Below are 72,089 nucleotides of genomic sequence, written 5' to 3'. Positions count from 1 at the left end.
AATGGTCATTTGTTTACATAAACCACAGGAAACAAATACATATCTATATCTACATTAGCATCTATTCATTTGTTTATACAAGCATAGATGATTTCTAGAAATACATAGTAAAATCTTGTCATATAGTTACTTCTGAGAGTGTGACAGGTGTGGAAGAAGACATCTAATGTCATGTATTATTTCTCTAAATGTTTGTGTGTTTAGAATGTATTTATGTTGATAGTTTAGGAAAAGAAATTATAAAAAAGAATTAGAACATAAAATTTTCTTTAAAGACTATTTCAGATGGACAATGGTCACAGAACTCAACAAACTGAATCTTCTCCTGGCAATAAGAATGACCCCTGAGTTAGGCATGGTGGCTCATGCTTTTAATTCCACCATTTTGGTGGACCAATGCAGGAGGATTGCCTGAGGCCAGGGGTTTAAGACAAGCTTGGGCCACATAGAGACAACTCGTTTCTAAGAACATAATAATAAATTAGCCAGACGTGGTGACACATGTCTGTAGTCCAAGCTACCCAGGAGACTGAGGCTGGAGGATCACTTGAGCCCAGGAATTTAAGACTACATTGAGCTGTGATCCTACCACCACACTCCAACCCCGGTGACAGAGTAGGACCCCGTCTCATATAAGGAAAAGAATGCCCCTGTTTTTAGTATACAGTGAGGGGAATACATGCACACCTCATTTTACTGCACTATGCTTTACTGTGATTTGCAGATACCATATTTTTTTCATAAAATGAAATTCGTGGCAACCATGCATTGAATAGTTATTGGCATCATTTTTTTCCAAGCCCCACCTGTACTTACATTTTATCTGTTTCACATTTTGGTAATTTCCAAAACATTGCAAACTTCTTCATTATTAGTATGTCTGATATGGTCATTTCTGATCAGTGACCTTTAAATGAACTATTGTAGTTGTTGTGGGACTTCACGACCAACACCCACAAAAGATGGCAAACTTCACCAATACGTGTGCGTGTTCTGACTGCTCCACCGACCAGCCATTCCCCATCTCTCTCTCTCTTCAGCCCCACCTATTTCTTAAGACACAACCATATTAAAATTATGCCATTAATTTTAGTTAATTAAAATTAATAACTGAGAAATGGCCTCTCAGTGCTCAAGTGAACATAACAATCATACATCTCTCATTTTAAATTAAAAGGTGGAAAAGGTTGGTGAAGCTTAGTAAGAAAAGCAGTGAACAGCTGAGAATGCTCAAAAGCTGGACTCTCTGTGCCATGCAGTCAGGCAAGTTAAGAACACAAAGGGAAAGTTATTGAAGGAAACTAAATGCACTGCTCCAGTGGACAAAAGAGGAGAGGAAACACAATCCAATTTCTGACTGGAGAAAGTTTTCATGGTCCTTGTGGGTCAAACTGCTACAACATTTGCGCAACGCAAAGACCAGTTCAGAGTATGGCCACAACTCTCTCCAGTTCTAGCCGAGCTTGGTTCAGGAGGTTTAGAAAAGAGCTATCTTCCTAAGATAAGAATACAAGGTGGGCCGGGCGCGGTGACTCACACCTGTAATCCCAGCACTTTGGGAGGCCGAGGCGGGTGGATCACGAGGTCAAGAGATCGAGACCACCCTGGTCAACATGGTGAAACCCTGTCTCTACTAAAAACACAAAAAATTAGCTGGGCACGGTGGCGCGTGCCTGTAATCCCAGCTACTCAGGAGGCTGAGGCAGGAGAATTGCCTGAACCCAGGAGGCGGAGGTTGCGGTGAGCCGAGATCGCGCCATTGCACTCCAGCCTGGGTAACAAGAGCGAAACTCCGTCTCAAAAAAAGAAAAAAGTGCAAGGTGAAGCAGCAAGTGCTGATACAGAAACTGCAGCAAATTATCCAGAAGATTTAGCTAAGATCATTGATGAAGGCGGCCATGCTAACTGACAGGGTTTCCACTTAGATAAAACAGCTTATGTTTGAAGAAACCGTCATCCAGCACTTTGATAGCTAAAGAAAAGTCAACGTCTGTTTCCAAGTGTCAAAGGGCAGGGTGACTCTCTTGTTAGAGGCTGATGCAGCTGGAGACTTCAAGTTGAAACCAAGCTCATTTATCATTCTAAAAATCCTGAAACCCATTAGAATTATGCTAAATAAACTCTCCTTGTCCTGTAAAAATGAACAACAAAGCATGGATGACAGCACATCTGTTTAGAGGTGTTGAAATATACAGATTAGAAAAAAAAAATTCCTTTCAAAATATCACTGCTCATTGACAATGCGCTGGTCACCCAAGAGCTCTGATGGAAATGTACAGGGAGATTAAAGCTTTCATGCCTATTGAGGCAGCATCCATTCTGCAGACATGGATCAAGGAGTCATTTTTAACTTTACTATTGAAAAATGCATTTTGTAAAGCTATGCCTGCTGTAGATGATGATTCTTCTGATGGATCTGGGCAAAGTAAATTGAAAATCTTTTTGAAAAAATTTATTGTTCTAAAATGCCATTAAGAACATTGATGATTCATGGAGGAAGTCAAAATATTAACATTAGCGAGTCTAGAAACAGTTAATTTTAATCCTCATGGATGACTTTGAGGAGTTCAGGATTTGGGTGGAGGAAGTAGCTACAGATGTACTGGAGAGAGCAAAAACAAACACAAAACAAACAAACCAAGCAAACACAACTAGAATTAGAAGGGATCCCGAAGATGGGACTGAACTGCTGCAATTTCACGATAAAACTTGAAGGGATGAGAATTTGCTTCTTATGGATGATCGAGGAAAAGGATTTCTTAACCAAACACCACATGTTCTTACAAGTGGGAACTGAATGACGAAAATACCTAGACCCATTGTGGGGAACCAACACACACTGGGGCCTGTTGGAAGGGCAATTGGGGAGGGAGAGCATCTGGAAGAATAGGTAAGAGATGCTGAGATTAATACCAAGGCAATGGGATGGTCAGTGCAGCAGACTACCATGGTACACGTTTACCTGTGTAACAGACCTGCACAGGTACCCCTGAACTTACAAAAAAATCACATATTTCCTGTTCCCTCTGTTGTGTCTTGGATTTTGGAGCGATGAAGAGCTCATGCTCTCAGGCAGGTCCTTCTACTTTCCTTTATTGTTTTGGAATTCTTCTGGACTCAACCCAGCAATAGTTGCAACATGTTCTGATGATTGGTTGTTAGAATGAAAATAAGAGCCTTTGCTAACAACACAAAAATCAGAATTGGTGACATACACCTGCCAGATGACTGTCCTATAACATGAGCGCTGTCATTTAACTATGATGTGTCTTTTCCTGTCTCTTCTTGTGGGATCAAGAGAATTATGTTCCAAAGAAATGACATTGACATATTATTGAGACCAGTGACAGACCAATGTTGGATACTACCAGTGAATTTTCAGTGGTTTGCTTTGTGAACATGCTTAAAACCCCATCTGTGGCACAGTTTGGAATGAGTGGATTTGATGCCAACACACGGAAAGATATCCCTCAAAAAACAAAATGATAACACTCATCAGCCCCCACACAGAGTAAAAAATGTGAACCTAATCTTAGCAGTGTTAATAAGGAGCAGCTATGCATAAGTCACTGCCTCAGCAGTGTCTGTGCTGTAACTATTCCCCAAGGCACAGGGGTAAGTGGCACGTAACTGTCTGGGACCAGCTTCATTAGTACTGTTGCTGGTTGTATGTACCCGAAGATGAGTAGCAATATTTGTTATCAGTTTCACTATCTTTTGGAGTTTTGGGTCACATATCCATGCTGCGGTATTTACACTTTTTAATAAGTTAATTTTACGTAAAGTTGCCATTCTAATTTTGTATGTGAAGTCAAGTTTGTACATAATAAAGCTTGCCTATAAAAAATAAGATGAAAGTTAAAAAAAAGAAAGGAAGTGCTTTATCGAGATGTTATCTATGGAAGCTACACCTGGTAAAGATGCCAGGAACAGTGTTGCAATGACACAAAGGATTTAGAATATTCCGTAAACTGAGTCCATAAGTGGTAGTCAGGGTTTGAGAGCAAAATGCTACAAAACAGCATGATAGGTTACACATAAATATTTTGTGAAAAGAGTCAGCGGGTGCAGCAAATTTCATTGTTTCATTTCAGAAATCGCCACAGTCACCTCAACCTTCAGCAACCACCCCCGAGCCAGTCAGCAACCATTGACATGGAGGCAAGACCTTCCACCAGCAAAAATATTAGATTGGAATGTGTTATAGGCTCAGATGATCATTAACAGTTTTTAGCGATAAAGTTTCGCCAGCAAAAATATTAGATTAGAACATATTATAGGCTCAGATGATCATTGAGTTTTAGCAATAAAGTACTTTAAATTAAGGTATGCACTTTTTTTAGACATAACGTTATTGCACATTTACAGTACAGCATAGCATAAGGATAAATTATATATACACTCTGAAGCCAAAATGTATCCAGCCATGGGGCTCTTTTCATTGTAATATTCACTGTTTTGCAGTAGTCTGGAGCTGACCTGTAATAGCTTCAATGCCTGTGGATGAGAATTGAATAGAAAATGTTTATGTTTTTTTCTTTTCTTTCTCATGTGTATTATTTTTAGGACCACCCTTCTCTGACCTTCACAAATATGGTTCAGGGCCTGAAGTAAAGAAGTCCTACAAAGCTTCATTCTGAGAAACAACTGCATTTCAACTAAAACAAACCAATAAACAGAAAGCAGATACTGTTGTATCATGATATACTAAAGAAATTCATGAATATTATTATCCATTAGTCAAATTAAACACAATGACGCGGGTACACTTCTCTATATTCTCAATTTTTATTCTAAATCAGTGTTATTGTCTGAATTACTGAAGAGTCAGTATTCTTTGCCTTGTGGTTTTGCATGTATTATGGGTCTTCTTCATAGAAAAACATCTTGTGCAATTTTGCAGCAGACTATAATTTAGGGAGCATTAGAACGAAGTTCAACATTTATATTAAAAATGAGCACCATTTTGTTCAGTAGGAAATAGCCTGGCATATTGTAGACACTTCTGTTTACTTACATGTAATAGACAGCCAATTCTAAGCAGAAGGAAAAATGTTGTATAGGAAAAGAATTGCACAAGAGTGCTTTTCTGTCCACTTATCTGAAAATTGCGCTAACATCTTAAGACACTTAATCTTCCCCATGCATCCTCTTTCTTCAAAACAATCTTTTTAAAATTTTTATTTTACATTACTTTAAATGGAAAGACTCTTGTTTCAGTCTCTATTGACGGGAAATGTACTTTGTGCTAATTGTGCAAGGATGAGAATATTGGTGGTATACGTTGCAATGCATTCATAATTGGAGATTTTTTTCAAGATTATTAACACATTAGGAAAACATGTTATTATCCATAAGCTGCCAAATGTGGGGCTGAAGGGAAAATCAGTCCCCTGGGTGTTTTCCAACATTACATTAAACACTATCTTTTTTAAAAATTGGATTGATTGTGTTTGTTTTGGTAGTTGTTTCACATTGTTTTAATTTTTCAGCTGGATTTACATTATTTTAGTTCACTCATTCAACTTTTTTTTTTTTTTTTTTGAGACAGAGTTTCGCTCTTGTTACCCAGGCTGGAGTGCAATGGCACGATCTCGGCTCAGCGCAACCTCCGCCTCCTGGGTTCAGGCAATTCTCCTGCCTCAGCCTCCTGAGTAGTTGGGATTACAGGCAGGCGCCACCGTGCCCAGATAATTTTTTGTGTTTTTAGTAGAGATGGGATTTCACCATGTTGACCAAGATAGTCTTGATCTCTTGACCTCGTGATCCACCCGCCTCGGCCTCCCAAAGTGCTGGGATTACAGGCTTGAGCCACCGCGCCCGGCCTCATTCAACTTTTTAAAAATTACTGCTGATGTGCAGTGTCTGTGTCAGATACCGAGGAGAACATGGTGAGGATGAGAAGACGCGTTTCTGAGTGTTCCTTGTCCCACCACACAGGCCGAGGAGCCTCTTAGCACAAACACCTCACGAGCCGTCATCCGGATCTTTCACTATCAGCATGAACTCTCCCTGCTTTCAGGCCCAAGGGTTTTAATGCTTCCAGAAAATTAAACATTACTTTTTTTTCCACATAAGATTGTATATTTCTCAGCCCAAAGGGAAACTCCAGCCAGTCATAAATAGAATCCGTTCCTACTGTAGGCCTGCTTTTAAAAATAAGCTTTTCATTTTGACACAGTTTTAGATTTGTAGAAAATTATGAAAACAGAACAAAGTTCCCCTATGCTCTGTGCAGAGCATTTCCTAACTTGGGTGAATATGAGCCATGTGTCACGATTAATGAGCCAATTTGGGTCCATTGTTACGCGTTGAAATCCATGGTTTGCTCGTATTTCTTGCTTTTTTGCTTGTTTGCTTTGTGTTTTACTTGCTTTTTTTCTTCCCGTTCCAGTTTCCCATCCTGGACACCACCTTATATTTTGTTATCATGTCTTCTTCGGTTCCTCCAGGCTGTGGCAATTTCTCGGGCATTCTTGCTTTTGAAGACCCTGACAGTTTTAAGCGGCACTGTCTGAGTATTTGGTAGGATGTTTCCTAATTGAGATTCGTCTGATGCTTTGGTTATAGTCAGATTGGACTATGGGTTTTGGGAGGAAGCCCACAGAGGTCAGGGTCCATGCTCCTCACATCCTGGTCTGCCATTGTGGGTACTCGCCATCTTTACCTGGGGGACAGAGGAGGGTGGTCCGCCTTCTCCTCTGTAAACTCGCTCTTTTGTTCCCCTTCCCACACTGCAGTCTTCGGAAAGAAGTCACTAAGAACAACAACCTGGGCTTTAATCTTGGTTCTGGAATCCGTGAAATACTTTAAACTCTGAGCCCATGCTTCCCACCTGTAAAACAGAGATGCAATGTCTGCCTCAAAGAGTGGTTGTGATGGCGAGAAAGTACATATTCCACAGTGTTTCATAAACAGCAATTCTCCCTGTTGATCTTCTATGCAAATAGAAGGTCCCTTTCTCATTTTCTACAGACAAGTTGTGACATCCAATATTTAAACATTGTATTAAGTAATAGGTATTTCTTGATAGTTGCTTGTTTCTTAATATAATGTTATGTATCTTTTTAAAGATGATGCATTAGGACCAGATTACACGCTTTGGTTTTCACTAAATCCGTCATATTTTACACGTGGATAACAACTTCCCTTGTTCCCGAATAGCTACTGCTCTCCTTACATGACCTTATTAAGTGCCAGTTATATCCCAGGAACTTAATAATGTCTCTATTCCTCACAACAAACTGTTGTAAGGAGTTACGTTCATTTACGCATATCGAACTTAGATTCAGAGAGGAAAACGCTTGTTCAAAGTTCTAGAAAGAGCAAGTCGGAGACCTGCATTTCAGAGTCTTTTTGGCTTTAATGCCTGAAGTCCTTCCACAGAGCGTACACCACATCAACCGTGTGTGGTCTGGTGTTAGCTCAGGTTATCACCTGCACACCTCCTTCATCCTATAGGTCTGTGGTGTCTTTTCCTACGTGAGATGTGCAGTATTTATTGAGAACACAGCCACCTGCCACCAGAGAAGGTGATGATATTTTCTGCAGAGAAAATAATTATTTTTCTTTTTTCTTTTTGTTGACTTTGGCTGCCATGGAAAAATACTCCCTGAAGACTCTCTTAAACTTTATATTTGAATATCTGAAATACTACATTGAGTATAAGCAAAAAAAACCAAAAAAACAAACAAACAAAAAAAACAAACAAAAAAAATAGTCCATTTTTCTTTCATACCAGTAAGAGCACTAAAAGAAACCTACAGCAGTTACAGAAATGTTCACTTTGATAACATTTAGGCTGATTATTGAATGTTGGTCATTCAATGTGCACTCTTTTACACTTATAAATTTTATATCAAGAGAAAATTAGATTACACATTAAAATGGTATGTAACAAAACATTTATGTAAGTGGAATCTGAAAAAGTAGTATCTACACATTTTGACCAAAGTATATGTAATTTATTTGGTTAATTTGGCCGAACATCTACTTCTATAAATAAAAGCAAGAAGTAGAAAACTTCTCTGAAAATTGCAGTTGCTGTCATGTCACATGCAGTGATAATCACACTGGGATATAGTGTGCTCTGTAGCAAATACATACCACACGTAAGTTTTGGTTTCACATGATATTGGACTATCTATTTAAGTGAATTTCCATTTTTAATGGCTTTTTCTGCTTTGAAAAGTACATTATGATACTTATGATATTATTTTTCATACTTATTGGTCATGGGACTATTGTAATAAAGTATGTAAGCTCCTCAGAGATATACACGAGAAACACACTGTATCAATTAATTAAATCATTCTACTAAGACCAAGACTGGCAAAGGTGAATGTTTGAACTAGTTTACTAATTTACTTAGTTACATATTTGATACTGAGACAGGAGTTTGAAGCATCATTGTGTCACTCATTAGGGATTGCTACTATCCCTATTCTCCAGATCAAAGGTTCCCCTCTATTCTCCAAACACATACTCAGAGACTGGGTGCTAGTGTATCCCACAGGCAGATTGAGAAGACTGAGCCAGAGAGCTAGCGGGAGCCTCACAGGAGCTGGAATATGTCCATGGTGACATGTGAGGCCAGGGAAGGGCGGAAGAGCCACACTTAACATGAACTTGGGAGTCTGGAATTATAGCATCAATTTATGCTGACAGCATATTCAGGAACATAAGGTTATGAGTCAGAACAAAGTTATCTAAATGGTATCCAGGCATACATAAAGAGGAAATGCACATTCCAAGATTACTCAGAAAACTGAGAGGGGTATGAATCCCCAAAGCCACCATGCAAGCATTTTCTCATCCCTGCAATGGCCTCATTCAGCATGATCTGCGTGATGCCAGTATCCATTCCTCTGAGAGCACCTTCATCCCCAGGCTTCTCGGGACCAGAATTCCTGGGGTCTAACTTCACAGAGAGTGCAATGTGGCAATCTCTGCAACATGGCGACAACCCGTCTCTACACCATTATTCCCTAGGCCGCATCAGAGCCTTTCACTCCTAAAATTATGAACTCAGCTCCTGCTCTCTGGCCTCCACTGCCTGTCCTTGTCCTCTTCTTCAGGAGTTGCTACGTCACTCCTCTCTCTATCCCATCAAGGTTATGATAATTCAAATTTCTGTCTATATAGGTGCCTTTCTGACTTCACATCTTGCTATTTCACTTAGATTTTAAAAGTTGATTGCTTCATGGCTGGGCGCGGTGGCTCACACCTGTAATTCCAGCACTTTGGGAGACTGAGACTGAGGTGGGTGGATCACCTGAGGTCAGGAATTCAGGAGTTTGAGACTAGGCTGGTCAACATGGTGAAACCCCATCTTTACACACACACACACACAAAAAAAAAGCCAGGTGTGGTGGCAGACTCCTGTAATCCCAGATACTCAGGATGCTGAGGCAGGAGAATCACTTGAACCTGGGAGACAGAGGTTTCAGTGAGTCAAGATTGCAACATTGCACTCCAGCCTGGGTGAAAAGAGCAAGACTCCATCTCAAAAAAAAAAAAAGTTTATTGCTTCAAACACTCTTGCTAATATTCTAAACTTCCTGGATTTATTTGTTTTCCATCTTCCTTCTCTGGGCATTTCACGTCAATGAAACCATACAATAAGTGGTCTTCTGCTACTGGCTTCTTTCAAATAGTGCCATGTTCCTGAGGTTCATTCATGATTTAGTATGTGTCAGCATTTCATTCCTTTTTGATGCTGGAAATATTCCATGGTATGGATATACCGTATTTTCTTTATCCATTAGCCAGCTGAGGAACATTTGGGTAGTTTCACTCGTTAGCGATCGTGAATAATGTTGCTAAGAATATTTGTGCAGAAGTCTTTTGTGGACATATATTTTCACTGAGTAGATTCTTTTAAGTCCACTTGCTGTAACGTGTTTAAGTTTAACTTAATAAACTGATTCCAAAGAGGCTACACCATCTTACAATCCACCAGAAATCGTTGAGGCTTCCATTTCTTCCCTGCAGCACTTGGGGTGGTTTGTCTTTTTATTGTAATCATTCCAGCAGGTGGGCAATGGTACCTATTATAGTTTAGTATATATTTCCCTAATGAGTAATGATGTGGAGAAGCTTTTTAATATTTTTCTTTTAGTTTCTTAAGACGGAAGGATAGATTATCATTGTTTTCAGAGATCTTTATTCTTTCCTGATATACACATTAAGATCTTAAATATTCTTCTAAGCATATTTTTAACTGTATATTATCCATTTGTATATGTTGTGCTGTTGCTCTCATTCTGGTCAAAAGTGTCTTAAGACTTTATTTGTTATATATTTTTGACCCATGAATTATTTGGTATTGTAATGTTTAGTCTTTACATATATGGAGTTTTAAAATTTTTCTTTTCAATTGTGGATCAGTAAAGCTCAATATGATCAAAGTATCTATTTTGTAGAATTGCAATCTTTTTAAATAAATGTATCCTTTAAAATAAAGAATGTATATTACGGTAATATTTGGTGGGATGTTCTATAAATGTTAATTAGATCAAGTTTGCTGAAAGCATTGTCCAAGACTTCTATCTTTGCCAATTTGCAATCTAGTTGTTCTATCAATTACTAAAATTTTCTATTGACATATTCATTTTTTTATCATTGAACTGCCTTCTTTTTTCCATTTCTACTTGAATTTTCTTTATGTGTTTTAGTATTCTGTTGTTAAGTGTTAATGATATAGATTTTTGTTATATCTTTCTGATATATTGACTCTGCAATTATTACAATTTATCTCTGTTTTTCTGTATTCATATTCCTTATCTAAAAATTTATTTTCTCAGAAATTAATATGGCCACTCCAACTTTATTATGGCTATTCTTTTCATCGTATATTGTTTTTCTTTTTTTCTTTTTAAAATGCTTTATTTTTAATTTATTTACTTTTTCTTTAATTCTTGTGTACATGTGCAGATGGTGCAGGATTGTTATGTAGGTATGCACATTTCATGGCAGTTTGCTACATCCATCTCCCCATCATCAACATTAGGTATTTATCCTGATATTATCCCTCCCCAACCCCCTTGCTTCCTGCTATTCCTCCCCTAGCTCTCTCATCCCCAACAGGCCCTGGTGTGTGATGTTCCCCTCCCTGTGTCCATGTGTTCTCATTGTTCAACACCCACTTATGAGTGAGAACATGTGGAGTTTGATTTTCTGTTCTTGTGTCAGTTTGCTGAGACTAATGGTTTCCAGTTTCATCCATGTTCCTGCAAAGGAGATGAACACATACTTTTTTGTGGCTGCATAGTATTCCATGGTGTATATGTGCCACATTTTCCTTGTCCAATCTATCATTGAGGGGCATTAGGGTTGGTCCCAAGTCTTTGCTATTGTAAACAGTTCCTCAATGAACATATGTGTGTATGTGTCTTTATAACAGAAGAATTTATAATCCTTTGGGTATATACCCAATAATGGGATTGCTGGGTCAAATGGTATTTGTATTTTTAGATCTTAGAGGAATGACCACACTGTCTTCCACAATGGTTGAACTAATTTACACTCCCACCAACAGTGTAAAAGTGTTAATATTTCTCATATTCTCTCCAGCATCTCATCTCCTGATGTTTAATGATCTCCATTCTCACTGGTGTGAGCTGATATCTCAGTGTCGTTTTGATTTACGTTTCTCTACTGACCATTAATGATGAACATCTTTTCATATGTTTGTGGGCTGCATAAATGTCTTCTTTTGAGAAGTGTCTGTTCATATCCTTTGCCCACTTTTTGATGGGGTTGTTTGTTTTTTCTTGTAAATTTGTTTATTTGTAGATTATGGATACTATAGCCATTTATCAGATGGGTAGATTGCAAAATTTTTTTCCAATTCTGTTGGTTGCCAGTTCACTCTAATGATAGTTTCTTTTGCTGGGCAGAAGCTCTTAAGTTTAATTAGATCCAATTTATTTATTTTGGCCTTTTTTGCCATTGCTAATTCTTTCTTAAATCTATTTGCATCACTAAATTCAAAGTGTGTCTCTTGCAAACATTTTGCTTTATTCAGTCTGATAATCTCTGCCTTTTTAGTGGGGTATTTAGCCCATTTAAAGTTTTAACACTATTATTTGTCTGGTAGAATTTATATCAGATACTTTGCTGTTTTTTATTTAATTTGCCTTGTGTTTTCATGTTTCCCTGTTTTTCTTTTACTGTCTTATGTTTGTGTTAAATAAATATTCTTAGTGTGCCTTTTTAATTTCTCTTTTTATTGGCTAGAGATTTTGTTATTTTCTTAGTGGTTGTCCTGGGATAAAAGTATACAACTAAACACAGCACAGTATATTTCAGCATTATGCACACTTAGCTCTGATAAAATATAGCAACTTTTTACCAGTATTTTTCCATCCTCCTGTTCTGGGCTATAATTGCTATATATATAATCTCCATATCTATTTATGGTATAAGCCTAGCATTACAGTGTTTTAATTATTACCTTATGAAATCTTAAGTCACACGAAGATTAAAATTAGGAATGAGAAAAAAACAACTGATATGTATAACTGATATATAGTTAGATATATACACATATATTTTTAATGAAGACACATGTATACATATCCACGCACACTTATATGTCTGTGTGTCTGCAAGTGTGTGAGAGAGAGGAGGGGAGAATTTCGTATCAACCCACATATTTACAAAGTGAAATTTTATATTAACTCAGAGAGCTTCTTATTACCTTTGTTTATTCCTGTGTATACAGCTCATAAAGTTTGAGGTCATTTTGTTTTAACCTGAATAACGTTCTTCAATATTTTTTGTAAGCATACTAGCATTAATATATTTAAGTGTTTATTTATCTAGAAATATCTTTATGTCACTTTCATTTTAAATAAGACCTTTGTTGAATTTTTTTTTTTTCTTTTTTAGAAAGGGTCTTGCTTTGTCACGTAGGCTAGAGTGTGGTGATGAGATCATGGCTCACTGCTGCCTCATCGTACTGGACTCAAGTGATGCTCTCATCTCGACCTCCCTTGTAGTTGGGACAACAGGCACACCTTTCCATGCTTGGCTTTTTTTTTTCTTTTTTTGAGACGGAGTTTCGCTCTTGTTACCCAGGCTGGAGTGCAATGGCACGATCTCAGCTCAGCGCAACCTCCGCCTCCTGGGTTCAGGAAATTCTCCTGCCTCAGCCTCCCGAGTAGCTGGGACTACAGGCATGCACCACCATGCCCAGCTAATTTCTTTTGTATTTTTAGTAGAGACAGGGTTTCACCATGTTGACCGGGATGGTCTCGATCTCTCGACCTCGTGATCCACCCGCCTTGGCCTCCCAAAGTGCTGGGATTACAGGCTTGAGCCACCGCGCCGGGCCATGCTTGGCTAATTTTTTTTAAAATATTTTGTAGAGACAGAGTCTCACATTGTTACCCAGGATGGTCTTGATCTCTTGGACTTAAGCAGTCCTCTTGCCTTGACTTCCTAAAGTGCTAGGATTAAGGGCACGAGTCACTGCACCAAGCCTGGATATTGAATATTTGAGCCATTGCTTTGACTATGCCTTTCTGTTACTTTCTGATCTACTCATTCCTGATGAGGTCAGCCATTAGTCATATTGCTGTTCTTCTATACTAGATAACTAATATTTCTCTCGTTGCTCTCAACATTTTCTCTACATCTTTAATGATCAAAATCTTGACCATAATATATTTAGGTGTAATTCTCTTTGGATTTTTCCTGCTTGAGTTTCTTTTTTGGGTTTATTGGATCTGTAGATTAGTAATTTTATCAAATTGATGAATTTTTGCCATTATTGCTCAAATATGATTCTTTCCCTCTCTTTCTTTTCTCCTTCTGGCACTACCATTGCACATGTATCCCACAACTCTATGCTTCTCTCTTTATTTTTCTTCTCAGTTTTTCCTCTCTGTTCATGAGATTGGATAATTTCTATCAATGCATCCTCAAGTTCACTGATTCCTTTTTCTATCACTTCAAATTAATTTCTGAGCCCTTCTAGTGCATTTTTCCCATTTCAATCCCTTAGAGTTTTCATTTGTTTGTGTTTTATATTTTCTGTCTCTTCACTGACAATATCTTTTCTGAGTCATTGTCATACTTTTGTATAAAGCTTTTGCATGGCTTCCATCAGCTTTTTTAAAGTAACTGTAATTGCTGCTATGAAGACTTTGCCTACCAAATTCAATATCTGGACACATTCAGCAATGCTTTCTATTGGTTAACTTTTCTCCAGAGTATTTCTTTGCATATCTTGATTTTTAAAACTTACTGAATATTTTAACGCAGCAGTCCTTAACCTTTTTACACTAGGGACCAGTTTTCTGGAAGACAATTTTTCCACAGACAGGAGGTGAAAAGGAGTATGGGAAGATTTCAGGATGAAACCATCCTACCTCATAAGGAGCTCGTAACCCAGGCTCCTAGCGAGGGCAGTTCTCCTGTCGAGTTTGTGCTGCTGTGAGAATCGAATGCTGCTGCTGATCTGTCAGGAGGGAGAGAGCTCAGGCAGTCCTGCTCACCGATTTGCTCCTCGCCTCTTGCTGTGCAGCCTGGGTCCTAACAAGCCATGGACCTGCACCTGTCCATGGCCAGGGATTTGGGGGTCTCGAGTTTACAGAACATGTTTTACTCACTTTTTTTTTGTTGCGAACTTTCTCCAGTTTTGGGTTTTTGTCGTTGTTGCTGTTGCAATCTGTAACTTGCCTAGACTCAACCTTCAAAGTCTGTCCCCCACGCAATGCATGCAGCTTGCACTTGTCATTTATTTTCTTTTTAAGTTTGGTTTAATGTTGGGGCTATGCCTATGTCTGCATAGCTTAGTGTTCGGCTAAAGATTGGCCAGAAGTTGTATTCAAAAACCTCAGGTCAGTGTGGTTTCCACTGTCTGCTGATAGATACGTGTGTGCACCAGGAAGTACCTTGAAACTAGGCTTAGTTTCCAGATCTGCTTGTTTTATTTTCTTGCTGCTCTCTGCCATGCGCCCCCTGTGCATGGGCACAGGCTCTGTTAGCCAGCAGGTGTGGTGGCCTCGGCCTCTGTGATCATGCTGGCATGTATGGAGAGCTTATTGAGCCATGTATGGCCGTCCCATTTCCCAGATCTCATGCTAACTTACCAGCTAGTGGACCAGGCTGTTGCTTGCCACAAACAAGACCTCAACCTCAAGCTACCAGAGCTGCTGCCTCCCCTACCCCATCCCATCCAGCTTGCAACTAGCTCACTGCTTTAACTCATGAGGCTCTCCTTGGAGAGAGCTCATGCTGGCAGCACCAGGGAAGCTGCAGGTTTTCAGGGCCTGCACCTCTCCTCTGCCCCCAGCTGAATCTCCACACTGGCCAAGCTTAGGGAGGAGCGATGGGAGTAGCCCCAGGCAGGAAAACCCCTGGTTTACACAGTCATTACTCGACTTTCAGTAGTTCTTATTACTACATGATTTGTTTTTGTTGCGTGCTGTTCGTCCATTACCAGAGAACCAAAATAATTTTTGGTAGTTTGGTTTGTGAGAGTAGGATTTGCTAACCTCTTCAGTCTATAATGCCAAAACTTAGAAGTTCTCACGAATCGTTTTACTGATTCTATATCACAAACTACAGGTTTTTCTCTCTCCTTTCTCTTCACAGCCAGACTTCTTAATTATCATCTCTACTTCTCTGTTTCCATTTTCCTACCTCCCATTTATCCACTTCTCAGATTTTTAAGTCTGCCTTCTAGGTTAATCACGACATACAAGCCCCTCCTGTGAACGTCCCTCTCTGTGACAGTCCCCCTGGCACCTTCAGTAGAACATTCTGACATGTGTTTTTCTTGACCTCCCACTCTGTTGTCTTGGTTTCTAGTCTTCCACATGCCTGATTTTGCTCCAATTCCTAAAGCTGCCTGTTTCAGATCCTGGTATGGGCCTGAGGAGTCCTCACCTGCTAGTGTTCCCCCGACTGTGCTCCAGCCACTGCATTCTGGTTGCATTACCCCTGCCTCTTCCTGTGTGGCTCCAAAGACCGTTTTTACCTCTGATGTAGATCCTTTCCCTGAGCCTCAGAATTTATCTTCAGTCACATTCTGGACATCTCAGCTTGGTTCCTCATTCCAAAGATGTGCAAAATTCATAACGTCCAAAACCAAACTTACAATTGTCTGTAACAAATTTGTGTCTCTTGTTGTACCCCCATTTTAGTGAATAACATTTTTATCAACCAAGTGCTGCTCTGGGTCCAGGAAGGTCATTCTTCACTTTGTGCTGCCAAATCCAAACTTTAATGACCAGGAATCATCTCGTTTCCCTACTGCCCAGCTACTTCCTCCAGTCCCCATCACTGCATCCCTGAGTGATTACACAGTCAGCGCTAGCATGGAAAATCTGCAGAGCCCCTGCCTGGTCCCGTCACTTCTTTCTTCTTTCCTTTCTACCTGCCTAGCTCTATCCTACTTCTCTTTTACTCCAAGTTAGATGGGTCTAACTTAGAGTATTCTCAAGCCCTAAGTCCATGTTATGGGCTCCATATGACCTTCTAATGTTGTTTTGTAACCTCCTCTTTGGTTGTCCTGTTCTAACCCTAAATTCCAAGACATGGGAGGATTATGTCTATCACAATTTGCAGGCACATTCTCAGCATCTAATTAAGAGACTGACGTGTAGTTCCTTGGATATGAATGTGTAACTCAATCATGCCCATTTATACGTAAGTTGGTTGGGTGTCTGTGTGCATGCCCGTGTGTATATGTGTGTGCCTGTATGTGTATGTGTGTATGTATACATCTGTGTATGTATGTGTGTATATGATGTATGTGAGAGAAAGTTTCCAGTAATCAAAAACTAAAAAAATTAAGATTTGTAAATTAACTTCCCAATTATAAATGGCACTCAGAAGCTACCAAGCAGAGACGATACTGAGTACACAGTTGTGGCACAACATGCTTTGAAATGTAGAGGATTTTAATCAGGCCTGAGATACATTTTCTATTAGGAGTGTGCCTTCAGTAAAGCTTATTTCTTCAGTGCTTCTTCCTGTACTTACTGAGATTTAGTACACGTAACGATTAGATATAATTTCCCTTTGGCACATATGTCTGTCCTGGAAGTAGACTGTTCTGCATTTTCCCTGTTGTTTAGAAAATCTAATTACTTAAGAAGATCACAATGGAAAAGAAACAGGTATATAAAATTAGTCATTTGGAAATATATCGAATAGAGAGAAAAAACATTTTAAAGAAGAGAATACATGTCTTGCTGATGACATTTATAATAGTAAATGCACACATTGAAATTCCCTTGCATTTTCAAAGTTTTAAAGCCTATTATGTCAATAATTTGAAAGATTCACTAACTTTTTATTTTTAGGGTGTTGAAAGAATAAGTGCCCTGAAATATAAGAAAACAGACTACACATTTACACTGATACTAAACCTAATTCTTAGGAATATGAAACCATTAGTCACTTACTCATTTCTTCATCTATTTTTGAGTATCTAAATGATTTCTGTATGCTACTCGTATAATGCAGCAGTATATCAATATTTCATACACTATTTTATTTGCCGACATAACATCTGAAGTGCAGAGAACAATCTCTGAGCTTAGCATTCTGTGGCTATAGCCTCCACTGGGGTATGAATTCATGCTTGTCCACAGCATACCCAGTCTTTGGAAGATGAACCCTCTTATTTTTTTATTGTTTTAGTATCATTTTCACCTTCAAAAGTCTCCAACACAAGGCACGTCTTTCTAAGAGCTATTTACATGTATTAATTGATACTTTAGTAATCAGATAATATCTCAATTGCCAGAAAGAAGAGCCTTTGTGAAGATGCTGGAAGGACCGAGGCAGTGGAGGAGCAAAGTAGGCAAAGCATGGCACTGGGGTGTGATCAGCAGGAGCCTGCCTGGTCTGCCAGGGAGTGAGTATTTTCATCATAATTATTAATTAAACTGTGCATTCAGATTCTTCTTCTTAGCAATAATTTAGAAATGTGTCTTGGGATGAACTTTAGTCTGCTCATATGTAAAGTCAAGCTCCACAAGGCTGGGTGAAGGCCAACTGCTGAACTGGGGTGGGCAGAATATGTGATGCTTATGACAGCCAGACCCAGAGGCTGTGCCAACAACCCAAAGTTGTTCAGTAGATCCCAGGAGAGCCCTGCCTTGAGAATAAGACTGAACTGGTCCTAGAAAGGAGGGTGCCTTCTCTGACACACCCGAAACACAAGAGTCAAAGGACTAATCTGATCTGCAAGGAACTTCAAAACACACTTCAAAACCCTTTAAAACAAGACAATACAATTCAAACATACAATCATGCAGTATTAAAAATCTCAAGAAGACAAAGATAATTCAAAAACTTTGAGGGAAAAAGTAAAAATTGGTCAATAATCTGAAAAAAAATCCAAATGCATAAATAAAACTAAATGCATAAATTAAAGAGATTATGAAATTAGCAGTCAATAACTTTAAAACAAACCCTATAAATGAGTTTGTGGTTCTTTTAATGAACATAATGAGGGAAAAAGAAAGATAATAGAAATTAATGGCACCTATAGGGCTGAAAAATGTGATAATCAGAGATGCAAATTAAATAAACTACAAAATAGACATTGCAGAAGAAAGAACATGTGGACTTGAAAACATAAAGGTGCAACGGAGATTAGCAAACCTGAAGAAAGGGAAAAAAAATACTGAGATACAGAAAACAAAACTAACAAAACCTCAGTGACCAGTGGAATAATATCAAGATGTCTAAATCACATTTAATTCACATGGAAAATGAAGAAAAGTGAGAGAGGAAGGGCAAAAAGGTTTAAACAAACAACGGCCACCAATTTTTCAAATTTCACGAAAATTCTAAACGTACAGATCTAAGAAGCACGACAAACTCCAGCAAGATAAAAACAAAATCTCAATAAGGTATATCAAATCAGATTGTAAACAAACAATCAAAGAGACAATACTTAAAATGTATATACAGTATATTGGATAGAAAAGTACGTTACAGATTTTCTGTAAGGAGAGAAGTAAAAGGATGACATTTAACATCAGGGGCAAGGCAAGACATACGAAATTTAAACACTAACTCTCAGAGTGCTGAAACAAGGACTGTCAGTTCAGAATTATTTATCAAGTGATATCTTTCAAAAATTAAAGGTAAAATATATATATTTTAGGATGGGTAAAATTTGAGGTAATCTTTTACCAGCAAATCTATACTTAGGAAAATATTTAAAAAGGCTTTTTTAGGCTTAAAAAAACAAAAGATACTTGGGGGAATCATAGATCAACATATAAGAATAAAGGCCACATAAACAAGAAAATGTGGGTATAGAAATGAATGCAAAAATTTAAAAAGACATAAAAAGATTTTTAGTTTTTTATTTAAAATAGCCTATAAATGCAAATGTTAACCACATGTATTTTTGAGTTGATAACCTATATGCAACTAAAACATTTGAAAAACATAGCACACATTTTGAGAAAAGGGTAATGGAAATTACTGCTAAAAGCTCCTTGACTTTTACATGAAGTGGCATCATAAAATTTTAAAGGAGATTATAATAAATTGTACGTGTGTAAATTTTAAATCACTGACTGAACACACACACACACACATACACACACACACATACAAGCAAACAGTTTTATCTATTAACCAACCAACCGGGTAAAATGGAAAGCAAACAACCAAAAGCCTTAAGTAAAGTTTATCCAAGATAACACGCAAGAGTAAGAGAAAAGAAACGAAGAACAAATGGGACACATAGATAATACATATTATTTAACTGGGACTTAAATCCAAATACTCCAAAGTTATATGAACTATAAATATCTAAACATTCCAAATATAAAGCTCGTCAGACTGGATAAAAAAGAATGACTCAACTATTTGATGCCTACAAGAAAAACTTTCTTTACGTAAAAATATTTAGGTAAGCTGAAAGTTAAGTGATTAAATTTAAAAAAATGGATCTTACAAAAAGATGGTTATACGAAGATTAAACAAACAAATGTCAGAACAAGAACTATTTCCGAGGACAATAATGGGTAATTCATAATGTAATCAACAAATGAGAAGCTCACTGAAATTCAAAATATATGCAACTAATAACGGAAATGTAAAATGCCTGAAACAAAATCTCATAGAATTAAAAAAGCAAATACAAAGAAATTTACAATTATTGTTAAAGACTCAATACACTTTCATCAGTAATTTATAGAACAAGAAGAAAATCTTTAAGGAAACAGATATAAAACACTATCTACATCTATCAAAGACTATCAACCAGCCTGACTTAATACAGCACACTAAAAGCCAAAACAAAAGAAGGCATTTTTTTTAATGAAATACATGGAAGACTCACTAAGGCAGACTTTATACTAGGTCTGAGAATACTTCTTTCTAAACATAGAAAATGCAAAATCACAAAGAGTGTGAATGCACTGATGATAATAGAAAATATATTAAAAATTAATAGCAAAAACACCCAGAAAAAAAATTCCTGAATATTTAAAAATTAAGTATACACTTCAAAGACATCCATGAAACAAAAAAATTTTTAAAATTAGAAAATATTTTGAATTAAATTATGTTAAAATGATACACAATATTTCGGGTATGCAGCAAAATCAGTGCCTAAAGAAAAAAATATACTTATAAATACACTAGAGGAGAAGAGGCTCAAATCAGTGGTATAAATTTTCACTTTAAGAAACAAGAATAGTCTGTTTATTACAAATTAAGTAAAAGAAAGAAAATAATAATGATAAGAGCAGAAATTAATAAAATGGCAAAGGGATAACAAATTGAAAAATGTATAAAATCAATAGTTGTCTCATGAAAATACTAATAAAATTATAAATCTCTAGCTATATTAGCAAAAAAACAGGAGAGAAAACAAATTATTAATAGCAGAAGTGAAAGAAAAGCTATTACTATGTAAACATAAAAAGGATATGAAATAAAAATTATAAACATTAGGTCACATTTCTTGAAAGATACATATTAACAAAACTAACAGAAGACTTACAAAATTACAGAGTTTGAATATCTACTTTAAAAAAATATTTTGTAACTAAAACCTCTCCATAAAGAAAACTTCAGGCCCAAATATTTTTACTGAGATCTCTCAAATGTTTAAGGGAGAAATTATACCAAACCTACATAATTCTCTTTCAGAAAACAGAAGTATAAATACTTTACAGCTTACTTTATGATGCCATTGTTGCACTGACATTATAACAAGACATATTACAAGAAAATGAAAGAAACTTCAGATCAATCCTCATAAACATACTTGCACAGTATGGTCATTTTCATAATATTGATTCTTCCTAACAACATATTTTCTTTCTAACATGATTCTTCCAAACATGACCATGGAATGTTTTTCCGTGTTTGTGTTCTCTTATTTTCTTGAGCAGTAGTGTGTAGTTCTCCTTGAAGAGGTCCTTAACATCCCTTGTTAGTTGTATTCCTAGGTATTTTATTCTCTTTATATCAATTGTGAATGGGATTGGCTCTCTGTTTGTCTGTTATTGGTGTATAGGAAGCCTGTGATTTTTGCACATTGATTTTGTATCCTGAGAATTTGCTAAAGTTGCTTATCAGCTTAAGGTGATTTGGGGCTGAGACGATGGGCTCTTCTAAATATGCAATCATGTTGTCTGCAAAAAGAGACAATTTGGCTACCTCTTTTCCTAATTGAATATGCTTTATTTCTTTTTCTTGCCTGATTGCCCTGGCCAGAACTTCTAATACTATGTTGAATAGGAGTGGTGAGAGAGGGTGTCCTTGTCTTGCACCAGTTTTCAAAGAGAATGCTTTCAGTTTTTGCCCGTTCAGTATGATATTGGCTGTGGATTTGTCATAAATAGCTTTTATTATTTTGAGATACCTTTCATAGATACCTAGTTTATTGAGAGTTTTTAGCATAAAGGGCTGTTGAATTTTGTCAAAGGTCTTCTCCACATCTATTGAGATAATTATGTGGTTTTTATCTTTGGTTCTGTTTATGTGATGGATTACATTTATAGATTTGTGTATGTTGAACCAGCCTTGCATTCCAGGGATGAAGCCTACTTGATCATGATGGATAAGCTTTTTGATGTGCTGTTGGATTCAGTTTACCAGTATTTTATTGAAGATTTTCATATCAATGTTCATCATGGATGCGATCCCCATCAAGTTAGCATTGATTTCTTCACAGAATTGGAAGAAAACACCTTAAACTTCATATGGGACCAAAAGAGAGCCCATATAGCCAAGACAGTCCTAAGCAAACAGAACAAAGCTGGAGGCATCATGTTATCTGACTTCAAACTCCACTGTAAAGCTACAGTAATCAAAACAGAGCTATGAACCAACGGAACAGAACAGAGGCGTCCAAAGTAATGCCACACATCTATAACCATCTGATCTTTGACAAACCTAACAAAAACAAGCAATGGGGAAAAGATTTCCTATTTGGTAAATGGTATTGGGAAAACTGGCTAGCCATATGCAGAAAGCTGAAACTGAATCCCTTCCACACACGTTACACAAAAAACTAACACTAGGTGGATTAAAGATTTAAACATAAGATCTAATACCATAAAAACCTTAAAACAAAACCTAGGCAATTCCATTTAGGACATAGGCATGGGCAAGGACTTCATGACTCAAACACCAAAAGCAATGGCAACAAAAGCCAAAAATAGACAAATGGGATCTAATGAAACCTAAGAGCTTCTGCAAGGCAAAAGAAACTGTCATTGGAATGAACTGGTAATCAACAGAATGGGAAAAATTTATGCAATCTACCCATCTGACAAAGGGCTACTATCCAGAATCTACAAAGAACTTAAACAAATTTACAAGAAAAAACAACCCCATAAAAAAGTGGGCAATGGATATAAACCAATGCTTTTCAAAAGAAGACATTTATACAGCCAACAAACATATGAAAACATGTTCATCATCACTGGTCATTAGAGAAATGCAAATCAAAATCACTGAGATACACATCACGAAAGTGAGAATGGCAATCATCAAAAAAAAAAAATCAGGAGACAACAGATGCTGGAGAGAATGTGGAGAAATAGGAACATTTTACACTGTTGGTGGGAGTGTAAATTAGTTCAACCATTGTGGAAGACAGTGTGGCAATTCCTCAAGGATCTAGAAATAGAAATTCCATTTGACCCAGCAATTCCATTACTGGGTATGTACCCAAAGGATTGTAAAACATTCAGTTATAAAGACACATGCACATGTATGTTTATTGTGGCACTGTTTACAATAGCAAAGACTTGGAATCAACCCGAATGCCCATCAATAATAGACTGGACAAGGAAAATATGGCACATATACATCATGGAATACTATGCAGCCATAAAAAAGGATAAGTTCACATCCTTTGCAGAGACATGGATGAATCTGGAAGCCATTGTTCTCAGCAAACTGACACAAGAACAGAAAAATAAACACCACATGTTCTCACTCATAAGTGGGTATTGAACAATGAGAACATATCGACACAGGGAGGTGAACATCACACACCAGGGGTGCTATGGGAAGTATAGCAGGGGGTTGGGGGATTAGGGAGGGCTAACATTATGAGAAACACCTAATGTAGATGATGGGGAGATGGATGCAGCAAACCATTATGACATGTGTATACCTTTGTAACAAACCTGCAAGTTCTGTGCATGTACCCCAGAACTTAAAGTATAACAATAAAAAGAAAACTATAATTAAAAAAAAATACTCGCAAAAAATCCATAACAAAATATTAACGGATTAAACCCAATAATATATAAAAGTTTTAATATGCTATGACCAAGTATAGTTTTTTTCTCAGCAATGCAAAGTTGATTTAACTTTATACTAACATCTCTACAAGCTGAAAAATCATTTGGCAGAAATTTTACACTTAGCACAAAGTATTGTGTGTCGATTCGGACTCATGTTGATCAGAAATCTAATCCAATATCAAGCTTAATTAATAATTCAAGAATATGATCAATCAAATCAGGAATAGTACCAAAACACGGAGTACAGTTTCACAGGTCCCATATTCGCTTTTTTGACATGTGATGTTAGGACTGAATTGATGAAGTCTCTCTGGAGCATTTTGTTTTTACTTAGGGGGCAAATATTTTATAGGTAAAAGATGGAAACCATGAGCCAAGAAAGAAAAAAATAGATAAATTGGACTTTATCAAAACTGTTTAAATTTTTATCATTTAAGAGATTATTTCCTCAATGGGTAGAGATAATTTTTCTCATGAATCATTTTTGTTTGTACATTTCTATTTTGTACCACAGAGTTCTGCATGGGTTACAGAACATCCTTCAGGGACAGGGGCCTCATAACAATGCCTTTGATTCTGAGTGTGTCTCATAAGCAGTTCTAAGCCAGGGTCTTTCTGTGAAGAGTGTTCCACAGCTATGGACTCTCCTCAAGCTGGTACCATTAATCTATTTATGTGAAGGTCCAGTTGTCACAGGATGGATATTGGGTTGAGTCTCCTGTCTTCTGTGATTTCTTCAAGTTGGTCCTACAAGGAATCAGGTAAAAAATAGATCACAGCTGAGCTTGTGTTTACCTTTGTTCTCTCTAAATGATCCATCCATGATAAAACAAACAAACAAAATCTCTCAGGAAACCGTGAGTAGAAGAAAATGTCTTCAGGCTGTCAAGGGATATACATGAAAAACCTTCAGATGCCAATAGACATGATGATGAAAGGCTGAATCCTTTACCCTTAAGGTCGGGAACAAAGATAGCCTGGCCTTTCTCACCACTCCTGGTCCACATGTCGCTGGGAAATCGGTCAAGTGAAAAAGAAAAGGCACATTGATTGGAGAAGAAAAGTAAAACTTTCTGCTTCACAGTCAATATGATAATTGCTTTTTTTTTCTTTTTTTAACTCTTAGCTAATCCCTACAAAAAACTCCTGGAACTAACAATTGAGTTTAACAAGGGTTCAGAATATTAATAACAATATAAAAGATGAATTGCATTTTTATGTACAAACAGTAAACAAATAGAACTTGAAATAAAATATTTGGAATAGTATCAGAAAAAATATAACATTTAGGGAATATTTGCAGAAATGTATACAAAAGCTTTACAAGAAAATTAGAAAACATGGCTGCAAAATTTAAGAAGACCAAAAAAATATCTTTGGCCCTTAAAAATCATTATGTATCTTAAACCTAAATGTAAAAGCGAAAATCTGTATAACTTCTGGAAGAGAACAGACCAGCTTTTTATTTTTACTCAGAGGGAACAAATATTTCACAGGTAAAATCTGAAAAAGCATGAATCAAGAAAAAATAGAAAAATTTGACTTTATCAAAAATGTCTGAATATTTGATATTCAAAAACCATCATGTAAAAATGAAAATGCAAGCCACAGAATGGGAAAACGTATTCACAGTACTATACTTGACAATGAATTAACAGCCAGAGTATAAAGAACTCTTACAACACGATAAGAAGACAGCAATCCAACTTAAAATTGGGCAAAGATTATGTCTGTAATCCCAGCACTTTGGGAAGCCAAGGCGAGCGGATCACTTGAGGTCAGGAGCTCGAGACCAGCCTGGCTAGCATGGTGAAACATCATCTCTACCAAACACACAAAAATTAGCCAGGCATGGCGGTGCATGCCTGTAATCCCAGCTACTCAGGAGACTGAGGCAGGAGAATCATTTGAACCCTGGAGGCAGAGGTTGCAGTGAGCTGATAATGCTCCACTGTACGCCAGCTTGGGTGCAGAGCAAGACTCTGTCTTAAAATAAATAAATAAACAAATAAAATGGGCAAAAGAACTGAACAGATATTCGTCAAAGGAGAAAGATTCTCAACTTAATTAGTTAGCAAAGAGATGAAAGAAATCACCACATAGCCGTAGAAGGGTTAAACTTGAAAAGCCTGACAACACAAAGTACCAGCTGGAAACTCTCATTCATTGCTGTTTGCAAAATGAAATGGTGTAACTATTTTGGAAAACACTGTGCCAGTGTCTTCTAAAGTGACCTGTACACTTTCTATAAGATGCTGCAATTTTACTTCTAGCTATTTACCCAGAAAAATTGAAAATGCTCTGCCACAAAGAGTTGTACGTGAATGCTCCTAATAGCTTCATTCATAATAGCAAGAGTAGAAATAACCCACATGCTCATCACCAGGTGAATGAATAAATAAATTGTGGTCCATGTACAAAATGCAATAGTAAGAAATAAGAAGAAACACACTCCTGTAATCCCAACACTTTCGGAGGCCGAGGCAAGTGGATCACTTGAGGTCAGTAGCTCAAGACCACCCTGGCCAACATGGTGAAACCCCATCTCTACTAAAAATGCAAAAATTAGTGGGGTGTAGTGGCTCATGCCTTAATCCCAACTACGAGGGAGGCTGAGGAGGGAGAACCACTTGCACCTGAGAGGCAGAGATTACAGTGAGGCAGGATTGCACCACTGCACTCCTTGCACTCCAGCCTGGGTGACAGAGGGAGACTTTGTCTCAAAGAAGAAAAACAATGAAAGAAATGCACTATTGGTATAGGCAACACTATGCATAAGTCTCAAAAGCATTACTCTGTGCAATAGGAGCCAGACACAAAAGAGTAATGAAATAATTTTATTCATAGGAGATTTCCAACTTCACAAGGCAATCTACAGTGACAGAAAGCATTAGTCCTGGGTCTTGAATGACTAGTACTTTCAGTGAATGCCTAGGGACCTGTGACTTGGCAGGATAGAGCACAGTTAAAGACTCCAGATTCACTCGTCTCAGGATACTACTTTTTGTGACATTGGCTGTGTGCAATATTGTGGCTCATAAAATAAAACTGGAAAGATAATTCTGAATGAGTTGAAAGAGGATCTTGAATTTAACAATGGCACATGTATTTATACTTGAAGTGATTGGCATTATTGGTTTTAGAAGAAGGGAAACATTTTGTGGACGTTTGCAACCAATTTTTTATATTCACAAGCACGTTATTGTATTATAACCCATATAAGCAATCCATTTCTCATAATGTTTTTCATGTTTAATCAATAACAAATATGTCCATTAGTGTTTTTCAGAGCACCCAAATTGTACCGGTAAAACATCAGAAGAAAATTATAGGAGAGTTTTCGGGGGTGTGTGTAACACAAATATTCATTGATACCAGACATAATCTGGGTCCCAGACCTGATCCAGCTGGTAAGCTAAGATGAAATCAATTGCTTGAGTGAATTTGTGTTAATAATCATGTCCCTTTTATATTAAAGGAACTGTCATGTTATTCTTTCCCATGAATTAATTTAAATACTAACTCAGCACATTCTATATGCAAGATACTATACTTGGCCCAATTTTACAAGACTTGACATTAACTGCTTCGTGGAAATAATGTTTGAACTTCTCAGGATATATTACCATTCTTTTCTGAGATAAAATGTACTCTTTGGGACATGTTCAGTGTATGAAAAATACTTAAATATTCATTAATTTCCTTCTGTCTACCATGTCATAGTAGATGACTTAAACCTAAGTATGATTACGTTGAAAATTTTTTCAGACTAGGAATGTGCATTATCAAAAAAATAAAATAAACAGAGTAGACAAAATGATCTATTTTCGGAGGTGTAGCAATGGAAAACTCCATTCTTCCCACACTTTACACCAAATATTATAAATATGATTCTCTTTCCTCTTGGAAAGAGAATGGCTATTCTCTCCCTGTTCCATTTAGATGTCATTCAATTATAAATAGTTAAGGTAAAAACACACAGAAAGAGTTGTTCAACAGCGATATTAACTCCATGTTTATGGGGAAATATAATCACAGGCACATGTAAATAGAAATTTAGAAACATCTCTGCCCACGTGACCTAAATACATATTAAAGCATCTCATTTCTACATTGTCAACATAGTAATAAAGCTTATTAAAAGGTTTTAAACCTTACTGATCTTTCCTTGAAATAAATATGAAGCAAGCATTATATTGTTAAACTCATTAATTCCAAAAATCATCCTGTCTCTGTGGATCATTGCCCTGAAATTCTCCAGCTGTCGCACCTAGGAAGCATATTTGCATAACAAGGTGACACTTAGGGACCCACCACAAAATGTTAGCAGTATTAGTGTAACCAGAAACATGGCAGCCATTATCTCAGGGTTGGTACATTTTCTGTTGTTGTCATTCATTCCATGTAATTTCTCCCTGCAGTGTAATAGAAAAACTCAGTATTTCAATAATCCTGATCATCCTGCCAAATGAAATCCTTTGTTTCTCAAATGGTGCTTACTGAGTGGTTAAACTGTAGGAATTTCAGTCTTTAGCAGAAAAATAAACTCTGAGAGAATAATTCAAGTTTGATGTTCTCATTGGCTTCTTTGCAATTTCTGAGGAGACCTACTCACCCACTGAGGCACAGCATAAAAATGAGTGCTCAGTGAGGGCAGTCAAGAACCCCACAGCTGAAGAATGGCAGGAGGAGCCTCTTATTCCCTAGGTGGGGTATCCCCTTCTTTCTCAATGGCATTCATCAAAACACTGCCTTCTCCAAACTGTGGCTTATACTTGACCCATCTCTCCTGGTCAGGGCTCACCATCTGGTGTAGCTCATCTATCTTTTTGTATTGCCTTTAGCTCCTTCTTCCTTTACTCTATTTTCCTCTCTGTGGTTATTTTATACTTAAAACATCATTTTCATTTCTCACTTTTCTGCTAAAATAACTAACGTCAAGTACCAAATGGTCTATAATGTTAGACCTGGCCAATGTAAACCACCCAAAACCCCAGGCTTACTAAATCAGTTCTTAGAAATCACTCCAATTCATCTCCTTCTGGGCCAAAGTGCTTCCTCAAACCATTTAAATCTATTTTTAGTTCCACAATAAGCTTTTGCATTTAGTTTATGTTACTAAATCATATTTGATATTTTAAGAATGTATTAATGTTTTATGTCACATGGTTCAAATTTCTACTAAATAATCAGTAATTCAACATCAAGAAATATTGCTTGAATAAGTGATCTGACCCTCTGGTTTTCAAATCTAAGTTTTACTGGCTATCAAATAGATTTATGTGCTTTTAAGTAAGTCAGGCAGTCACCCGAATGAGCTTCAGTCTGTAGACATGGAAACGTGAGGACTCAGTGGATGTCCTATTTTATCTGGTGATTTTAAAAACTGCTAAAATATAAGACACCCTGTAGTAGAGTCACATACTACTTATTTGTACCATTATCAGTTATCTAAGGAAGTATCTGTGATTTCCAAAACAAGAAATATAGGAAAATATTGCTCATGGCTGCTTGTTTATGGACAATTTTTGTTGTTCTCCATGCCAAATATAGTGAGACGAAATATTATTATATATAAAATATATGACATATCATATATAGAGAGATATGCTATATATCATATATGGTATATCATATATATCAGAAGATTGATTCTGGATCTGCCAACCTTTGTAAATAACTTTATCAAACATAGTTCAGTACAAGAATCTGACACACACGGGATATTCTTCATGGAAAAAAAAGTGTTTTAAAACAGAATTTGGGCAGACTTGAGCAACTGAAATGAAAAAGATATCAGTTGAATGACTTCTTTTGCAAGGGTGTTCAATCTTTTGGCTTCCCTGGGCCACATTGGAAAAACAATCGTCTTGAGCCACACAAGAGATGATCTAAGGACAACTATCCTCATTTTCAAGATCTAGGGACATAGAGGAATGATAAAATTCCGAGTTGGAAAGCAGCTGAGCAAACCAAAAGTCATTCCAAGTTCAGTGTTGTTTTCAGATTAACGAATTTCTGGTAGTGTTGTCATTGCCAGTGCATATCCATTTCTCCATTTGTGTAAGCCCAGTTTATGTCAGAACAAACAAGAACTATGAAAAGTAAGAATGGCGCTATCATCAAGTTTCATTAAAAGAGCACAGTTACGGTTGTTGGAATTCATCCGGTATCTTCCTCATATTCCTTACTCTGGTGACAAGCTTCAGCTTCTGGGCCACAGGGCTGGCTAGCTACATGCAGAAAACTGAGACTGGACCCCTTCCTTCCACATGATACAAAAATTAACTCAAGATGGAGTAAAGACTTAAATGTAAAACCTAAAACCATAAAAACCCTAGAAGAAAACCTAGGCAATACCATTCAGGGCATAGTCGTGGGCAAAGATTTTATGACAAAAATGCCAAAAGCAATTGTAACGAAAGTGAAAATTTACAAATGGGATTTAATAAAACATAAGAGCTTCTGCACAGCAAAAGAAACTATCATCAGAGTGAACAGGCATCCTACAGAATTGGAGAAAATCAACCATTTGACAGAGGTCTAATACCCAGAATCTACAAGGAACTTAAACAAACTTACAGGAAAAAAAGCCCATCACAAAGTGGGCAATAGATGTGAACAGACACATATCAAAATAAGACATTTTTGTAGCAAAGAAAATTTAAAAATCTCCACATCACTGATCATTAGAGAAATGTAAATAAAAATCACACTAAGATACCATCTCATGGCAGCCAGAATGGTGATTATTAAAAAGTCAAGAAACAATAGCTGCTGGCAAGGATGTGGAGAAATAGGAAAGATTTTACATTGTTGGTGGGAATGTAAACTAGTTCTACCATTGTGGAAGACAAGACAGTGTGGTGATTCCTCAAGGATCTAGAACCAGAGATATCATTTGACCCCGTAACCTCATTACTGGGTCAACTTTATATACCCAAAAGGTTATAAATCATCCTCCTACAAAGAGACATGAACATGTATGTTTATTGCAGCATTATTTACAATAACAAAGACATGGGGCCAGCACAAATGCCCATCAATGATAGACTGGATAAAGAAAATGCAGCACATATACACCATGGAATACTATGCAGCCATTAAAAAGAATGAGTTTATGTCCTTTGCAGGGACATGGATGAAGTTGGAAGCCATAATCCTCAGCAAACTAATACAGGAACAAAAACCAACACCAGGTGTTGTTACTATGAGTAAGTGGGAGTTGAACAATGAGAACACATGGACACAGGGAGGGGAACAACACAATCTGGGGTCAGTAGGGGGTGGGGAGAGAGAAGAGAGAGAGCATCCAGACAAATAGCTAATGCATGCAGGGCTTAAAGCCTAGATGACAGGCTGATAAGTGCAGCAAACCACCATGGCACACATATACCTATGTAACAAACCTACACATTCTGTACTTGTCTCCTGGAACTTAAAGTAACATTAAAAAAAAAAAAAGAAAAGAAAAGAAAAAAGAAAGAACTACCAGAGATTTGGTAGTTTATAAAGAAAAGAGGTTTAACCGACTTACAGTTCCACAGGCTGCATAAGAGGCATGGCTGGGGAGGCCATGTAAGTCAGGAAACTTACAATCATGGCAGAAGGATGAAGGAGAAGAAAGCACGTCTTGACACGGTGGCAGGAGAGAGACAGAGCAAAGTGGGAAGCGCCACACACTTTCAAGCAAGCAGATCTCCTGAGAACTCACTCACTACTATGAGAACAGCAAGGGAAAAAATCTACCCAATAATCCAATTGCTTCCCACCAGGTCCCTCCTGCAACATTGGGGATTATAATTTCACATGAGATTTGTGTGGGGACACAGTGCCAAACAGTATGAAGTTCTATGGAGTAGTACATAACGTTTCATTGTTTCACAAGTGTCAGCATTCTGTACAGCACTAGTAGAAAATGAGGCTCATGAGAGGATTTCCTTTTTTTAAGACCGAATACTAAGTATCCCTTTGTGTTTATATGCCACACTTTCTTTTTATATATACCCAAAATTGGGAATACTGGGTCATATGGGAGTTTTATGCTTTTAATTACTTAAGGGAACCCCATACTGTTTAAAATAGTGGCTGAGATAATTTACATTCCATCCAATAGGGCACAAAGGTTTCCTTTTCACCACATTCTTACCAGTGCTTGTTATCTTCCATCTTTTTGGTAATAGCCATTCTAATAGGCATGAGTCATTTGCAGCACCATGATGAGCCTTGAGGACGTTGCGTTAAGTGAAGTAAGTCAGGTACTGAAGACAAACACTGCGTGATGTCACTTATGTGTGTTATCTAAGACAGTCAGATTCACACAAGCAGAGAGTACATGGTGGATACCTGAGGCTGGGGGTGGTGAAGAGCTAGAGTAAGGGGATATTGATCAAAGAGTATAAAATATTAGTAGGATAGGAGAAGTAAGTTCAGAAGATCAATTGTGCCACAAGGTGACTAGGGTTAATAACAATGTGTAATATACCTGAAAATTGCTAAGAGAGTAGATTTTTGGTGTTTTCATCACAATATAAAAGTATGTACAGATAATGCACACTAGTTCCCTTGATTGAGACATTTCATAAGGTATACATGTGCTAAAGCATCATGTCGCATTATCACAGATACTCAATTTTTATTTGCTGATTAAAAATTTTAAAAAGTATTTTTAAAAAAAAAGCAAGCTCAGTATATTTTTTCTAGACAATATGGTTGCAAAAGTCTTTCCATGAAGCCACAGTGTGGGTTGAGGGAGAGGTCCGAATGTGGCAGAAGCATGCAGTAAGTCTGCAAATTGATGAGAAACCAGGATGACTCAAGTCTACCAATCTATTTCAGTTCTGAAAGTTTAAATGGATTAAACATCCACACTGAAATCAAGCAATTATTTATTTAGCCCTCCCACCTTCATGATATCAGGTGGATTTTGACTGAGGCAGCTGAGGATTTATTCTGAGACTTGTAGGTCATACTGTCCTCGTTGGGATTAGGGAAGTTATTTCAGTAGCAATATTGTGAGAGTCTTTTAGGACCTCCAGAGGACAAATATCACAGTGCTTCTGAGGGCACTGCTTTTCCACTCATAGATGTACTTCTCACCAGCTTTGTGAAGAAAATGCTGCCTGTATCCTCTCCGGGCCATAGTTACCGGATGCATTCATGGAATCTCACCTAGTTCCTGAAGGCTTTGTGTTTACTACTCCACAGTAAAGCAAGGGTATCTGATGCGTCAACCTCAAAAAATTTGTCACCTTAGAGTCTAGATTTCAGCCAACAACTGAGAACATGCCCAGGTGTTTGAACCTGCATATTCAAACTCTTATCTCTAATAAAAACATCTTTGTTTATAAATTGGCCTAGTCTGAAATCATATTTCTTGTTCACTGGCACAGAACACTTGGAGCCCACTGGTATACATGTTCCCCAAGTTCTTGTGTGTGTGTGTGTGTGTGTGTGTGTGTGTCCATTTTACACACAAGGAAACACTGGTATTGATATAATGTAATATTTTACGATAGAAGGAGGACGAGTTTTGGTGTTAACTTTCTTCCTTTCTTGGTCAGAAGTTGTGTATATATGCTAGGGTCATGCTGAGATCTGACAGTATTTGCAAATCTGGGAACAAAAGAGAGAAGAAAAGGATATTGCAAAAAGAGAATTGTTATAGTTTTTATGATAATTACCCAGGTGAGGTCATTAATGAAACCTTTGAGCAATATGAGAGGCTTCATTAGACAGAGAAAGAGAGCTGGCTTCTGCTAGCACAGGGTAATCGTTGAGAGCAGATGTTAAGGGTACTCTGAATTGTCTAAACCTATTGAATTCAGCCTGTACGATTTTGTTTCCCACCTGTTTTTATTCAATGCCTAGAGTTGCATACACGTAGCATAAAGATGTTGCGAAATCAACCTCTCTTGTCATGCAGCACCCAACTCGCTCACCACGTTTATGGAATGAGTGTTGGACAAGTTGATCTCTAAACTCCACAAACACACTATTATATATGCAAAAAACAAAACATAAAGTCTCAAAATCATACAACGTTTAAACAAAAATCTACTCCTTGGAAGTCTTTGTTTAGGTAAGAGCATTTCATTTATCTGTTTTGAAAGTATTTATTTACCACTTATCACTTATAATGAAATGTATGTGATATGCTATTTTATCCATTATTTTTAGAGGCCTGTGAAACTATATCTATTATATCTCAGAACACCAGAAAAACATAGAGCAGCAAAATAATTTTAGCAAAAAATAATTCAATTTGAAGCAGATGAATAAAACATGGAGTGTCACATAGATGCACATCACCAAGCACAGCTGATACAGCCGTCAATTGATCATATCTTCCAAGAGTGCTCAGAGAAGGTAAAGTGGGATCTAAAATTAATATTTGCTCAACAGCTTTGCTTTATATTTTTGCAAGTCCCCTTATGTCAAAATGCCATGTTAAAGAAACGCATTTTCTATTACATTTCAGAAATCACCATACAAATGTTTGCCTTTTATTGAAATATGGATTGTTTTAATATGCTTCCGAAGCTTAGATAAAATTGCTTTAAAATATTGGAAAATGTAATTTTAACATTGTTGTACAATACTTAAAAATAAAATCTTCTATCACCCCCTTCACTTACCTCCCTTCCTCACTCCATGGCCTTAAGACATTCTACTCCATGTGATGAGTTAATTTTCTGTAGCAGAAATATCAGTTATCTACAGGAGAACCTCTTATTTATTTCAAATGTAGCATTAAGAAACTCAGTATTTAATAATGAGTTGCAAGCTTAGAATCTAACAAACTGGAATCTAGATTTATAAAGAATGATCACTGTATTTAGGAAGTCTAATTTCAGCAAAATCAAGGAATATTTAGTTAAAAGACACGATGCTCCCAGAGACAAGATATAAACAACAAATATTTCTTAATGAAGACCCCACATGCTATGTAATGGTCATGTAATTAGTCTTCGAGACTCCTAAAAAACTTATAGTGATATTTTGAGGATTTAAAAGATATATTTAACTAAGGGTACTATTATAATTAAAGGTTGGCACTTTATGTAATCAAAATATTCTAGCTTAAAATAGATTTGAGAATTAAAATTTAAAAAGTAAAGTTCTCACCTCTCTCCTATTGTGTTCTGACATGATTAACCAGCCAGTATTTGCTTTCATAACATCATATGAAGACTATTTGACATAGAACAGTTTTCCTCATTATTCCTCATATATTCGTTATTTTGAAAATTGCATTTTTATATGTTTCTTAAGACATCTTCCATTCAATAATGCCTGATGGTTTGATGATATAAATCACATATTTCACAATTATATTTTGTTCTATTTTGGTAATAAAAATGTAGAAGAAAATCAAGAGTAGCATTGCTGTGTTAGAAGGAGGCTCATGTTTGCTAAATCAGTACTATTTTTCTTTTGGAGAAAATATAGTGCTGTCTATATTTGGCTAAAAATTAAAATATCAAAACTATAAAACAGGACATCACCATCAAGTTAAAAAGTTATTAGTAAATTTCAGGTGACCATACTAAATATTTATGATAAAAATTACAAAGAAAGTCATCAGTAAGAAGGTCTAACAGTAAATGGTTAACCATATGCACTTCAGGAAGTTGTATGAAATTAATTTGATGGGTCTATTTTATTTATAATATAAAAAAATATACACTTTAGGAAATACAAAGCCAGTATGCTAACAAAACACAGTGTGATGCTTCCTAAAGTGTTCTGACTTTCTTCTGTGAAGGTATCTGAGTATGTGGTATACCTGCATGTATAGTGCTGTCTACATTTGGCTAAAATATAGACAGAAGCCTGTCTGGTATAGCTGCATGTGCGGTATAGCTGCCTGTGTGGTATAGCTGCATGTGTGGTATAGCTGCATGTGCGGTATAGCTGCATGTGTGGTATACCTGCATGTGTGGTATAGCTGCATGTGTGCAGTTAAGCTGCATGTGTGGTATAGCTGCATGTGTGATATAGCTGCATGTGTGCAGTTAAGCTGCATGTGTGGTATACCAGCCTGTGTGATATAGCTGCATGTGTGGCATAGCTGCATGTATGCAGTTAAGCTGCATGTGTGGTATAGCTGCATGTGTGATATAGCTGCATGTGTGCAGTTAAGCTGCATGTGTGGTATACCTGCCTGTGTGATATAGCTGCATGTGTGGCATAGCTGCATGTGCTGTATAGCTGCCTGTGTGGTATAGCTGCATGTGCGGTACAGCTGCATGTGCGGTATAGCTGCCTGTGTGGTATAGCTGCATGTGTGGTATAGCTACATGTGCGGTATAGCTGCCTGTGTGGTATAGCTGCATGTGTGGTAGAGCTGCATGTGCGGTATAGCTGCATGTGTGCAGTTAAGCTGCATGTGTGGTATACCTGAATGTGTGGTATAGCTGCATGTGCGGTATAGCTGCATGTGTGCAGTTAAGCTGCATGTGCGGTATACCTGCATGTGCGGTATAGCTGCATGTGTGCAGTTAATCTGCATGTGTGGTATACCTGCTTGTGTGATATAGCTGCATGTGCGGTATAGCTGCATGTGCGGTATAGCTGCATGTGCGGTATACCTGCCTGTGTGGTATAGCTGCATGTGTGGTATAGCTGCATGTGCGGTATACCTGCCTGTGTGGTATAGCTGCATGTGTGCAGTTAATCTGCATGTGTGGTATACCTGCCTGTGTGATATAGCTGCATGTGTGGTATAGCTGCATGTGTGGTATAGCTGCATGTGTGGTATAGCTGCATGTGTGGTATAGCTGCATGTGTGATATAGCTGCATGTGTGGTATAGCTGCATGTGTGGTATACCTGCCTGTGTGGTACAGCTGCATGTGGGGTATAGCTGTTGCCACCTCAGGTGTTTGTGTCTGCTCACACTACAAAGCTGAGGAAGCAAGATATAAATAAACAAACACGATGTTAAAAATAATAGTCAGCACATTTGAAAAATAAATATATAAAATGAGCTCAAAATGCTCTTAATCCTAAATGAACAAATTTCAATGTCACAGACTTTTCTTCTTGGCTTAATTTTTCTTAAATAAAACACCTGCACCACATAAGGTCTGTCATGCCCAGTTAAGGATAATGGCATTATTTTCTGACAAAAAATATACAGAATATATTGAGTACTTAAAATGTGCTAAATGCTATTTTAAGCATTTTATATTGTACTATCTCATTTAATCCTCTCTCTCTCCCTCAGAGTTAGACAAGATCATCTTCGTGTTACATAATAGGAAATATTGTTTAGAGATATTAATTTTTTTTCTAAATGCACAGAGCAAGTAGAAAGCCTGGAAGTCAAATTTTAGGGTCTCTGACTTCAGGTCTTCAGATTCCATTTTTTTAGCATTATATTATGATCTCTTTTTCCTAAATGACTCCATTAATCTCACAATACTGCATGAGTAAAATGTTCAATGCACTCTTTTAGATGAACCAAATACTCAGCTTTAAAGAATGCTTTGTAAGCAGTGTCCACATGCAAGTTTTTAAAGAAGATCTGTTGGAGACATTGGTCATGCTTCATGTTCACCAAACACATAAACTCTCCGGGATGTCCAAAGAGATTGCTCCCACAACTTACCAACCCCAGCATGCAAAGCCGTAATAACACTAGGAAACAGTTTAGTGCTCCGGAAGCCCTGTGTGACTCAAGGCAAAAAGAAAACAGTGAAACTGAAATTGCGGAAGTTCACATGCATTAACGAATTGGGCGTTTTTACAATACTCCTCTGTCTTTCAAAATAGTTCTAGTTTTCTTATAGTTTATTACTGTTTATACTTTCCCGAAAGGTTGTCCGACCACAGCTCTGCATCCAAAGGAAGGAAATCGCCATATTTTTCCTTGTTTTATGTCTTTTATTTTTTTTCAAATATCTGCAATGTTGATGTGCTACTAAACCCTCATTTAAGAAAATGTTGGTCAAAAACCAGAATATTGATTGCCGGGCAATAGCAGGAAGTTTGTGAAATAAAGCAGCATGATGCTGAAGTAGTCATCGAGAAAATGACGTGGATTTGTCAGTTCTTTCAGTAAACGGTCTCTTTGAGTTTTGTTACTCATTTTTAGAGAAATAAAATGAACGTAATCATCAAATTTTTCCAAATGGGACCAAGCTCTTTTTGAGGTTGGAGTCACCTTCACCTTTACTGTCACCCAGCCTGCAGGTTTTCTTTTCCTTTTCATTTTTTTCTTTCTTCACAAACCAGATACGCCAAAGTTCTGTTATTATTTATTATTACTGCATTTGAAAAAGTTAACTGTTTAGAAAGTGCTGGAAAAGGCTTTCAAAGGCCTTCAAGCATTTTGCAAAACCTCTGCTTCCTTAATTCAGAAATCTGTATTTTAAGGAAAATTTTATGTTTCTGTTTGGTTTACATTTAAAACATTAACCAGCATTTTTGTAGGACCTGCTTGATATATTGAGGTGTGTATTTATTTTCATTGCACGATTGTTTCATCTTTAAGCATTATTTGCTGACCCAAAGGGACAGGAAAGAACACCGTGGCTTTTGTCACAGATGCCAAGCCTGAACATTGAGAGTTTGTTATAGACAACTCCAGCTCTGCTTTAAACCTTAATAGACTTATAAACACCAAGGGAAGGCAGGGGATCTAGCATAATGACGTTAGAAAAATTAAAACTATTTTAGTAGCAAGGAGTTTCTACTTTTTAAAACTTTACATTAGCAGGAAGCTGTCCATATGACTCACAACCTTTATTTAGCCAAGATTACAACTGAGAGTAATTCAAAGAGCGACTTTTGAAGTCACTTATGGAGCATGAAGTAATATACAACTCCACACCTACTCAGCATGCACAATTGTCACTGCTAGGCTGATAAAATATTCTTATTCTACCAAACAGTATACAAACAGGGAGCTAATACAAATGTTTTCTCATCCCTCATTTCTAGCCAATCACACATCCTTTAAAACTTGAAAAACATTTTCTGTTATTTTTTCCTAGGATGAGCAGAAAATATGTCATCTCAGGTAAAAAACAGAACAAAACAAAAATTCCAACCAGGCAAGCAAAAAATAATTTTTAAAAAGGTTTTCTATCTCCTGAGCAATTCTGATTCACCTGTGCATCCAGCAGATGTAAATCCATGAGTGGATTCTGATGTTGATCCTGACTCTGAGCATCTGTGAATTAATTTTAAGAAAAGTAAGTTATATTAACATACATAAAAACTACTCTGAAATCCAAATATTCTACATCGATTATTTAGAATACTGATATTCTAAATAATAGATATTTATTGTTAGATTTTCAAAATACCAATATTCTAAATAATAGTGAAGAATATTCTAAATAATAGATATTTATTGTTAGTTATTTAGAATACCGATATTCTAAATAATAGTGAAGAAAAATAAATTGCAAGAGGATTGCATGGACCCTCCGAAAGGTAAGACAGGAGGTGAAGGGTAAATGCATGCCTGTGCAGCCCTGGGGGAAGTAATCAGAGTGGCTGGGAGGTGGCACCAAGCACAATGCTTAGTCCAAGTCCCCCATAGCCACCCCTGAAGCCTGATCCTGGCCCATCTAATGCTAGTGCACATGACTAGTTGAGGGCAAGTGGAACCTGGTAGTTAACAGTTAGATTTTGCCAGAATCCCGTTTTTCTTATTCCAAGTCCAGTGTATTGTCCACTACCTACTTCATTCCAAGTTTTGAAAAGGGATGTCGCTATGTTGAACTTTAAGCTTGTCGGATAGAAAGCCTCCCATGAGTCCTCGAACCTCTAAGCAGCTTAATCCCTGACAGAATTAAGATGATCTGCACTTAATTTTTCTAGCACAAAGTTAGCAAAACGCTTTTCGGAAAAAAAAATCTGGATCTTTTTCTATTAAAAAGATTTTAATATAAAATATGAAAGATTCTGTCAAAAATTGTGTGATACCCTGAGAGGCAAGAGCAATAGTGAGGCTCTTAGTGATCCAGTAATTAGTGTTTCAGAGATTTAAAAGCAATGATCAAAATGTTCCAGGAAACCATGAAGAATTCCACCAACCTCTGAGATTATTATAAAGAAAGAAACGTGTATTCAAAAACTAAAGCATATCATAAATTGAAAGTAAAAACATGTGTGTGGGTCTATCAGCATATTTGACTATCCTGAAGACAGTTATTAGAAAATGTCCAAACCCGCCGGGTGCGGTGGCTCACGCCTGTAATCCCAGCACTTTGGGAGGCCGAGGCGGGTGGATCACGAGGTCAAGAGATCGAGACCATCCTGGCCATGGTGAAACTCTGTCTCTACTAAAAATACAAAAAAAAAAAAAAAAAAAAATTAGCTGGGTGTGGTGGTGTGTGCCTGTGGTTCCAGCTACTCGGGAGACTGAGGCGGAAGATGCACCACTGTACTCCAGTCTGGCGACAGAGTAAGACTCCGTGAAAGAAAAGAAAAGAAAGAAAGAAAGAAAGAAAGAAAGAAAGAAAGAAAGAAAGAAAGAAAGAAAGAAAGAAAGAAAGAAAGAAAATGTCCAAACCAAGTAAAGAAAATGTCCAAACCAAGTATAGAAAGACAATAAAAAAGGGGAGGAGGAAAACAGGGGGAAAAAGAGAATATAACAGAATGAGGCAGAAACAATATTTAAGCAGAATAGCCACAGAATAAACTCAAAGATGCAGGGGAAAGGAAGTAATAAGCATGAAAGCAGAGATACATAAAATAGAAAACAAAGGAATAATTGAGCTCATTCACAGTGCCAGGTTATTTGTTTCTGAAAGTGTAATAAGATGGACAAACCTCTGGCAATGATGGTCAAAGGAAAAATAAAGAGAATGGGCAAAGAGCCAATATTGGAAATGAAAATGGGAATTATCACTGCACATAATAAAGACTAAAATGATAACAGACTATTATGAAAAAATGTGCCCGTGCATTTTAAAACCTAGAAAACAGGGACAATTTTCTCGAAAAGTATAAATCTTCAAAGCTGATTCAAGTATTAGAGATAATGCATAATAAAAACTTTTAGAAAACTATAAGGAGAGCACTTCAATAACCTGATGAAGGAATTACAGGAAACATATGACATAATAAAACTTAAATAAAAATTCTTATTAAATATAGTCAGAAACAATACCAGTTTCCCAGTTTCATCATACCTGTTAAAACAAACAAACAAAAAAAGAATCAATTGTAAAAAATAAAGAAAATAAGTTCTAAAGTGTATCATTGGGTTTCTAGAAATAAATAGTATGAAGCAAATATATATATATGAAGCAAATATATATATATATATATATATATATATATCTTCCAGTAAGGAAAGGAAAAAGAAAAATATATAAAATGTGTGAGAATTAAAAAGGGAAAAAAGAAAATGGTCATTATTCACACATAATATGATTGTTTATGTAGCAGTCCCAAAAACGTCTACCTACAGACAAATCTCTAGAATTAATATTGGAAATTAAGCTAGGTTACACACTGTAAGATTCATACTTAAAAGTAATAGGATTTTTACGCTGAAATAGCAAACATATCACAAGCTTGTAATTTATAATAGAAAAATATATTTGTAACTAACAATATATTTAAAAACACATGTGTAAGTTTGCTCTGGAGAAGCATGAAGCTTTATCTTGAACACGCTAAAGGAAGTCCATATACAGTTGTAGGTAAAATAGGCGTATGCATAAACAGCCGTAACATGGAAGAGATACCAGTTTTCCCCAAACTGACCTGTGTATTCAACTGCATTCCACAAATCCTGTGATTGTTTTTGTTTGTTTTTTTCGTGGGGGGTTTGTTTGTTTGTTTTTGATGGTATCAAGTAAGCTGATTCTAAAACAAAGCTACAGAAGTTAACAATAGGCAAGATATTTCTCTGGATTTCAAACTCCTTATCCTGGAGTTCAGGAGTTCATGTCTTAAAAATCCAAATTATCATTTTTTTTCCCCTTGGGGAATGCTAGGCAGCTCTCTACTTTCTCTGTATTCTCTCTCAATGACCTTCACAACATTCACTATACGATCTCTTGTATAATGACTGTTTTTGTATCTTTCTTTCCATATCTACTTGATTATGAATGCTTCATGATAAAAGAACACCTGTAATTATAGCTGAATCTTTTATAGAAGACTTGCCCTCACTCACCTGTGTTCAGAAAACGCCTCCTGTGTGCTTGGCCTCGTTCTGAGTCCTAGGGACACAAAAGTCTACAAGACATGCTAAACTTCTCTCTTGGGAACTTATATTCTAAAGGTGGTATCTATGTAAATATTTGATGAATAAAGGGATACAGATTTCAATGCCAAAGAGTAAAAATTATTTCACTGTAGAAGATATCAGACTAGTAAATGTAATAAAACATGTAAAAATTGTGCTTCCTAAAAATATTAGCATTAAACATAATTAGAATATTAGAACATTAAAAGAGAAATTAGCTCAGATATTATCTAATCAGGTAACTTCCATTTTGATGATGAAACAAAGGCTCAGAGAGCTTAAGAGGATTTGTTTTGCTTTGGAGCATTTGACTCTGGATATTTTTTCATTTGGGCTAAAATTTATATTTTGGAGGAGTGAACTTGAATGAACCCATTTGACTGGGTTTTTTTCATGTGGACTAAAATGTATTTATTGGAGGAATGAACTGAAATGATCAATACAGTCAGGTAATCAAATCCTGCATGAATGGTTGAATTTCATTATCAGTGTCTGTAGGATGGTTGATCTGATTCCCATGTGAGGCTGCAGTGTCGCTCCTGTGCCTGGCTGAGAGAGGATCATCAAACGTGCTCATCAAGGGCTGCTAACCAAAGGCTCTTTTTTTATGTTGGAGCAGTTATACCAGAAAAACAGGAATGCTAGAATCTCTTTGAAATAAGTCAAGAAACAGAAAAAGTGAGGTCTTTCACTAAGCTATATCTAGCCAGGCATGGCCATGTGCACCTGTAGTCCTAGCTACTCAGGAGGCTGAGGCAGAAAGATCAGTTGAGCACAGGAGTTTGAGGATCTGTGAACTTGCCTCTGAAGAGCCACTGCACTCCCGTCTGGACGACATAGGAAGATCTGTCTTAAAAATAAATGTTTAAAAAGATATGTGTCTGAAGAGAGGGTGTGAGAACCAAGTTACATAAAAATGACCCAATTCAAATGCAATCTGCATGATTGTCTCTCGTCCAGGCAGGCCAGGGAAGACCTCCCTTGTGTTACTCACTAAAGCAGAACCTGAGGCCTTCGTAGATGCATAGTTCCTACCTAGTCATCACTTAGAGGACTGCATAATTCACCAAGAGGGTGAAATCTGCTCTAACTGGTTTATAAAATTTATCCTATATGCATTTATTTTCCTAAAAGTTCCTTGAATATTTGCTCAGATTCTTAAAGCAGATGAGAAAAAATCATTATTTGTGCAAAAAAAATTATATTTACTGTTAAATTTGATTTATTATGGCTAGCACTTCTAAGTACAGACATTTTCTGAATTATTGAAACGCAGTATAGTGTCCTACATGTAAAGTTATTTGCTTTGCAATATTATGTGAGACCAGTTAAAGTGTTATTCAAGTAGTTTAGAAGTATAAAAATATAAAGAGAATGTCTCATAATTTCTTAAATCAAGTGTAATAGTTGTTAGTCCTTATCTAAATTGTTACTAAAATGCCTATCTAAAACTTCTTCATAACGAGCTCAATCATTTTAAAGATTATAATTTATCTCTGAGCGTCATATACTAAAACAAGATCCTCAGTACCAAATGTGACCAAGTTTAATTTAAAAATATCTCATTAATTTGCAGTAATGAGATGTAATGAATATTTATGGGAGGTTTTATCTGTACCTATTAATTTGCCATGATGTGTCGCTGATAAACTAGTCCTCTAAGCTGAAACCAAGACATGTGGCAGTGAAAAGCATATAAAATAATGTTCAATATCTACCACTTGAGATTCCGACATTCAGTGTAAAAGGTAATGTTTTCTGCAAATGAAAGTTTACTATATAATGCGCTGAGTGCACCACAGGGAGTGAAGTCATTTTCTCTGCACACACAGTTTATTACTTTTGAATATCATTTATCTCCTACTTCACCAATAAGGCAGAACAACAGTGTTTTTCCTGCAGCGGAAAGCAATTGTCTTCTCTTCTCGATATTAGATAAAAGGTCATTTGTATTGCAGATGAAAGGAAGTGGCGATCTGCGAACCACCAGCAAGTTTCGTTGAAGGGTTTGAGGCTGTGCTGGTCCTGGCTCCACAGTGGTCTGATGTTTTGCTGAGCGCACTGGGTGGGACCTCGGCTGTGCTCTCCTGCTTGTCACTGTACCACTAATGGTCACTGAGCACATTTCCTTACACAGTTTCCAATGGTGCCTTCATGTGCCTCAAAGCAGCAAACTATAATGAATTATTTGCTCACAGTAGTTTACTCTACAGAAAGGTGAATGGAAACATATGATCATCTGCACGTTTTCCCAATTGATGAATCTTGAAGAAAACTCCTTCCTAAAGACTGAGGCCTTAATTCTGGCTATTATCAGTTTAAAACAGACTAGCCTTCAGCTTAAGTCAACGTAATCACAGTCCGAATGCAATTTTTATGCCCTAAACAGTAATTGTGTCCAGAGTGAGAACGCTCAAAAATCTATAAGAAGAAGCTGTAAAACTGTGGTCTTCAGGACATAAACATTTTGTGATAATGAGGGACATTTTCACATAAGTCATCTAGACTCAAATTGCTGACTGTAAAGGAGGGATATTTCAGATCTTTAATTCTGCAAATCAAGAGATCTGTATAGTAATTTATTTTTGTTTTGGCTTAGGAATAGTATAATCTATTAGAAGGAACTTGGTATTAATTTTAAAATTATAATAGAGTAAAAGCTTTCTAATTTTTAATTTTGTAGTATAAATGACCAAAAACTCCTTTTATTTTCAAATAAAAAGACAAAATTATTGATTTAATTTAGATTTCAACAAGTTAAGTAGAAATCTTAAGATTGGTTTAATAACCCATAGAAAGGCAAAATTAGGGTACAGAGCACAAAAACCAATACAGAAAATGGCGTGAGGGAGAAAAAAATCATTCAAAGAGAAGGTAGGGCATAAAACAGAAAGAAAATCAAGACAAAAGGAAAGTTAAAGAATGAAGTAAGAGAAACTCATAAGCAATTACATTGAATAGGAATGGACCAAATCATCCTATTTAAGAAAAATTTTGAGGCCGAGCATGGTGGCTCACACCTGTAATCCCAGCACTTTGGGAGGCCAAGGTGATCAGGCGGATCACCTGAGGTCAGGAGTTCAAAGCCTGACCTCGTGGCAAAACCCTGTCCATACTAAAAATACAAAAATTAGCTGGACATGGTGGCACATGCCTGTAATCCCAACTACTCGGGAGGCTGAGGCAGGAGAATTGCTTGAACCTAGGAGGCAGAGGATGCAGTGAGTCAAGACCACTGCACTCCATCTCAAATAAAATGTATAAATAAAATAAATATAGGAGAATTTTGGTAGACATACTTAAATCTAAGGAAAAAGCAATTAAATTTATGATGGGCAAATGCCAAACATAACAAACAAAAAAACAACCCAAATGAAGCAGCTGTATTATATCAGGCAGCAGAAAATATAAACAGGAATGTTTTCTAATGATAACACTTTCAGCAACACAAGATTTGATACTAAGCTTGCCTGCACTCTTAAAATAGGTTTTCTTAAAAGGTAGAAACCATAAGAAATTAGATAATTTATAGTAGCAATAACACAAAATTTAAAATAAGAATAAACATAACTGTGTAAAATTCTTGTGATGGAAACATTAGAATACTGAAAAAAGATAAAAATATATAAAAACAAATGATGAGATTTCTCATATAAGAATATATATTAGGCCGGGCGCGGTGGCTCAAGCCTGTAATCCCAGCACTTTGGGAGGCCAAGGCAGGTGGATCACGAGGTCAAGAGATCGAGACCATCCTGGTCAACATGGTGAAATCCCGTCTCTACTAAAAATACAAAAAATTAGCTGGGCACGGTGGCGCGTGCCTGTAATCCCAGCTACTCAGGAGGCTGAGGCAGGAGAATTGCCTGAACCCAGGAGGCGGAGGTTGTGGTGAGCCGAGATGGCGCCATTGCACTCCAGCCTGGGTAACAAGAGGGAAACTCCGTCTCAAAAAAAAAAAAAAAGAATATATATTAAAGTTATGTAAGAAACTGAGATTTTCAGTTTCAGAAAGAGAAACGGATACAGATATAATAGCACGTAAGAAGTTAGGAAAATACCCTGAAATGTTAAATTTAAATTGGAAATGTGACTATGTGCTAAGGATCTTTTATTGAAAATAACTCCAGCTCTCTTTGCTGAACGACCCTAAAAGACATAAACTTTAGAAGCAGTCAGAACGACTAGTATCTAATCACTATTTCTAAATACACTTTTCCGATACAGGAACTAAAAAACAATTGGAGAAGTTCTAAGACAGAGGACAGAGTTATCCTAGAACGTCTTGTGCCGGAAAACAGCAAGATACAAAAGACCAAGGAGGGTATGTTGAAAGCACAGAAGAGTTAGATTCAAGTTGCTTCTATCGGCCAAATATGGGATACATGAACATCAAAAATGAATACTCACTGTATTTTATTGGGTCCATAAAAAGCCATGTGTTTATGGCGATGTGAAGCTGGGGTGGGTGGAGAAAGCACATCCTTTGACATCGTTACTGGTGACAGCTAAATGTTTTTCATGCACTTTAGGTAGAACTATCATAGTTCATCCCCAGTTCATGAGGAAAAAATTTCTCTTTTTGGAATAGAACTAGTCCATAAACATGGAAGAAGCCAGAAAACACCCTCTTTCAACTTGAAAGAAAACGATTGATTCGGTCAACAATGATCAATTATTAACGAACAGTAAAGTCATTTTCTGAGCACTTGTTCAGATATTTCCACAGTTCCAAAGGTTAGTCCTACTTGTGAATTGGAAAGGAACACAAAACAAAACAAAAAATACCATTATAATTAAGCTTCCCAATCTTCCCCAAGTTATCGGATTTCGCCCCATAAATAATGAGGTGACACCATACACCTCCAATGCAGTTCATCTACACGTACACCGCCTTGCCTGTTTTTCTAGTGATGGAAGAAAAGCTTCAGCTGAATTAAATTTAAGTAGTTTAACTGAGCAACGACTGATCCACAAATGGGGCAGCCCCCAGAATCACAACAGATTCACAGACAATCCAGGGATGCCTTGTGGTCAGAACAAATTTATAGACAAAAAGCAAAGTGATGTACAGGAATCACAAGTGAGTTACAGAAACAGAGAGAATGGTTACAGGTTGGTCTTTGCCCTGTTTGAACACGTTTTTAACATTCCGCAGTGGACGAGTGGTTGAAGTATAGCCGCTGGGCTGGCAGATACTCAGCTACTGTGACAGGTGCACACTATTAACTTAGGTTTTCGATTTTGTCTGACAATTAAGCTAGGTTACGGTTCATCTACAAGGACTCAAATAAAGAAGTACAGAGTCCTTCTCAGGCCATATTTAGTTTGCTCTGACACTAGTTTTCTAGACTGCCTTAACCAAGTGCCACAGACTAGGATGCTTCAAGTACGTCAGGATTTAAGACATCAGCAGGGCCATGGTTCCTCTGAAGCCTGTAGGGCAGGTCTTCATTGTCGCTCCAGGCTTTGGTGAGGAACTGGCACTGTCAGTCCCTGGTTTGCAACTGGTTACCACTCATGTCTGCCTTTGTCATCGGGATGTTCTCCTGAGTAGATCTGTCTTCACAGTTTTTTACAAGGACACCAGAGGCCACCGTACTCCATTGTGACCTCATTGTAACTAACGACATCAGCAGTGATCGTATTTACAACTAAGGTCATAATCTAAGGAGGCGAGTGCATCTTCTTTGGAGACGCACAATTCAACCAGCAACGATTCTTGCTGAACTGGTGCAACTTGATTCTAAGCAGATAATCTCACGTCTAGTTTACAGGGAATTCTGGGGTTACAGAACTATCTGCCAAAACAACTCAGGCACACTCAGCCTTTAGATGTGCTCAACACATACTCCTGTGCTCTTCAAATTTCAATGTTTGGCAAAACAATAATAAATATAAATAAAAATTGTAGGGAATTTTCTAGATTTAAAGAGGCAAAAGAGAAATTAAATCCAAATGAATTGAATGAAATTTGATCAGATTCTTGTCCAACACAAAAGCCATTATGAACAATATTTTTTGATAATTGGAAATTTTAAATATAGTCTTAGTGATACAAATTATGAGGAATTATTGTTGTATTCAAAGCATAAAAATGGTATTGGGGCTACTGTAGGATACTATTTTATTTCTACACATAGATTCTCATGTATATAATTTGCTTTCAATAAATAAGCAGAAATGTATATATATGTATGTATGTGTCTGTATATATATATATATATACATATATATATATATATTCCGAAACATAGCAAAGAGCTAAAAGATACTAAGCCAGGAAGACAGTCCGCATGTGTCCGTTCTGCGTGTTATTCTTCCGGGAAGACAGTCCGCATGTGTCCGTTCTGCGTGTTATTCTTCTGGGAAGACAGTCCGCATGTGTTTGTTCTGCGTGTTATTCTTCCGGGAAGACAGTCCGCATGTGTGTGTTCTGTGTGTTATTCTTCTGGGAAGACAGTCCGCATGTGTTTGTTCTGTGTGTTATTCTTCTGGGAAGACAGTCCGCATGTGTCCGTTCTGTGTGTTATTCTTCCGGGAAGACAGTCCGCATGTGTTTGTTCTGTGTGTTATTCTTCCTGGAAGACAGTCCGCATGTGTCCGTTCTGCGTGTTATTCTTCTGGGAAGACAGTCCGCATGTGTCCGTTCTGTGTGTTATTATTCTGGGAAGACAGTCCACATGTGTCCGTTGTGTGTGTTATTCTTCTGGGAAGACAGTCCGCATGTGTCCGTTGTGTGTGTTATTCTTCTGGGAAGACAGTCCGCATGTGTCCGTTCTGTGTGTTATTATTCTGGGAAGACAGTCCACATGTGTCCGTTGTGTGTGTTATTCTTCTGGGAAGACAGTCCGCATGTGTCCGTTCTACGTGTTATTCTTCTGGGAAGACAGTCCGCATGTGTCCGTTCTGCGTGTTATTCTTCCGGGAAGACAGTCCGCATGTGTTTGTTCTGCGTGTTATTCTTCCGGGAAGGCAGTCCGCATGTGTTTGTTCTGTGTGTTATTCTTCTGGGAAGACAGTCCACATGTGTCCGTTCTGTGTGTTATTCTTCTGGGAAGACAGTCCGCATGTGTCCGTTGTGTGTGTTATTCTTCCGGGAAGACAGTTCGCATGTGTTTGTTCTGTGTGTTATTATTCTGGGAAGACAGTCCGCATGTGTCCGTTGTGTGTGTTATTCTTCCGGGAAGACAGTTCGCATGTGTTTGTTCTGTGTGTTATTATTCTGGGAAGACAGTCTGCATGTGTCCGTTGTGTGTGTTATTCTTCCGGGAAGACAGTTCGCATGTGTTTGTTCTGTGTGTTATTATTCTGGGAAGACAGTCCGCATGTGTCCGTTGTGTGTGTTATTCTTCCGGGAAGACAGTTCGCATGTGTCCGTTCTGCGTGTTATTCTTCTGGGTAGACAGTCCGCATGTGTCCGTTCTGCGTGTTATTCTTCTGGGAAGACAGTCCACATGTGTCCGTTCTGTGTGTTATTCTTCTGGGAAGACAGTCCGCATGTGTCCGTTCTGTTATTCTTCCTGGAAGACAGTCCGCATGTGTCCGTTCTGTGTGTTATTCTTCCAGGAAGACAGTCCGCATGTGTCCTTCTGTGTGTTATTCTTCTGGGAAGACAGTCCACATGTGTCCGTTCTGTGTGTTATTCTTCCTGGAAGACAGTCTGCATGTGTCCGTTCTGTGTGTTATTCTTCCGGGAAGACAGTCCACATGTGTCCTTCTGTGTGTTATTCTTCCGGGAAGACAGTCCACATGTGTCCATTCTGTGTGTTTTTTTTCCGGGAAGACAGTCCGCATGTGTCCTGTGTGTTATTCTTCCGGGAAGACAGTCCGTATGTGTGCAGAGCCCCTCTCCTGTGCTGTCCTGAGTACTTAGCTGCCCTCGTCGTTCCCAAGAATTTTTGACCCCAGAATCAGAGATTACACTTGTAAACGTAGGAAGACATTACTGGAGGGTTTCTTTCTCTCTTTAAGGAATACAAACTATGTTTATTTTTTAAAAATTATTTTAAATGTTTCTATATCAAAAGTTAAAGCTGGTAGCTATATTTTAACCTCCGGCTACGTGAAAGATCCTGTCTTTTTAAGTTTATTGTCTATTTAATTCTAAGAATTTTAAACAAGATTGATGTAAGTTTTCGCATAAGGAAAGCCCAAAACAGAATTTACCGAACGTGCCACTGTTCACCTGTCTGGACATGGCAGATATTGCTGTGAAATCCTGACTTCTCTCAGTCCAAATCCTATGATCTTTTCAGTTCTTCCTGTTTTCCAGCCTTCATCTTTATTCTCACTATTTGCTATTTCCATCCTTCTTTCTTCCTCTTTTGCCCTTCAGATAATAGAACACTGTCCCCAATTCTTTCCTCATTAACTTTCAAGATGAGGGTCATTTGTACATACTTTCATTTTTTGATACCTCTATAGATGTACATGTAACTTCCCCTCAGCCCTGAAGAGGCAAGCAGAAATGATGATACATGCAGGAGACACTATCTATATCTCAAATAATGCAATTTCTGTTTTATTATATAGAAATTGTTTTTATGGGAATAAAGAATGCCTTAAACAGATGGATGTAGGATGACTACTGCAAGTCAATCACTCTGGTTTATTCAGTAGACACTTTCCTAACCAAGACTCTCAACTCCTAAGAACGTGGTCAAGGTGTATGTAACCAGTCTTGGGTAGAAAGTGGGGGCCGATCTCTGACATCCCAAAGATTAGAGAAATTATGGGTTGATGGTATTCCAAGGAAAGAGAAGAACTCGTGCCAGAATTCAAAACTTCTAGCTCTGAGAAATAGAAGCCTTGGTCACGAATAAGCAGGTTTTACTTCTCTTAGCACGTGACATTCGAATTTGTTTTATCAACAGATGCTTATCAATATTGTCTCTGTATATGACATATTAATAAGTATTGTAGATGATAAGGGAATGGCCCTTCTCTTAAATAATGTTAACTGTTTGTTGTTATGAAGGTTCCGTGACATTTTGCTCAGGGTTCTGGAGTCAGCCAGGGTACAGGTATGAATCACAGCATACACTTTAGCATGTTTCTAATCTCTGCAAGTCTTTGCATGCTGTACAGGAATAGTAGTGTCACTTATGTCATCGAGTTGACATGGAGATTACATACCAGAATTCATACAAAGCACATGTAAAGCAATGATATGAATAACAACTAAGAAGGCAGTCAAGAAGGCTCTGATGAAGACTGTAACGATGGAAGCATACACGGTGAGTAGGAGGTGCAGGCTAAAATGACAGTCAGGTGTACATCCTCTGCCAGTTTCAGCATCCCTTTCTGTGCTGTGTCCACAATGCAATGACTGTGATGATGGGCCGGTGAGGAAAATTTGTTGAGATGAAAGAAGAGGAGTGTTTGGAAAACTCTGCCTCTACCGTGAAAGCTCTCTCTCTCTCTTTCCCTCCCCCCACAAAGAGGCTCTCCTATCTTTACATACCGCCTTGGCCTTCCCGCCGCCGCAGCCACCTCCCGCCGCTTCTGCCTCATCAGCACTCCCCGGCTTCCCGCCTAGCGGTTCAAACTGGCCAACAGTTGCCCACCACCTCGGCCCCCAACTTTTCCACTCCTTCAGCCCTTCAATCCCTATAAAACTACCTTGCCCCTCTGAGCGGCGCGGCCATTTTTCCTTTTCGTCCCGGCTGGCACGCCCGGAGGCTCTTTTCTCTCAATAAAGCCTGAACTTAAGAACTTTCTTCTTGCCTGCGGTCCGGTGTTTTCCGAACGAGCTCAGTCCTCCCGCAGAGGGTAGGTCGCACAAGGAGGCTATGAAACCAAGTATAAAAAGTGTGTCCAAATCAAATGTGGAGTCAGGAAAGGATTTCTGAATGAAGTGATGCTGGAGCTGAATTTCAAGGATGGGTATGAATCCACTTAGGTAAATATATGTTATGAGAAGGTATGCCAGGACAGCAGAGGAAGGAGAGTCATTGGAAAACACAGTCTACAAGGGACCTAAGAAGATGCTACGTGGTGGATACCCTTCAGATCTGGAGTAGTGCCTTCTTGCTCAGCTAAGTAGGAATCACCAACTATTCTGAGATCTGTGAGACAGTAAAAGAAAGACACATATCAAGAATGTGAATTACAGAATGGTTTACTTTTATTTTGATTTATTTTCATAGTCTAAGGAAATTTATGTGAAGCATTGTTCCTGTCATATTTGAACACCCCTTAACATCATTGATATTGACGCATCTTTTTCCTGTCTCATTTTTGTTGATGATCATGGATAAATAGATACAGAGTAGTAGGCTACTATGAGGGTTGTTTTAAAACACACAGCAAAAATAGCCATCAGAATAATGATCTCATTGTCCCCTCGAAGCAGCCATAAGGCAGCAGGCTGTCTTGCAGACAGCATTGCCACATAGGAATGGTTTATAGTGAGTGATAAGGTGAGAAGCTCCAAGCCATTGGGCTTTGCAAATAGGCACCACCCTTTGCTTTGGCAGAAAATAGCTAAAGTAAAGGACTAGAAAGAGAATTGTTACAGTTGAGTGGTCCTGTAACAAGAAGACGGTGGCTTTTCAATTCATTTTGTAATCAAGGGTCCTAAGTGCAGTCACCTCTTTGGTTTTCAAGATATGAAGGTCTCCCTCAGCTGACAAACCACCTAGAGCATCATAATCAAATAAGAAACCCTTCCAGGCTGGAGAGAGGCTCAAAAAGTGAAGTCAGGTGGGCATTTTGATAAGCTATCCTTTTACAACAGCTGGAGAAACACGTCATCCCCAGACAAGTCACGCCACTAGGAATTCTCTCAAGATCTTATGTAAAAACAGTTACACTCCTCAAAGGAAAATTGACAGCAGCTTCTGTGTAAAGGTAGCATGTATTCAAACAGCAGGCTTATTTTTAAAGTTTCTACACTGCAAATAACCTTGGTGGGTATGGGATACCAAGGTTCTTAAAGATGTTGAACGTTTGACTAAGTGACATTTTAACCCTCACATTTTTTCTGTATTGATATCCAATTTGAAGCCAATATTTTGTATCACACATCCTACTTGCTTGCCTAAAAGATGAAATATGAGAAATTACATTGGTGAATGAATTTGTTTTTTTTTATTTTTACTAAGATAAAATCATTCCAAAAACCAGATGTGTTGAGATTAGCTCTGTTTTACCTGTGAACACCCAGCTGTCTGAGGATTTGGCTCACATTCTGTATAGGATGAGTTTATTTGCTCAAAAACTCTTAATCTTTGCAATGCTTATCGTGAGTGGGTAAAGATGGTTTATACCTGCTTTCATGATAGCAAAAAGATGGCTCAAAAACTGTTGTGCTCAATGGAGCTGGTGACTTCAAAAAATGATAAAAATCTTCACTGACATGTAGATTAAGCCACATGTAATGGTTAATTTTCTGTGTTAACTTGACTGGGACTGGTACCCAGATATTTGGTCAAACATTATTCTAAGTGTTTCTGGGTGGGGTGTTTTTAGATGAAGTTACCATTTAAATCAGTGGACTTTTAGTGAACAGACTGTCCTCCACGTGTGGGTGGGCCTCCTTCTATCAATTGAAGGCCTTATTACAGCTAAGAGTGATTTTCCCCCAACGAGGAAATTTGACCAAGCAGATGGCCTTTGGGCTCAAACTGTAACATCACCTCCTCCCTGGGACTCCAGCTTGTGTTCTGACCCTGACTTGCCAGCCCCACATCCCACGAGGCAGTTCCTTAAAAGTCCTCTCACCAGGCAGATGATAGACAGATGAGCTACACATCCCACTGGAGAGTTCTCAGGTACCACACACCCTATTCAGCTAGAGGAATAGACACAGAAGTATTTTTACAAATGTGTTTAGAAGGTGCTGTCCTCTGCTGACTGCTGCTGGCTGCCCTTCCTTTTGCACAGACAACATGATAGTTTTGTTCCCTCCCTTCTCCTGTCCTCAGAGGCTAAAGCATTTGGTGCCTGAGCATCAGAGAAAACACAAACCATGCGGGCTGGAGGCTCACCAGCATTTCTCTGGAAAGCCCTTTGAAGTAGGAGCTGTGTGCTGGAACCAGGCAGCTATAGCCTGCAGTTACCAAGAATTTCTTTGAAAGGTAAAGTCTCTTAATTCTCCTGCACACAGCCCAGTGAATCAGGGCCTGAGGATACCACGAAGTATTTTGTTTTCAAAACACCCAGCCTCCCTTCCTTTAGCCACACCTTCCTACATGAAAGGCTGCACACTCAAGTCAGGAATGCCCGAGGATATAGCTAATTCCAGAAATTCCAGCAAAATTCCACAATCCTGTATTTCCCCAACCTCTCAGCCTGGGAGACTGTCTTATTCCTTTCGAATAAATAAGGAAAGCCTATATTTAAAAATTCATTTTAAAAATAAATGTAGAAAGTTAAGTCTTCTTATTATACGCACTTATTCAAGAGTACCGTGGCCATACATTGGAGAGATGGCTCCTGAGAGCCCTGAACCGTCAGAGAAAAGAACAGAACAATCTATGCTTGAACCAGCCACACTGGCTCTGCCTATTCAGGTTGGACTCTGCTGGCCCATACAGGCCTATCTAATAAATAGCGTATAGGTAGGAGAGAGCATCTGCTTGACTTCCAGTGGCCACGGGTGCAAATCCTTTCCCACAGCTCATAAGCTGCAGGTTAGAGTCAATTAGATCAAGGACTTTAGAGTCTTTGGGCCACCGACTACTAATTTGTTAAGTGGGAATAATAACTCGTACCTCAGGGGCTGTGTGTGAGAATTAAATGAGAGAGTGTGTGTAACACTCGTGAATTGAATAGATAGTCACAGAAGATTAGAATCCTCCCTCTTTATTAGCTGGGACTGATGGCCTTTGATAATAGACAATGCAATCAATAGTGTAATTTCCTGTTTATCAGGGAAAATTAAGGTACGCAGTGACCTAGAGAAGGATATAAGGCAGATTTATTATCATCAACAAAAAGAAACACAGATTTGCTAAGCGATGAAAGTCAGACAGCTGATGAATGACAAAGGCTGGCCTGGAAAATACATTTGAATGGGTTATGTGCCCATGATTCTTCCTGTATAACGTGCAACCTTAAACCAACCCTGAAAGCGCTTAGTACTTTATAAGGTAGACTGTTGTTGCTTCAAAAGAGCTGATGATTAATAATTAATGTTTGCCTAGGGTTCACATTCAGGACCCTCTCAACAATTCTCAAAGAAGGCATGACTGCTGTAATACCCTTGCTTTCCTACCCCGTGGCCATGACCTTCCAGTCCCCACCACTTTCAGTTAGTATCAGAAGCCATGTGCTTCCAAGAGGGCTGGAAGACCCCACCACCAAGGTGAATCTTGATTAGCATCAATCTATGGTGGTAATTCCATTCAGTTGCCTGTGGTTGTTTAAGAAATGAGCATATGGTTCAATTCTGGTCAAAAGCAAACAAGAGAAGATACTGCTGACAATGAAGGAAGAAGTTAGGGTTCTGGGAACATTTTTCTGCTGCCAAAAGAAACACACAAGAAGGAGACAATCCTCTCTTCTCGTCCTTTGTGTGTTGCTGTGGGAGAGTTGGTTCCCAGCTACAGCCATTTTACAGCAATGAGGGAACACACTGGAGGGAAAAGAGCTAAAACACTGAGGATGGCAGAGTAAGAAGACAGGGAGGACTCTGAAAATGTTATTCAGCAGTGCACTCACCCACCCTAGAATCAAATTCAGAATTTTAGTTAGGTAAGGCAATATTACTTATCACAAAATTCTTACCCTTTTAAGCCACTTCCGGTTTCTGCCTCAGTTAAAGCATTCCCTTCTATCACCTATACTATTCAGCATTTATTCCACAAACATTCAGTAAGTCAAACTGTATGTCAGATATTGTAGCAGACATCATCTGAAATGAAGTAGAAAAATCTATATGGGCTGGGCACGGTGGTTCAGACCTTTAATTTCAGCACTTTGGGAGGCCGAGGTGGGGGCTATCACTTGAGGTTAGGAATTTGAAATGAGCCTGGTCAACATTCTGAAACCCCTTCTCTACTGAAAATATAGAAATTAACCAGACATGGTGGCAGGCACCTGTAATCCCAGCTACTTGGGAGGCTGAAGCAGGAGAATCACTTGAACCCAGGAGGCAGAGGGTGGATTGAGCTGAGATCGCGCCACTGCACTCCAGCCTGGTGGATAGAGTGAGACTCTATCCAACTTTCATCACTTAGAAAATCTGTGGGGTTTTGCTTCGTTCATTTTATGGTGTAATTACTGTGTACAGAGAACATTGCAATGGATTTTTGGTTGGTTTCCTATCTCTAACCATTACCATCTTCAACTGGCCCCCCAGTCCGCCACTCCCCTGGATTGAATTATCTTTCAGCAATTTAGATTTTGTCACATCACTCTCCTGATTTAAAATGCACTCCCTGTGGTAGTAGTGATTCGCACTGGCGTTTCTTAATCTTTTCAAGGCTCATGATGAGCAGGTAAAGATGGTTTATCCCTGCTTTTGTGACAGCAAAAAGATGGCTCAAAAGACCTGTTGTGCTCAAGGGATCTGGTGACTTTAAAAAATGATGAAAGCCTTCAGTTAAATGTAGACTAAGCCACATGTAATGGTTAATTTTCTGTGTCCGTTTGACTGGGACATGGTACCCAGATATTTGGTCAAACATTATTCTAAATGTTTCTGGGAAGGAAAACTTGTTAAAACACACATTAGTGGACACACCTCCTGCCTCTCAGATTCAGTAGGTCTAAGGTGGAGCCTGAGAATGTAATTTTGAGTATATTCATAAGTGCTGCTGCTGCTCCTGCCGGCATGGGAATCACCTTTGCTCACCACTGATCTATAAGATCCGGTCCACATCAATTGGCAAGCACACTTGTCCCTGTGCTTCGGGTGAAGGTTTTGCACCTTGTCAAATATTTATCCTTCTGGCTAGCATATGCTTTTCCATCTTAGTCAAAACCTGAACACTTGCTCTGTCTAGGATATTTTACTTAGTGTAGTACCCCTAATATACATATATACATATTTGGCATTAATACACACTTCTCTATATTTTCTTCTTACTTTTTACACACTTTTTACATACTTTCACATTAATGATATATTGTAGTTAGGGACCCACAGCCTGCGTTTCAGGTAACGAAGCATCTGGCATACTTACGACATTAAAATATGGACATTTCTTTAGGATATGTAGCATATAGAATCTACGTTTGCAGGTTGGTATGTGGGCACAATATGTGACACTCACTCTAGCTCAATGTGAAAAGATTGGTGAATGTAGTGTATGGGACCGAAGAGTGCATTCACTTTAAATTCCATCTGAAGGTATAAGGGAAATGTTAAAACAAAGTTTAGTCATACATTTCTAAGTTCAAAATGGACCAACAAATTGTTGACTCTAGCGTAAATCAAATCACTGACCAAAACCTAAAAGAATGTATACAAAGTGGTATAAAAAACCATTTCACTTAATGCAAATATGCTGCTTTTACTTAATCCATTACATTCTTTCTAGCAAAGCGTTTTTAGTTTTAAAGGTCACTTGAAAGAACTTCATTTCCTCATTTTGAATCAGTCATCTCACTTTCTTATTCTAGAACTGTCCAATAGGAATGTGGAATTTGTTAACAAGATAACATCATTTTAATTCACAATTCTTTTTTTAAGATATTAAGAGTCTCCAAAAGCTAATGAAGTTGATGAGTCTTATTAACACAAATTACATAATTAAAAACTAAATGCATATATTTGTCTAAAGTGTTACAATTCAATTACTTAACGATTTTAACTTCTGGGATAATATCATTATATAAAACTTTTCTAACGTGCAAAAGCTCCTGTAATGAAGAATTAACACTGTGGCCCTTCCCTCCAAACAAAGAAAACAAAAGGAAAAACAGACATAAAACAGCCAGTACAATAATTCCAACCCTGGTCTACTTTCTCTTCTCTACATTTAGCTCATAGTATGCTTCATTCTAGGACTTCCCTCACCTATTTGATGTGAAAATGTTTAAACTCTCTGTGCCACAATTTTCTTATACAGTTAAAAAAAAAAGAAACAAACATATCTTATATGTTTATTCTGAAGATAAAATGATGCAGTTGACTAAAGTCATGCATGTATGTATACGTGCGCATATGTATATATGTACGTGTGCACATATATGTATACATGTACATGCGCATGTGTATACCCATGTGTACAAGCATACATGCATGTACAAATATGTACATATTTACCTATGCACATATTTTTGTGCATGTGTACCTATATGTATGCTTGTGCAGATGCGCATATATGTGCACGCGTATACATGTATGTACACACATATACGTGTATGTACACACATACATGTATGCATGCACACACAACATATACGTGTAAGCATATACATATATGTCCATACATGTATGTAAATGCACGCATACGTGCATGCATGTATTTGCATGTGCCTGTACATGCCAGTATGCATGCATGTATACATGTACGTATATGTGCATGTATGCATATGTGCATGTATGCATGTACATATATTTGCATATGTGTATATGTGCATTTATACACGTGCATGTGTATGTGTATACATGTATGCACACATGTATCCATGTATATGTGCATGTGCATATATGTGTGTATACACATGTATACGTATATACATATATATGTCTGTATATATGTATATACATATAGTGTGTATATATATATGTATATAGTTTGCAAGAATGAATCTGAACAAAAATGGCAAGATGGTATAATTCTGTAAAACTACCTTATTAGTGTAAATAGGTAAAATTATAACCTCGAATAATTTGAATAAATTATAATTTGTTCATTACAACAATAGACACTGACATGTAAAAATATATCAATAAATATAATGAATGAATGAATGAGTCTTGCACCTGTTAAGTATTTTCAATGTTTTCATTAACATTTATATGTGGCCAGATGATTAAATCTTGAGCCCTAGAGCCAGGATGGCCGTGGCAGTCATTATTAGCTCCTCACTGCAGAAGAATTCTGAATCAAAGTGCCTCAGCTTCCCAGTACCAGGAACATATTAGATGCTCAGGTTTGTTAGTGGGAATTTATATTTGTTTAGCAACTCAAATCCTGTCTAACTTCAGAAGCCTGATGCTTGGCCTATCCTCTACAAAACAAACCCGTACCCCTCTCTCTTCTTACTGACTTTTTCCTTTCCCAAACACCTACAAGTGGTACAACTCCTCCTTTTGGTGTTTGTATACCATCTCCAAGTGAAAATTCAAGATTTTAGGACAAAGAGCAGATAATAAGCTTTCCTATCCTTCAATGATTTTAAGAACTCAGGTCTGGCTGGTAGTACATCTAGCAAATCTTCAGTAAGTTTTGGCTCAACCTAAAATCTTGTTTCCAGATAATTCATAGCCTATCCGTGAGTTACCAGTGAAGAGCGTTTTATTTAGCATGAGGTATTTGCATTCCACTTGTTGAAACCACTTTATTGCTGGCCTTCTTGAGTATTGCGTTAATATCCTATTAATGCCCTCTTGGTAGAAGTCTGTTCCCACGTGTTCCAATGTAATTTAAGTCATGGACATTTCATCCACTAATGTCATAAATACTATCTTGCTGCCATGTTAGGGCTTCACACTGTTACTCAAAAGAAGGAGATGACAAACTAGCTTTCGTTCTGCTTTTTGTAATTTAATCTGGTTGTCATTTAATTATGCACACTCTCGAAATTAGCTCTTCTGTCTCATTAATTTGCTCATTTGATGTCGATTAATTGATTAATTCTCATTGCTGTAGCCATCCATGTTTCCATGTTCTCTATGAATATATTTTAGAAACCTGATATAAACGCCTTCCTCTGTGTGTGCCTCCCACTTGTCACTGCTGTGCACTAATTTTTCCTGGGAGTTATCCTATTTTGTGCCGTGTGCAGCCACTTCACTGGTAGCTCGATAGCGGTTTGAAGGAGAGGGCCAGGCTTCTTACTTGCCTGAATAGGGACTATTGTGCCTGGCTTGATGTTTTAGAAATAAAATATTGCACATTAATATTTGCTGAAAGATGATAAATGATCATTTGTTATTTACTTATTAAAATCATGCCGTCATTTGGAGATGGTGTTAACTTAGGCCTCAGGTGCAGTACACTCTCACAGCCTTTTCATTCCTAGTGTCTGAGTATCAAATCTTGACAAGTTTCTGAGTACCGTATATGGTTTTTATTCTCCTATCTTCTTATTTAATATTTATTTAGATTAATGCTCAGACGTTTTTAAAAATTCTAATTTTACATATGTTATGACCTTTCTATCTGCAAACCAGGTCTCACCCCTGTTGCAGAGATGGGCATAGTGAGAGGTGTTGCTCAGGTCCAGACAAAAGCACCCTTTACCCTAGAGTAGGAATGAAATAATGGGCAGTTAGATCTTTTAAATTTAGGAAAAGAAGAGATGAAAGTAAACTGCACTCTGAATTCTTGAATTCACTCTTTATCAACACAAAATGAACTCTTAAGTCTCCAAGACTTGCTTCGTCTCTTTTCCTGTCTGGTCTGCCTACTCCCCTGATATATTTTTGGCAAATACCTTCTCATCCTTCCAGGCTACCTGAAATGTCACTGTTTCTCTGTAGATTTCTGAAACCATTAAGTGCCTCGGCAAGTCCTTACTGAATAAACAGATATTTTAATCCATTGATGAGATTTTTTTTTTTTTTTTTTTTTTTTTTGAGACGGAGTTTCGCTCTTGTTACCCAGGCTGGAGTGCAATGGCGCGATCTCGGCTCACCGCAACCTCCGCCTCCTGGGTTCAGGCAATTCTCCTGCCTCAGCCTCCTGAGTAGCTGGGATTACAGGAACGCGCCACAACGCCCAGCTAATTTTTTGTGTATTTTTTAGTAGAGACGGGGTTTCACCATGTTGACCAGGATGGTCTCCATCTCTTGACCTTGTAATCCGCCCGCCTCGGCCTCCCAAGATGAGATTCTTATATACCACTTTCTACTTCCCTTTTGGTTATTCTAGCACTCCATTGTACGTCAGTGTAAAGTATTTTTTTGAGAGAGAAACACTTGGTTTTTAAGTGCTCGAGATTGGTTTCTGACACGTGCCTTAGATACTCACAGCCATAATTCCGCCTGCTGATTCAGATGATTGAAAGGAGGAGAAATAACAGAATACAGATAAAAACAAACTCACATCTATCCTTTACCCACCAAACGCTGTATCCAAACTTCATCAGCTCTCAAATTATTTTTGCCTGTACATGCACATCTATAAAATACACGTGCATGTTTCTGAAAGTTTTCAAAGATAATCACAGGTACATATTAGGTTAGTGCAAAAGTAATTGAGGTTTTTGCCATTGCTTTTGATGATGCAAATATATTTGCAGTTTTATTCATTAAAAATAATGGCTAAGCTACAATTACATTTGCACCAACTTAGTAGGATTCTGTCATCATTTTTAAATGTAATGTGTGTTCATTTTTCAAAAGAAGATACCCAAGTGGCCAAACATGAAACAGTGCTCAGAGAAATGCAAATTCAAACCAAATGAAACACCATCTTACATGACTGAGAATGACTTCTGTAATAAAGTGTAGTAACAGCAGGTTTTGGTGAGGCTGGGGAAACCATCGAGTGGTTATACACCGTTGAGTATATAAGTGTATACTTATATACCATTATCAGGAACGTAAATTAGCACAACCTTTATGGAAAACGGTATGGATATTTCTCAAAAAACACAAAGTAAAACTATCATTTGATCCAGCAATTCCACTGTAAACATACACCCAAAGGGAAACTATTTTATAAAACATCATATCAAAAAAGAAACCTGTACTTGTATGTTTATCACAGTGCTATTCACAATAGCAGGATATGGAATCAACTTAAGTGTCCATCAGTGGATGATTGGATGAAGAAAATGTTTTAAACACGTTACCATTTATATACCTAAAACATTCATACAAGTACACATATAAAGCATATATGCCTGTATGTGTATATATGTATATCCATGAGATATTTAGCCATGAAGAAAGAATAGAATCCTGTCTCTTGCAGCAACATGGATATAACTGGAGGACATTATATTTAGCAAAATAACTCAGAAAACAGAAAATCGTATACCACATGTCCTCATTAATAAATGGGAGCTAAACAATAGGTGCACATAGACACACAGTGGAATAACAAACGCTGGAGACTACAAAGGTGGGAGGGTGGGGATGAGGGTGAAAATAATACCACTTGGGTGGGTAAAATGTTCACTATTTGAGTGACAGATACACTGAAAGCCTGGATTCTACCACCATACAATATGTGCATGCGAGAAAACTGCACTTATGCCTCTACATATATTTTTAAAATAAATAAATTGGTAAAAATTAAAAATAGAATGTCGTGTCTATGGATGAAACTCAAATAAGAAATCATAATTTTATCTGTTCTTGTCATTAAAGACAAGACAGTCCAACTTTGTAAAATGACAAAAGTCAGAGTATCATGCATTTAACAATCAAGAAATCTCTGGTCAAAATTCAATAACCCAGTGTTTTAACCATTATAACAAAAGGAGATATATTGGAAATAATAATCATACAGCTGGAAATCAAGTTATAAATTCTTGACATAGCTCTTTTCCTGACTCTGATATATTGCTCAAATCTTTTAAGCTCTGTGAATGTAGTTTTTTTTTTTAGTCTATGTAACTGACTTGCCAATGTACACATTTTATAAATATTCAGTGAGCTTCCTTTCTTCACTAGTCATTTGAGAGTCCGCTACAGGGGATGCCAACGTGAGTCCAACAGAGACCTGAATCAAGACCTTCCTGGTCAATACAGTGAAACCCCGTCTACTAAAAATTACAAAAAATTAGCTGGGCACGGTGGCGCGTGCCTGTAATCCCAGCTACTCAGGAGGCTGAAGCAGGAGAATTGCCTGAACCCAGGAGGCGGAGGTTGCGGTGAGCCGAGATCGCGCCATTGCACTCCAGCCTGGGTAACAAGAGTGAAACTCCATCTCAAAAAAAAAAAAAAAAAAAAAGAGGGAGTTAAAATCTGCACAAAAGTTAGTAGAAGACAAGATGGTAGCAGAGACACCATAGACAGGAACAGATAGCATGCTGGGAAAGAGAGAGAGAAAATAGAATCTCTTCTTCTAGGGCAGAGGGAGATCAAGTTTTGAAGATGAGATATTGAAAACAGATCACGTTAGACCAGATAATCTCGAAAGTTCCTTGGAACTCCTACATTCAATTCTGTTAACTTCGGGAAAATATTATATCAAGGTTGCCCTTTAGGCAGGCCTGAGAGGAAGTGTTTAACTAAGCTGAGATATCTTGTCTTCAATAAGACAATCATTCTTTAATTTTCATCCTCTCTCAATTGTGCAGTTTGTCTATTGAAAAAAGACTTTCATCACAAAGACATTTGCATATGCTTACAATTCCCAAACATAACAAGGTTAAATAATTATTTATTATCCTTTCAAACCATAAAGTGGAGCCCACAAGCAAGACCGAAATAGCATATCCGCTTTGCAGGCACGAATGTTGCTCCTGTAGACATAACGGACAATTTGCTAATTTGCAAAAGAATATGGGGAATACCTTCATGCAGTTCTATTCTTCAGGGAAGCTTTAAACATATCAGATTCTTAGAGGAGTTCATTAACATTCTCTGTCTCTTCTCGTAAAGCTGTAAGCTCTACTTTCAGACGTAGCTACTGAAAATATCTTTAACATTAGCATGAAGAAAACAAATTATGACAGGGTATTCGGTTTTAATTGTACCCTCCTAGAATGTACTTACATCTACCAGATCATTGGCATTTAATGTAAATTAGGAAGTGACGTGCTGGAAAAAGGAAAGCGAAAGAGATGGCTGCGAGCTGACATTATGCAGATATCTCAGAACAAGCCAGCACAAGTGCAGATGCGTGCCCTGCAAAGGACTATTGTGCAGTAAGTGGTTGTAAAACTCTGGTTAAATCACATGTAGAAAATTAAAAATACATTTCTGAAAGGCTAATTAATTATTTATACAACATTTTCATGCATTTTTTTTTTTTTTTTTTTTTGAGATGGAGTTTTGCTCTTGTCATCCAGGCTGGAGTCCAATGGCATGATCTTGGCTTTCTGCAACCTCCACCTCCTGGGTTCATGCCATTCTCTTGCCTCGGTCTCCCGAGTAGCTGGAATTATAGGCACACGCCACCACACCGTGTTAATTTTTGTATTTTCAATAGAGAAAGGGTTTCACCATGTTGGCCAGGCTGGTCTCTAAATCCTGACCCCAAGTGATCCATCCGCCTCAGCCTCCCAAAGTGCTGGGATTACAGGTGAGCCATCGTGCCAGGCCTATATTGCCTTTTGTATTGAGCTATATCTTTCTTGAAATTACTTTTCCTATTAACTGTAACACTTAATGGAGGCTGAAAATAAAGACAAATAAATAGGCATATTTTGTTCAGTTGAAAGGGTTACGTCAGTTAAGGCTAGAAGCTGAAAAGTAACTCTTTCACCCCTGAATGTCTATTCCAGCAACATGGCATTCAGCCATGCTGCCTGTGTGCATAAATATACAACATACTCTTCCATGGGGACTCAAATGTGCTTAACTCTTTTTCATTCCTTAGATGCGAATTGACTTTCTGCTCTTCTCACACCCCCTCGACGCCCCTGTTCTTCAAGGCCAAACTCTGAGGAAGTTGCTGCTTGCTCATCTCACAGACTCCGGATTCTGTTCCATGCCAGCTGTGACTCAAAGGTAAGCATGATGTTGGAGAGACGCCCCACACCTTCTGCCCTGACTCAGCGGCCTTTGGAAGCCCGCCCGCCCTTTACCTCTCAGCACTTTTGATGTTGCTTGATTCTAACCTTCCTCGAGAAATCCTCCTTCTTCTTGCTGGACACTGTGTGTCCTGGTGTCCTTTCCTAGGAAGACTCATTCCCTGGCCCTTTTCTCCCCCTTTCTACCTTCCTGTATTAATAGATCTCACAGGGGTCTGTCCTGTACTTCTCCTTCTCTTATGCTTAATTCCATTCCCTTCTGCAGTCGAAGAGTTTTATTACTTCTTTCCTGAAAAACATCATCCTCAGCAAACTGACACAAGAACAGAAAATGAAACACCGCATATTCTCACTCATAGGTGGGTGATGAAAAATGAGAACACATGGACACAGAAAGGGGAGTACTAAACACTGGGGTCTATTGGGGGGAAAAGGGGAGGGCCAGTGGGAGGGGGAGGTGGGGAGGGATAGCCTGGGGAGAAATGCCAAATGTGGGTGAAGGGGAGAAGAAAAGCAAAGCACACTGCCATGTGTGTACCTACGCAACTGTCTTGCATGCTCTGCTCATGTACCCCAAAACCTATAATCCAATAAAAAATTAAAAAAAAAAAAAAAAAAAAAAAAAAAAAAAAAAGAAATGCAGACACTTAGGAAAATCTCATATTGGGCAAAAAGCTGAGGTTATTTGAAAGAACTGATTAATTCTATTCTTTCATGTAGTCATTCATTCCACAGACTCATAGTAAGTGTGCTTGCCACGTGTAAAGAAGAAAGCTAGTTTGTCTGTACTTTCTCATCCTAAACCAAAATGGATAACAGAGATGCAGGATTAGTCTTCAAAGCCAGGCCTAGCTGTGTGCATTCGGAACAGAACTGATAGGAAGGAGCCCTGGTTCTAGGTGCAGCTCTAGAATCTCCAATGCATGGAAATGTGCATTGCGCATTTTTAAGCCTCAGACTCGTTTTTCTTTAAATGGAAATGAAGCTCGCTATTGTTTCTGTTCTTCTCTAATGCTAAATTGTCATCATACTAAAACAAGGGAGGAAGAGAGAGAAAATGCAACAATTCAGAAAAAAATGACGTTTTTATTTAAACTTAAAAGAAAATTAAAGTCCTAATAATGACAATATATTGGGCTATTACAGTATACAAAATAGAGAAACAAATGGTAGCAATGCTATAAGGTATAAGGGAGCATTATTGGGAATTCTTTGTTATAAAATTCATGGATTATATGTGAAGCAATATAGTGTTATTAAAAGTAGACATAAAGTAGTTAAAAATGTATATTGCAAACTTCAAGGTGATCACTGAATTTTATTCCAAGAAGTATAATTTATATTCCAAGAGAAAGTTAAACAGGATCATAAAATCCTCAGTTGAAACCAAGAAAATGAGAAGTGACAAAAGAAACAAAGAACAAATGGAAAACAGATGGCAACATGGTGGCTCTTAATCCAACAGGAGTCACTTTCAATCATGGGCTAAAGATGCCAATTAAAAGACAGACATGTTTAGAGTGGATAAAAATGTAGAACCCAACTACATGTTGTCAATAAGAAACTGACTTTTAATATAAAGACTCAGGTAGGTTAACAATACAGTAGAAAAACCTTATAGTATGCCAACAATGAACAAGAGTAAGCCTGAGAAGGTATGGTAATCTCAACAGAACAGACTCCGGAACAAGGGGAAATGTTGGGGATACAGAGGGACATGATATTATAATAATAAAAGGGTCAACTTTCCAAGAGGACATCAAAATATTAAACATGTAAAAAGCTAAAAACAGAGCACAAAAGTAGGTTACACAAAAAACGTAGACAACTTTTAGGACAAATAGACAAATCTACAATTGCAGACTTTAACCTCTTTCTATTGGCAGTTAATAACAAGCAGGCAGAAAATTAGTAAGGATAAGGTTGACTCAAACAGCACCATGAAGAACTTGAACTAACTGATATTTATGGGGTACTGTACCCAACAAGAGCAAAGCACACATTCTTCTCAGGCTCCCATGGAAATTCAGGGAAAAATGAAGGGTAAGCATGAGTACCTTACCTCCCCATCAAGGTAAGCACAAGTCTGGGCCATGTAATTTACCTTAACAACTCATAAAACAGAGAGCTTATGCCAAGGGCGGTGTAAGACCCAGATGAAATTAAACTGGAAATCAGTAGCAGAAAGAGAGCTGAAGTATCTCCAAATATTTCCACATTAAGCAACACATTTCTAAATAACAGATGAGTCAAATAAGTCACAAAATAAATTCTAAAATATTCTTAAACAAAAACAAAATGCAACATCGAAAATGAGGATTCAGCACAAGCAGAGATCAGAGGAAAGTTTATAGCACAATATGTGAAATTACAAAGGAAAAAAGACCTACAATTAAAGTCTCCACTTTAGGGAACGAAAAGGAAAACAGTAACTTAAGGCTAAACCAAGCAGAAGGAAGAAACCCCACATATCATAGCAACAAAAAGCCAAATTTACGACATAAAATTAATAAAGAAAATCAATAAAATAAAAATCTGGTTCTTTAAAAGTCCAACAGAATTGGTAACTTTTGTTAGGCTAAATAAAAAAAGGAAAGAGAAAGAAGGCACAAACTGCCAATATTACAAAAGAAACAGGAGTCACTGATGTTTATTCTATTGGTATTAAAAGAAAAAGAAATACTGTGAACAACTATATCCCTGAATTTGATAACTTAGATAAAATGAATTAATTCCTAAAAATACACAGCTACCAGAACTCAAATGAAGAAAAAATATTCAAAATGATTCTAAATCTATTTAAAAATTGAAATTGACAATTAATCATCTTTCCAAAAAAGCACCAGAACCATAGGTTTTTCTCTACTGAATTACGCTGAAACTTTAAGGAAGAAATGATGCCTATTCTCCACAATCTTGTCACAAAAATAGAAACAGAACAATTTTTAGCTCATTCTGTAAGACCAGCATTATCCTAATGGCAAACTTGGATAAATACACTCAAGGAAAGAAAAGCTACGAACTGTATCTCCAATGAACAAAGATGCGAAAATCTTAAGCAAGACTTTGGCTGATTGTTCTGACATATACAACAAAAATTATACATCACAGCACACTTGACTCTACCCCAGGTTTGCAAAACATATTCAATATTTGAGAATCAACAGAACAAAAAGAGAAACATTATATAATCATATTAATCAATGTAGGAAAAATTATTTGACAATACTCAACAACACTCATTGATGATTTAAAAAAACTCTCATCAAACTAGAAATAAGAAAAAAAAGTTTTTAACTTGATAAAGAACATCTAATAAAGAATAAAAACTTTAGTTAACATCATACTTAATAGAGAGAAACTAGACTCTTTCTCCTTAATTTTGGGAACATGGTGAGGATGTTCTCTCTCACCATTCGTATGCAACATTGTACTGTATATCCTACCTAGTGCAATAAGATAAGAAACAGTAAGGAAGTAGTAAAAAAAAAATCAAAACCCAAATTTTGGGCTATATGGAATTGACATAGCTCATCAATGTTCTTACCCTTTAATGGCCAAAGCTAGAAACATCTGAGCAATGAATTAATTCAAGTAGTACTGAAGTATAACTTAGAATATAAAATCAATATCCATGTGTCAATACTGATACAAATACATCATTGAACAAATGAATAACTGGGAGAGAAGAAACACATTTTCCAGATAGAAAATTTCAAAATAATGTATGCAGCTACTTCACCATCAATTAGGTGGACCTGTTGGTGTAACGCTCCATTTTTCTTTTTTTTTTTTTTGAGCCGGAGTTTCGCTCTTGTTGCCCAGGCTGGAGTGCAATGGTGCAATCTCGGCTCACCACAACCTCTGCCTCCTGGGTTCAGGCAATTCTCCTGCCTCAGCCTCCTGAGTAGCTGGGATTACAGGCACGCGCCACCATGCCCAGCTAATTTTTTGTATTTTTAGTAGAAACGGGGTTTCACCATGTTGACCAGGATAGTCTCGATCTCTCGACCTCGTGATCCACCCACCTCGGCCTCCCAAAGTGCTAGGATTACAGGCGTGAGCCACCGCGCCCTGCCAACGCTCCATTCTTTAAGTGCTGACTGTGTAAAGTGACTTCCTTCCAAATAGTTCAGTATGGAAACAAGGGGGAAATAACTTCATATTGGAGAACCCTGACAGACACTACCTCAGCCAGATGATCAAGACCCTTATCAACAACTACCAGTCATGCTGACAGTATGCACCATTAATACTTCATGATGAAAAGGACTGCTGGGCTTTCCCCCATAACCCACAATCCAGTCTAATCATGAGAAGAACATCAGCTAAATCCCAAGAGTGACATTCTACACAATACCTGACTAGTCCTCTTTAAATTATTAATATTACCAAAAAAATAATGGAAAGTTGTATGTGCCTCTTCTGTGGAGAGGAACCAAAATAATTAAGCATATGCTCATATTTCAGACTGTCTGAAAGAAAATGCTAGTATGAGCCCCAGAAATGATGAGAGGCACCAGAGGTAAGTAAAGAGAGGCTTCCCGGGAGTTTACCCAGCTAGGGAGAGGCTCAGAGAGTGGAAGAGCCTCCTAGATATGGAGAAATAGTAAGAGAGAAACCCCCAGGGCTCCACACTCAAACAGGCTTTTACAACCCTGGCTGCAGAGGAAATCATCCACCCACTAGGGCCTTGAGCCTGATACATGGGCTCCTTAAAGATTACACAGAGACGTTGCTCTAGAAAGGGAATCCACACAGAATCTCAGTCACCAAAGCCTAGAGCAGCTTCAGCAGGCACCATTTTGAGAATCTAGATAATGGTAGGACCCACATACAAGGCTTCTGCACTGCTCCAAGGAGGCAGAGAGGAGACCAGGAACTGCAATGCATCCCTGAGAGGGCTCCTACTGCCCACAACAGGCTGCTGTTGATGCTGAGATGCAGGAACTCCAATGCATCCCTGAGAGGGCTCCTACTGCCCGCAACAGGCTGCTGTTGATGCTGAGATGCAGGAACTCCAATGCATCCCTGAGAGGGCTCCTACTGCCCACAACAGGCTGCTGTTGATGCTGAGATGCAGGAACTCCAATGCATCCCTGAGAAGGCTCCTACTGCCCACAACAGGCTGCTGTTGATGCTGAGATGCAGGAACTCCAATGCATCCCTGAGAGGGCTCCTACTGCCCACAACAGGCTGCTGTTGATGCTGAGATGCAGGAACTCCAATGCATCCCTGAGAGGGCTCCTACTGCCCACAACAGGCTGCTGTTGATGCTGAGATGCAGGAACTCCAATGCATCCCTGAGAAGGCTCCTACTGCCCACAACAGGCTGCTGTTGATGCTGAGATGCAGGAACTCCAGTGCATCCCTGAGAGGGCTCCTACTGCCCGCAACAGGCTGCTGTTGATGCTGAGATGCAGGAACTGCAATGCATCCCTGAGAGGGCTCCTACTGCCCGCAACAGGCTGCTGTTGATGCTGAGATGCAGGAACTCCAATGCATCCCTGAGAGGGCTCCTACTGCCCGCAACAGGCTGCTGTTGATGCTGAGATGCAGGAACTCCAATGCATCCCTGAGAGGTCTCCTACTGCCCGCAACAGGCTGCTGTTGATGCTGAGATGCAGGAACTCCAATGCATCCCTGAGAGGGCTCCTACTGCCCGCAACAGGCTGCTGTTGATGCTGAGATGCAGGAACTCCAGTGCATCCCTGAGAGGGCTCCTACTGCCCGCAACAGGCTGCTGTTGATGCTGAGATGCAGGAACTGCAATGCATCCCTGAGTGGGCTCCTACTGCCCGCAACAGGCTGCTGTTGATGCTGAGATGCAGGAACTCCAATGCATCCCTGAGAGGGCTCCTACTGCCCACAACAGGCTGCTGTTGATGCTGAGATGCAGGAACTCCAATGCATCCCTGAGAGGGTTCCTACTGCCCGCAACAGGCTGCTGTTGATGCTGAGATGCAGGAACTCCAATGCATCCCTGAGAGGGCTCCTACTGCCCGCAACAGGCTGCTGTTGATGCTGAGATGCAGGAACTCCAGTGCATCCCTGAGAGGGCTCCTACTGCCCGCAACAGGCTGCTGTTGATGCTGAGATGCAGGAACTCCAATGCATCCCTGAGAGGGCTTCTACTGCCCACAACAGGCTGCTGTTGATGCTGAGATGCAGGAACTGCAATGCATCCCTGAGAGGGCTTCTACTGCCCGCAACAGGCTGCTGTTGATGCTGAGATGCAGGAACTCCAGTGCATCCCTGAGAGGGCTCCTACTGCCCGCAACAGGCTGCTGTTGATGCTGAGATGCAGGAACTCCAGTGCATCCCTGAGAGGGCTTCTACTGCCCACAACAGGCTGCTGTTGATGCTGAGATGCAGGAACTGCAATGCATCCCTGAAAGGGCTCCTACTGCCCGCAACAGGCTGCTGTTGATGCTGAGATGCAGGAACTGCAATGCATCCCTGAGAAGGCTCCTACTGCCCGCAACAGGCTGCTGTTGATGCTGAGATGCAGGAACTCCAATGCATCCCTGAGAGGGCTCCTACTGCCCGCAACAGGCTGCTGTTGATGCTGAGATGCAGGAACTGCAATGCATCCCTGAGAGGGCTCCTACTGCCCGCAACAGGCTGCTGTTGATGCTGAGATGCAGGAACTCCAATGCATCCCTGAAAGGGCTCCTACTGCCCGCAACAGGCTGCTGTTGATGCTGAGATGCAGGAACTCCAATGCATCCCTGAGAGGGCTCCTACTGCCCGCAACAGGCTGCTGTTGATGCTGAGATGCAGGAACTCCAATGCATCCCTGAGAGGGCTCCTACTGCCCGCAACAGGCTGCTGTTGATGCTGAGATGCAGGAACTGCAATGCATCCCTGAGAAGGCTCCTACTGCCCGCAACAGGCTGCTGTTGATGCTGAGATGCAGGAACTCCAGTGCATCCCTTAGAGGGCTCCTACTGCCCGCAACAGGCTGCTGTTGATGCTGAGATGCAGGAACTCCAATGCATCCCTGAGAGGGCTCCTACTGCCCGCAACAGGCTGCTGTTGATGCTGAGATGCAGGAACTCCAGTGCATCCCTGAGAGGGCTCCTACTGCCCAAAACAGGCTGCTGTTGATGCTGAGATGCAGGAACTCCAATGCATCCCTGAGAGGGCTCCTACTGCCCGCAACAGGCTGCTGTTGATGCTGAGATGCAGGAACTCCAATGCATCCCTGAGAGGGCTCCTACTGCCCGCAACAGGCTGCTGTTGATGCTGAGATGCAGGAACTGCAATGCATCCCTTAGAGGGCTCCTACTGCCCGCAACAGGCTGCTGTTGATGCTGAGATGCAGGAACTCCAGTG

The 72,089-nt window shown here is 38.4% G+C and overlaps 1 long non-coding RNA gene across 1 annotated transcript; it reads right to left on the bottom strand.

Moving 5' to 3' along the window:
• Positions 1 to 23,198: 23,198 nt before the first annotated feature.
• On the bottom strand, positions 23,199 to 46,481 carry LOC108588300 (uncharacterized). Its single transcript, XR_008476499.2, has 3 exons — positions 46,389 to 46,481; positions 38,878 to 38,939; positions 23,199 to 24,506 (listed from the first exon to the last, which is right to left on the bottom strand). It is a non-coding gene; the product is annotated as an uncharacterized LOC108588300 (long non-coding RNA).
• Positions 46,482 to 72,089: the final 25,608 nt, after the last annotated feature.

The sequence above is a fragment of the Callithrix jacchus genome, chromosome 14, assembly GCF_049354715.1.
Source record: "Callithrix jacchus isolate 240 chromosome 14, calJac240_pri, whole genome shotgun sequence".
In the NCBI taxonomy this organism is placed as follows: Eukaryota; Metazoa; Chordata; class Mammalia; order Primates; family Cebidae; genus Callithrix; species Callithrix jacchus.
The sequence above is the reverse complement of the archived record's forward strand: the minus strand, read 5'-3'. Positions and strand labels throughout refer to the sequence as shown.